Raw genomic sequence first — 71,634 nt, 5'->3', positions numbered from 1 at the left:
CACCACATCAACAAAAGCAAGACTAAAAACCATATGGTCATATCAATAGATGCTAAGAAACCTTTGACAAAATACAACATCCCTTTATGATCAAAACACTACAAAAATGGGAATGATGGAAAATTCCTGAAGATAGTGGAGTCTATATATTGCAAACCTACAGCCAACATCATACTCAATGGTGAAAAACTAGAAGCATTTCCCCTCAGATCAGGTACTAGGCAGGGATGCTCACTATCACCATTACTATTCAACATAGTGTTGGAAGTTCTTGCCATAGCAATCAGGCAGGAGCAAGGAACTAAAGGCATACAGATTAGAAGAGAAGATGTCAAACTTTCCCTATTTGCAGATGACATGATAGTATACATAGAAAAGCCTAAGTAATCCAGCAAGAAGCTTTTGGAAATCATTAGGCAATACAGTAAGTTGTCAGGCTCCAAAATTAATGTTCAAAAGTCAGTGGCATTCCTCTATGCAAACACTAAGTTAGAAGAAGATGAAATCTAGTTCCTTTTACTATAGCAACTAAAACAATAAAATATCTGGGAGTAAACCTAACCAAAGAAGTGAAAGACATGTATACTGAAAATTATGAGTCACTACTCAAGGAAATTGAAAAAGACACAAAGAAGTGGAAAGATATACCATCCTCATGGGTTGGAAGAATTAACATCATCAAAATGAGTATACTACCCAGAGCCATCTACAAATTTAATGCTATACCCATCAAGATCCCAAGCACATTTTTTAGGAGACTAGAACAAATGCTACAAATGTTTATCTGGAACCAGAAAAGGCTTAGAATTGCAAACACAATCTTGAGAAGAAGGAACAGAACTGGAGGCATCACACTCCCAAGATCTCAAATTGTATTATAGGGCCATTGTCATCAAAACTGCTTGGTACTGGAACATGAATAGACACACTGACCAGTGGAATACAATTAAGAGCCCAGAAGAAAGTCCTTATGCCTATGGACAGCTAATCTTTCACAAAGTTGCCCAGACTATTAAATGGAGAAAGCAGAGTCTCTTCAAAAAATGGTGTTGAGAAAAATGGGTTTAAATATGCAGAAGAAAGAAACTGAATCACTATATTTCACCAAATACAAAAGTTAATTCCAAGTGGACCAAGGACTTGTATGTTAGACCAGAAACTATCAGATACTTAGAGGAAAATATTGGCAGAACTAAAGACATTTTCAATGAAACTAATCCAACTACAAAGAAGACTAGGGCAAGCATAACCCTATAGGAATACATCAAATTAAAAAGCTTCTGCACAGCTAAAGAAACCACTACCCAAACCAAGAGACCCCCTCACAGAATGGGAAAAGATCTTTACATGCCATACATCAGACAAGAGGCTAAAAACCAGAATAAATAAAGAGCTTGCCAAACTTGGCAACAAGAAAACAAATACCCCCATCCAAAAATGGGGAGAGGACAGGGATAGAATATTCACCACAGAAGAGATCAAAAAGGCTGAGAAACACATAAAAAAATGCTTCCACATGTTTGATTGTCAGAGAAATGCAAATAAAGACAACAATGAGATACCACTTCACTCCTGTGAGAATGTCATACATCAGAAAAGGCAACAACAGCAAATGCTGGACAGGTTGTGGGGGTCAAAGGAATCCCTCCTACACTACTAGTGGAATGTTAATTGGTCCAACCTCTGTGGAGAACAGTCTGGAGAACTCTCAGGAGCCTTGAAATGGACCTTCCCTATGATCCTGCAATTCCTCTTCTGGGGATATATCCTAAGGAACTCAACACACTCATCCAAAAAGATCTGTGTACACATATGTTCTTAGCAGCACAATTTGTAACAGCCAAAACCTGGAAGCAACCCAGGTGTCCAACAACAGATGAGTGGCTGAGCAAGTTGTGGTATATATGCACAATGGAATAATACTCAGCTATAAAAAGTTGTGACTTCACGTTTTCAGCCAATTTTGGATGGACCTTGAAAAATTCACGTTAAGTGAAATAAGTGAGAAACAGAAGGATGAATATGGGATGATCTCACTCTCAGGCAGAAGTTGAAAAACAAGATCAGAAGAGAAAACACAAGTAGAACCTGAACTGGAATTGGCATATTGCACTAAAGTAAAAGACTCTGGGGTGGGTGGGTCGGGGGAAGTGTACTGGTCAAAGAAGGATGACAGAAGACCTAGTGGGGGTAGTATTGTTATATGGAAAACTGAAAAATGTTATGCATGTACAAACTATTGTATTTACTGTTGAATGTAAAACATTAATTCCCCAATAAAGAAATTAAGAAAAAAAAAAGAATAGGAAAGCTATCGGGGAGGGGATGGGATACAGAGTTCTGGTGGTGGGAATTGTGTGAAGTTTTACCTCTCTTATCCTATGGTTTAGTCAGCGTTTCCTTTTTATAAATAAAAATTTTTTTAAATGCTGGGGAGACAAACTATAACTCAGGTGTGCCAAGGAAATAAACCTCAGTAAACACTCAGTTTCAGGGGACTAGGTGGTGGTGCACCTAGGTTGGTGCACATGTTGCAATGCACAAGGATCTGGGTTCAAGCCCCCACCTGCAAGGGGAAAGCTTTGTGAGTGGTGAATCAGTATTGCTGCTCTCTCTTTCCCTCTTCCTCTCCCTCCCTCCCTCCCTCTCTCTCTCTTTTCTTTTTTCTCTCTCCTTTCTCTATCGCCAACTTCACTCTCAATTTCTGCCTTTTTATTTTTTTAATTTTTTAAATAGTCTTTATTTATTGGGTAGGGGCAGCCAGAAATCAAGAGGGAAGGGGGTGATAAGGAGAGAGAGACAGTGAGACACATGCAGCCCTGCTTCATCACTTGCAAAGCTTTCCCCCTTGCAGGTGGGGACTGGGAACTCAAACCTGGGTTCTTGTGCATTATAACATATGCACTCAGCCAGGGGTGCTACCACCTGGCCCCTCATTCTGGCTGTTTCTATCCAGTAAATAAATGAAGATCCAAATTTAAAAAGAAATACACACCCAGTTTTTAACTGAGTTCCAGAAAAAGCACACCTAAGGAGAGATAGAGAGAGAGAGAGAGAGAGAAAGAGAGAGAGAGAGAACCACATATTAGGATTAAGTACTATTCCTTAGGATTAAAAAAAAGAAGAAGAAAAACAAAAACCCACACTAGGCAAAACAAAACATAAAGAACAACTAAATTCACTTTATCTGGGCAAAAGCACCACTAAAAGCTTTTCAATTTTTTTTGTATCAAAATGTGTTTCATCTAAAACAAAATGATATGACAAGTTAACAAACAAACACACATATTTTAGAAGTAAGAAATTCACATTTTTTTTCTCCAATCATTTTGTTATGGGGATAAGTTTTTACAGGACAGCTGTTGACACATTGGGACTCCAGATTTTTATGACTAGTGTATTCAAGAAGAAGGACCAGGGAGATAGCTCAGCTGTCAAGCACATGCCTTACATAATCGAAGACCTTGGGGTGAACCCTCAGGAGGAACATGGGAACACCACAGACAACATCAGAGGAACTCCATGGGTGGTGGAGCAGTGCTTTAATGTCTCTATCTCTTTTTGCCTATAAAAGCAGGGCCAGGGATCATCAGTGATGCACTCCCTCACTGTCGAGCTAGCTTCACGGATGGGAGAGACAGAAGACCAGGAACTCATGGCTGAGTGGTACGCAGTTCAGTCTTTATTCATGTGGAATGTAGTGCAATCTAAGCTATCTCTAATCATAATCTTGTCCTTATATATCCTGAGGCAGAAGAGTCAGGTCTGAAGAGGATGTACGTAGGATAGGGGGTGGGGAGAAGGAAAAAGCATGCAAACAGTGAGGATTAAACCAATGCCCTGGAGGCAGGGCGGTGCTTATTTAACAGTGGTTATGTAAATAGAACACAGTGTTAAGCAGGGGGGATTGAACCAATGAAACAGAAGGGGTCTTAGAAGTAGAATTTAGAAGCAGACCAACACCTCACCATATAAAAAACGTGAGGAAGGGCAAGGTAAGTTGTTCAGCGGCTCGGTGTTAGCACTACGAATCCACTGCTCCTGGAGGCCATTTTTTCTTTTTTATTTTACTGGATAGGATGCTCAAGATGCATCCCCCCATAGGTGAAGAGTAGGGGCTTGAACCTGGGTCCTTGCACATGGTAATATGTACACTTAATTGGGTGCTCCACTGCCCAGTTCTCCCCTCTTTTTTTGTTTTTTAATTTAGCACTGGGGAATTAACTAAAAATATTGCATATGCACAATACCATTGAGTGGCTTCCTGGGCCCAATGTCATTTTATTTCATTCTTTTTAAAGAGTGAGAGGGAGAGGAAGAGGTAGAAAGAGGAGAGAGGGACAAGAGGAAGGAGGAAGACAGAGAAGAGAGACATCAATTCACTGCTCCACCATCCATGGTGTTCCATGTGCTGCTGGAGTTTGGTTCCAGTGCCTTGTATGTGGGAAGGCATGTGCTACTGTGTGAGCTAGCTCTTGACCTGCCTTCAGACTTACATCATTATGACATCTCCATCCCCAATCTTCTTCTTCTAGCATTTGCCTTCTTCCGTAGCCAGTTAACATTGTCAGGTTGAGCCTGATGTAAAGTTACGAGACCTCCTTTGAAACTGGAGAGGTGGCAGTCATTGACTATGTGGGTCATAGTCTGTCTGTAGCCGCAGGGGCAGTTCGGGTCATCTCTGGCTCCCCAGCGATGGAACATAGCGGTGCACCGGCCATGGCCTGTTCGATAGCGATTGAGGAGGGCCCAATCATAACGTGCTAGGTCAAAGCCGGGTTGACGCTTGCAGGGGTCTGTGATGAGGTGTTTGTTCTTTACCTCAGCTGACTGCCAACTCTGTTTCCAAGAGTCTGGAACAGAGAAGTTCATTGTAGGTGTAGGAGACCAGATTGGATGATGAGACGTCAAGCGTTGGACAGGGTGGGCGAAGATATCCGCGTATATTGGCAGGTCCGGTCGAGCGTAGACGTGGGAAATGAACTTAGATGATGCCGCATCCCGACGAATATCTGGCGGGGTGATGTTGCTAAGAACTGGCAGCCATGGAACCGGGGTGGAACGGATGGTTCCAGAAATTATCCTCATGGAGGAATATAATTTGGAATCGACCAAGTGGACATGGGGGCTACGGAACCATACTGGGGCACAGTATTCTGCAGTGGAATAGCATAATGCCAGAGATGATGATCGTAGTGTGGAAGCGCTCGCGTCCCATGAGGAGCTGGCCAGTCTTGCAATGATGTTGTTCCTCGCGTCCACCTTTGCTGCAGTTTTTATGAGATGTTCGTGAAATGACAGAGTGCGATCGAGAGTAACGCCAAGATAGACTGACTGGGCTTCATGCCGGATTCTCGTATCATCAAGTTGCACATTAAGCTCACGCGAGGCCGAGGCATGGTGTAGATGGAAAACAGATGATACCGTTTTTGCAGTGCTAGGGATTAGTCGCCATTTTTTACAGTAATCAGATATCAGAGACATGTCTTTCGTGAGTGTTTCCTCGAGGATGTCGAACTTGGATGCCTGAGTTGCACAGTAGGTGTCATCGGTGTAGATGAACTTCCTTGAAGAAGTTTCTGGGAGGTCATTGATGTAAATATTAAATAGTGTAGGAGCCAGAACAGAGCCCTGGGGGAGGCCACTTGAGACAAGTCTCCATCTGCTAGACTTGTCACCCAGATGCACCCGGAATCTTCTGTTTTGGAGAAGAAACGATATAGTGTTGGCCATCCATGGAGGTAGGCATCTTGAGATCTTGACTAGGAGACCATGATGCCAGACCGTGTCATAGGCTGCTGTGAGATCAACAAAGACAGCACCCATCTTTAAATTCTTCTGGAATCCATTTTCAATGTAAGTTGAGAGGGCCATCCCCAATGATGTGAAAACATTCCTGTTGGTAACCTCAGTGTGCCATATGCTAGTCCTATGCACACTGAGTCAGCCTGACTGTCTTCTCTTAGTCACAGCCCTGCGATGTCTGCTCCACTGGAGGTGGTATCTATGCTCTTTACTTTCTTAGAACCTCAGCCCATTCCCTGTAGTGAGGGAAATGCTATGCCTCTTTCTAGGCACTTCCCTCTACCTCTAAGCAAAGCAAACTCTAGAGAGGAGTAAGATCCTGGCTAGGAGCCAAAGGCCTCTTATATGAATCAGCCATTCACCTGCCCCAACCCCTGTTCATTCAGTCTTCTAGTCCCTCCAAACCTCCTTTTGGTTGGCTATGTGGGGGAGACCCACAGGCTAACCTCCTGCCTGACAACTCAGCCAGTGAGATGCCCTTTATGTGAGTTATCTTGGTCTCTGTGGTTCACTTTCCTCATATTTTTCTCTTATAATTTTTCATACCTGTGAACCTGCTTTTACCTGCCCCACCCTCAAAAAACTTTGTCAAGAGCTTTGTCAGATTCACTTCTGTCTGTGTTTGTGTCCTGAGACGCCTGGATTGGGAGTATAAAGGGTGCCAGTGAACATTTATTGACTGACTGGACATGGGTGAGGATGCAGAAGGTTCCACAGGCTTCAGGTGAGTGAGCCCACGTGGAAGCCCTTCTAGAACATCCAGGTCTGGTTGCTCCTTGGCATGACCTAGCCACTCATACATAATTCTGAGGTGACACAATTCACTGGGCTAGACCCTAAAGTATAGGCAACTTCCCCAAAATTGATCTCCTCCTTCTGGCTTTATTGGCCCTCCTTACATTTTAACTCAACCAGAAGTTACAGGGCAGGGGACCCTATTGATGCCACTCACACAAGTCATCCCTCAAGCAGAAAGAGGTTTGAAAGAAAGAATCTGGAGGGGCCATCTGAAACTGTCTGATATGGATGGTATGGGTCAGGTGTCAGGTCACACTTGATACAGGGAGAGAGCATCATGCCTGATCACAGAAGCAGCTCAGAGCATCAGCAGAACTTAGAGGCTGCCTGCCTGTTCCCAGGCCTCTAAGCCCTGTCTTCCTGGTAGTCATCTCAAGCAGAGTCAGGAATATTCTTGGTACATCCAGAATCCTGTCAATGGCCTCCTCTATCTCCTTACCTAAATTTATTCAACTTCTCACTGTTTTTAGTCTATTTGATTTTGTTTAGGCCTCATGGACTAATGTGCTCCCTCACCCCAAAAACTGCAAGTCAACTTAACTGGCTATAGAGGATCTTGTCATTCAAAGGCTGAGTGAGGGACTAAAAACTCTCCTAATATCCCTCTCTGCTTTCCCTACCAATAGATGTCCTAGCACAGAACTCATTCCTTATAGCCCATAAGACATTTTTTTCCTTTATTGGGAGATTGATGTTTTACAGTCGCAGTAAATACAATAGTTTGCCTATAAGATGTTTCTATCTGCCCAGTTACTCTTGTTTATGTACATCTGGGCAAGAATCCCAACTATACCTTGGCACTTTGGAGGATCAGAGTCCAGGATCAGGTCCTTTAGACTTTTTTTAAAAAAAACAAACAAACATTTATTTATAAAATGGAAACACTGACAAGGCCATAGGATAAGAGGGGTACAGTTCCCACCACTTGAACTCTGTATCCCATCCCATCCCCTGATAGCTTTCATATTCTCTGGGAAACCCTCTGGGAATATGGTAATATGGACCCAGGGTTGTTATAGGGTGCAGAAGGCTGAAGGTTTGGCTTCTGTAATTGTTTCCCCGCTGAACATGGGTGTTGATAGGTCAATCCATACTCCCAGCTTGCCCCTCTCTTTCCCTAGTAGGGTGGGGCTCTGGAGAAGCAGAGCTCCAGGAAACATTGGAGGCGTCATATGCCCAGGGAAGTCCGGTTGGCATGATGGTAGCATCTGGAACATGGTGACTTTTAGACTTTTTGAGCAAGACTGGCATTGTGTCTTTAACTGCAGTTCCACAGTGAGATCCATGCCCCCTCTGGTGGTTATTATTATTTTTGCATCTATAATTCTCAATGGTGTGGGAGTAGCATCCTAAAGGATTCGGAGGCCCCATAAACTTTTGCTGTGCAACACAAACAGCTGTTGGTGTTAAGGGATGGAATGTAGAAAAAATTCCAGGTCTTGATGAGGGCAGGATGGGAGAGAGGGAAATTTGGAAGGGGTCCGTCTATCCTACAGCTGCTGGGAAGCTGTTAAAATGAAACAGCATATACTTGTTTCCAAAAATGCAAAGCATGGTAATGTCATTTCTCCACCTTTGCCACTCAGATCATTCACTCTGTAGCTTGGAAGGTTCCCTGTGAGGCAAATCTATTTTCCCTTTGGGGTTCCAATTCCTCTGGCATATGGAGGTAGACATCTTTCTGATACCAAACTGTAACTGGCTGGTTTAGAGTCAGACAGAATATCAGATTCTGGCCTAAAGTCAAATCAAGTTCTGAGTCAGAGTTAAAGTTAAGGGCAGAACCAAATAATAAAATCCAGAGCCGCCTCTATGTCTCCTATGCAAGTGTGTGCAGACTCATCTGAGTTTGTAAGTGTGTGCGTTTATGTGTTTGGGGGGGGGGGGCATGTGCATGTATTCAGTGGGTAACTCCTACCCCCACCCCTGAGTTCTGTGGCCATAGTGTTTTCTTTCAGACACTGGATACATAGGAATTGCCAAGCTTTTCACAGACTTGTGCAAATTTTAGAGACAGGAAAAAATTACAAAGAAAGAAAACACTAGCACAAAATATTAGTACATGTAACACTATGCCATAGAAACTAGTTAATTGTACTGTCAGTTAAGTTCTTATCAAATCAGTAAAAATACATTTAGAAAGAAAGCAAAGGTTTTGGATTATGTTTAGTATATGAAGTTGCTTTGATTTCTAAAGATATGAATGTCCTGACTTCCCATGACAGGACAGAGACAGGGCCACTGACCACAGGGACAGAAGACAAGGCTCACCAGCAAATTCCAATGATGGTATCTACTCAAGGGGTAAGGGAAGAATTGAGAGTCACAACCAGAGCTGAAACAGGTGGAACACTTGGGGGCATGAGCGAGTCCACAAGGAGAGTCTGGGATTCTTGAAGCAGGAATGAGCAGTCCTATGGTTGGCTCAGATCCCGGTGATTATGTGGAGGTATATTAGGGTTAGAGCCAGCCACTGTTGACCTATATGGTAATTTTGTACAAATTAGCAAAGGATATCCCTTTCCCTGTTCATTTTATTTCTGTCTACTAAAATGTTATAAATGTGCAAATATGCAATGTTTGTGATGTGAATGGAGCTCCAGGCTTGCATAGTACAGAGTCTGCACCACGTAACTGCATTAAGATCACTCAGAAATGGGCCAGCTGACACCCATCTCACTCCATAGAGGACATACAGGTGGTCTCAGATTTACAGTGGTCTGATTAGTCTGTGACTTTATGATGATGTGAAAGCACTAAGTATAACAGTAGAGATCAAGATAGGAGACTCTCTGGTGATGCTGGGCAGCAGGAGTGACCTGCTTGGCATTATCAACTTACTGATATTCTCAGCTAATTATGATTTATTGAGAGGTAGCCTCATCCATAAGTAAAGGACAATCTGTAAGAAACATGAAGTGCATTCTTTTAAAAATAGGAAAATGAGGCTGAGCATGCACCTTGCTATATTCCTATTGCCTATTCCCAAGACCCTGCCCTGCACAGGAAGTACTAGGACACTGAAGGAAGCTCTCCCTGTTTCTACTTCTATTTCTGCTTCTCTCTCTGAATGAAAAAAGTGGCCAGGCAGAGGGGAAATTATGCATGTGAGAGGCATTGGCTCCTATTAACTAATCGCAGAGGGATGGCTTGAATATGATAATTCATTTGGTCAGGCCCGTCCCTTATTAGGTGCAAGCCCCAGGTTTGAGCCCTAGAACCACATGAGAGCACCACAGAAGAGGGAGGAAGTTTCACAGAGGGTGGACTGGTGCTGTGGTGTCTCTCCCCCTTCCTCTCTCCATCTCTGTATCTCTGACTCAATCTGGAAAAAAATAAGCAAAATAGGCAGTAGAGTCATGCATGTGAGAGGCCTCAGCACTGAAAAAAAAAGAAGGAAATGAATGAATAAAAATAAATTGTTGCCCAGTAGAGTGCTGGACCTGTCCTGAGTTCAGTCCTAACCACTGAATGTGTGAGATTGCTGCTCTGGCCTCTCACTCTCTCTCTCTATTTCTACCTGTATCTCATGAAGTAAATCAAATAATTTTTTTTACTAAGAAGGCAAACAGATGAGCTAAATAAAATGACAATAAACTTAAAATAAATAAAGGAAGGAGTTGAGCTGTAGCTCAGTGGGTTAAGCGCATGTGGCACAAAGTGCAAGGACCGGTGTAAGGATCCTGGTTCAAGCCCCTAGATCCCCACCTGCGGAAGAGTCACTTCACAAGTGGTGAAGCAGGCCTGCAGGTTTCTATCTTTCTCTCCCCCTCTCTGTCTTCCCCTCCTTTCTCCATTTCTCTCTGTCCTATCCAACAACGACGACATCAACATCAACAACAATAATAACTACAACAATAAAAAAACAAGGACAACAAAAGGGAATAAATAAATATATTAAAAGATATATTTCTAAAACAAACAAATAAGTAAATAAATAAATAAGAGGGAAATAAAGATCAGGGAAAGAAAGGATGGAGACCATCATTATATGGTCGATTACCATACACTGGACGGTGTCTCAATCTTGAAGACACCAGGTGCTGTGATTAGAAATTCATATCAACTTGAAACCTAGAAGGGTGTTTGTGTGTGTGTGTGTGTGTGTGTGTGTGTGTGTCTGGTAGATGTCCCATGTTAATACTGTGCATCTTTCTATAAGCATTTTTGCCATATAACTCATAGTTATGCTCATAGTCATAAAAGACAGATAACTGTTTGACAGTTTGGTTCCAATTCACAGAGTACTGCCAATTATATGTTACATTAAGTCTTAGGCATCATGATGGCCTACACAGTAAAGAGTAGATGTAGTGAAGAATAGTAACTATGTACATGTCAACTTGGTAGAAAATACGGTGGTACCGGAATTACTAGCAGGGCGGAGCTTTAGTCACCATCCTGCCATGAGAGTTTGATAAACTGTGAAAACCAGCACAGAAGAGAGATAGAAAGAGACAGATTTCATAGATGCAACCATGTCTGCAGTCTCTTCACAGCAAAAGCAGTAAATTCCCCTGTATAATTAGTAAAGAAAAAGGGAAATAAAATATGGTAATAAGTCTGATTGAAAGTGTGAAATAAGAGGATGTAAATGTTAGCATTTAAGACTGCAGATCCTTCTGTGAGTAGTCTTTTCTCTCATCCTTCCAAACCAAAAGTTTTACAAACCTATGACAAATGTGAAAGAGGCAGCCAATAATGCACAACGGTCTTTGAGAGCATTAGTGACTCTTTAGCTAACTTAGGAATGACAGCTTGTTCTCTACTGCTGTCTTCAACAAATTTATGACACAACTTTAAATACTGGAGGCAAAAGAGTTGAAGCTCCTCCCCACCTCCTCCCCAGATGACTTCATGATTCTTGGTAAGTACATAGTTTCCAAATACTAAATGGATATTTGTAACAGAGCTTTGCATGTGTGTGTGTGTGTGTGTGTGTGTGTGTGTGTGTGTGTAAACCTTCTACAATGTTGTTTGCTCTTGGCATTTTCTCAAGTCATTGATAGATATTTCAAAGTGCTATGGGTAGTATTCAACCCTGCATCTTTGAGTCTTCTTTCTCCTTCAGTATAGTCTGTTTTCAAATGAGAAGCTAACTTGGGGACTATTTTGTCTTTGTTTTTGTGGAGTTGACTTATGACCAATCAGAGTTGCTTTGTAGCCAATCAGATAGGAACACAATAAGAATGCTGATAGCAAAGAACTTTTGAAACCACCTAGAATGACTCCTCATTCTTATATTATCTGGGAGAGGGTATTGATTTTCTTCAGCAGGACCTGCTCTGGTGTGACCTGGCTGAGAGAGCCAAGAGTGAAGAGACCTATTATGAAAAGAAATAGGGCCTCATTCCAAAGATGAAACATGGAATCAAGAACATTCAACTAATATTTGTTAACTAAGTGAATGAGTGAATGACCATGCTTCATGTTTTAGTGTGTGCGTGTGCATGTGTGTGTGGGGGCATCAAATCCAAGACCTTCAAGGCATGAGCTACTCTACCACTGACCTGGGTTCCTGGACCTCTTCATTATTTCTTCAGTCTATTCACCCTCTCTGTCTGCATTGCCACTGCAGACAGAGTTAGGCAGAGAACGAAAACCAACATAGGAGAGAGAGGAAAAGAGAGATTTCATTTCAGCTCAGGTTACCATCACTGCCCTTTACACTCACCAGCTCTTCCCCAGTCACCACCAGGCTCAGTTCTTTCTCATGCTCCCCCATTGTAGGCTACAGGGGCTCTTGCCAAATCCCAAACAGCATTCTTCTCCTTCCTGACCTTCACTCTGGGGTAACTGACCTTGGTCTTCAGTATTATAGGCAAACCCTTTCATTACAGCCCCGGGACCCTTGAAGTCGTGCTTCTTATTTCTGCTTACCCTCTACTCTATCAGATTCTTCAAATTTGATAAAATCTGGAAAGATATTAAAATTGGGGGCCAGGCAATAGCACAGCAGGTTAAATGCATGTGGCACAAAGCACAAGGACCGGCGTAAGGATCCTGGTTCGAACCCCCGTCTCCCCACCTGCAGGGGAGTCGCTTCACAGGTGGTGAGGCAGGTCTGTAGGTGTCTGTCTTTCTCTCCCCCTCTCTGTCTTCTCCTCCTCTCTCCGTTTCTCTCTGTCCTATCCAACAATGATGACCTCAATAACAACAATAATAATAACTATAACAACAATAAAGCAAGGGCAACAAAAGGGGAAAAAAGATGTTAAAATTACTGAATGTTCAGACTTTAAAACAGTAGCTAGGCCAATATGTTCAATATCTATTTCCAACCCTCTCAGCACCCTCATCTATTCTTCATCCCCACCAAATTGGGCTCAGGTGTGGATGGTAAGGCAAATATTTTACTGGGTAAGCTATCTCCTGACCCAAGAACAATAATTTAAACAAACAAACAAACATGCTTTACACTGTACACATTAGAATTCCAGTATTTGTTAAGCACTATACCGAGTTAATTCCTGGACCTCTAGAGATTTGTACTAGACTAAAAGTTTTGTACCCAAGAAGGAAAAAAAAAAGGTGCAGTGAGGAGCGAAGCTGAAGTCTAAAGCAAGTCTAAGCCAACTGTCTTTACCATGAGGGGCTATCCAGGACCTGCTGGGTATTTACAGTCCCCCAGAGCTCTCAACATCTATCTGTCTGCACCCTGTAATGACATCCCTGATTGTTGTGGTTTTGTCTCTCTCTTTTTTTTTTTTTTTTTGCCTCCAGAGTTATTGCTGGGGGCTCGGTGCCAGCACCATGAATCCACTGCTCCTGGAGGCTATTTTTCCCCCTTTTGTTGCCCTTGTTGTTTTATCGTTGTTGTGGGTATTATTATATTATTGTTGTTGTTATTGTTGTTGGATAGGACAGAGAGAAATGGAGAGAGATGGGGAAGACAGAGAGGGGGGAGAGAAAGATAGACACCTGCAGACTTGCTTCACCACTTTTGAAGTGAACCTGCTGCAGGTGGGGAGCTTGGGGCTTGAACCGGTATCCTTTCGCCAGTCCTTGTGCTTCACAACATGAGCGCTTAACCTGCTGTGCTACCACTGGACCCCCGTGGTTTTGCCTCTTATGCTGCAGGGAACTGTGGAGAAGCAGCTGGGAGGGACTTGGCCATTCTATGGAGCCTACTTCATCTTTTACAGGCACCAAATGGACTCAGAGATTTGGATTGCACTCTCTAGAGACTCACTTGTGTTCTCCTGGGTATTCTACCAGATTCTCTTTCCCTTCTTCAGGGTTCATAGCAGATTCAAAGACCAAGAAGTCCATGAGGTCCTAGTGCCAAAGCAGTATAGCCACCACTAGGTGGCCCCACTCAAGTTGAATCTCCCGGCTTCATGTCTCTGGTCTTAAGTGAAAGCACAGATCAACTGGGACACGCCTAGCTTCTTCTCAGTCCTTCAAAGAGTGGGTTAACCCTAGAGTGCAGTGGACAGCTGTTTGCTGAGTGTACTGAAGGACAGAGATGTGTGCCAATATATGCAATGCCCTCTGTGAAGCATTGATTGATCCCAGGTCCCTGTTTGGGGGAATTTCATGGTGTGACCAAGGGTTCATAAACCCTGGCCAGGCTTCCAGCTGTTACAATGGTTGCTAAGACTTGTGAAAGTTGTCAGCAGTTAGGAAGGCCTCAGCACCAAGTAGTGGTGTCTCTCCCCTCTTCTTCCCCAGGGCAGGGATCACAGGTGAATGAGGGAAGGTGGGGGCAGAACATGCTGAGGCCCCTATTCCTAGGGAAACAGCTATACTTACCTATCCTCCCATCTATCTAATTTCCTTTCCATCTGGTACCAACATCTGTGCTATTGCTTCTGGAGAGACACCAGGTTCTGCTTATGGCATGTGGGTGGTAGGCAGATATGTCTAGACTGCTTTCCAAAGCCAGGACTTATCACTTAGGGTCAACATGGGCAAAGAACTTCATTCATCCAGTGTTTCTGGACATCCTATGGTCAGAGGAAATAATTTATACTTGATCTTCAACCTGAGGAGGGTCCCTAAGGCTAGGATTAAGCAGGCAATACTTGGTATCAGAAGCCCTCACCATCTGGAAAGCATTGAGCTTTTCCCTTCCTGGTCAGGGAAGTTGTGTGGGCCTGTTTTCCTTCCACTTTTCATCAGTAGTCAGAATGCCTCTGATGTTCACAGTCCACGAACCCTTAGTGAAGACTTCAACTGGTACCCAGCATGTATTTTTGAGTCAGAGCATGAATGAACACCACAGAGCCTTTACCAATGGGAGGTATGGTTTTATTTACACAGTGGATTTAAGGGAAAGGAGGTGCAGGTGGCTGGTGGCATACCTGATAGAACACGTTATCATGTGCGAGGACTAGGGTTGCAGTCTCTGATCCCCACCAGAAAGAAGAAAGCTTTCAGGAGCAGTGGAGCAGTGGAGCAGTGCTGCAGTGCTGCAGTTGTTGCTCCTTCTCTCTGTTCCTCTATTCCTCTCTTAACAGCTCTTTCAAAATGTTTATTAAAAGGGTATGACAGGGTTCAGATGTTAGCACAGAGGGTTAAGCACACATGGCATGAAGCACAAGGACCAGCATAAGGATCCAGGTTCGAGCCTCCAACTCCCCACCTGCAGGGGTGGGTGGTGGTGGTCACTTCACAAGCGGTGAGGCAGGTCTGCAGGTGTCTCTTTCTCTCTCTGTCTTCCCCTCTTCTCTTGATTTCTCTCTGTCCTATCCAACAACAACAATCGTAACGACAATAATAACAATAACAACAACAACAAAATGGAGAAAATGGCCACCAGGAGCCATTTCATACTGCAGGCACCGAGCCCCAGTGATAACCGTGGAGGCAGAAAAAAAAGGGGGGGAGGGTATCACAGGTTCAGTTTCTGGCACTGCATGTACAGAAGTGGTGCTCTAGCTTCTCTCTCTTTCTCTTTCATTCTTTCTGCTTCATATAAAATATAAAGTATATGGAATATGAAGTATAATAACTGAATCTTTAAAAACAGAAATAAAGAATGAAAAAGGAAAAGAAAATAGCTGGTGGGGATCATGGAGTCAGGCAGGCACTGAGCCTGCAGTGATAACCCTAGAGATAAATAAATAAATAAATAAATTAATTAATTAATAAGGCTTAGCTATTCAAGATGACTATTGTATTAATTGGCACCTCACTTATGCTCAGCGAAGTTTGATGGAGACCAAAATAGTAAGGGTTATTCACTTATTTATGTGTTTTTATTCCTCATTGTCTGTCCAGTTCATGGGCACAAGACCCTATGTTAGAACTGGAGACAGTAGTAAGCAGTGTAAAGGCAGGCCCCAATCCCCAGGAAGCTGAAGTGTCATAGGAATACATGTGCATGATACGTGGACAGGCAGCATGTATATACTTGCCCATGAAGAGCTGTCCACAGCAGTGACCTGGCCCAAGGTTGGGTCCAGAAAAGGCTTGGGGTAGGTGGGTGGATAACATGTATTGCCTCAAGTGTTTGAGGAATCCCCAAACTTTTCTGACTATTGGGGAGGCGGAGAGGAGAATGCGAAAAGGTTGGGAGTGGGAGGTAAAGAAACCTTTTGGGAAAGTAGTGTTCCCAACATGTTGAAGGATATAGCTGAAGGTTGGGAAACTGAGGGATGAGTAGTGGCCCACCTGGTTGAGCACACATGTTATAATGCACAAGGACCCAGGTTCAAGCCTCTGGTCCCCACCTACAAGGGGAAAGCTTTGCAGGTGGTGAAGTAGGGCTGTGGGTATCTCTCTCTCTCCCTCTCTATCTCCCCCTCCTCTCTTGATTTCTGACCGTCTCTATTCAACAAATAAATAAAGATTATGCAAATAAATAAAAAGGATAACTATAAACCATATAATTAAAAAAAAAAGTCAGCAAAGTGAAACATGTCCAGGGTGACTAGGCTATCAAATTTCAGGCTGTATAGAAAGAGAGGCAATGATTGCTGGATGAAAGTAGCCTGGTAAGATTTGTGTTGATTCTCAGGGCAGGGAACATCTTTTAGGGGGACCTACATAAGGAAATGACATGATTAGCATCACTCAGTGGTGGGCCAGGCAGTTGTGTACTAGGTTGAGTGTACATGTTACTATGTGCAAGGACCTGAGCTCAAGCCCTACTCCCCACCTGTGGTGGGGGGGAGGAGTTTCACAAGTTGAGCAGTGAAGCAGGTCTGAAGGTAACTATTTTGCTTTTTCCCTATCTCGTACTCCCCTCTTAGTTTGTCTTTGTCCTATCAAATAAAAAAATAAATAAATTTTAAAAAAAGACTGCAGGGAACAGTGGATTCGAAGGGCTGGCACCGAGCCCCTGGTGTCAATTCATAATAATAATAATAATAATAATAATAAAATGAAGAATCAGTATATTAAAATACCACTCTGGGTTATAGGGGGAATAGAAGGGGATGAATGAAACTCTAGGTCAGGATGGATTGTTCTGATCCTCCTAAACTTGGGACATGACAGCAGGAATGGAGAGAAGTCAATGGGTTGAAAAAGAGCAACCAGGTACCACCTATAATGGGAAAATATGATGAGAAAGAAAGTGGAAGTGATTTTCCCCGACATATGGGAAATGTACAAGCACTTTGGGTATTAAGAGATAGGGTAGGGGGAGATGATGAGTTTTTATTTATTTATCTTTATTTTTCTTTTTTTCTTGTCTACATTTCTATAGTTCTATTTTTCCTATATTTTCCTTTTCTTTCTCTCTTTTATAAAGGACAGAGAGAAATTGAGAGCAAAGGTGGAAATAGAGAGGGAGAAAGAGAGGCACACACACAGCACTACTTCACGGCTAGTCAAGCTTGCCTGAACATGTGGAGACTGAGGATTCTGACTTGGGTCCTTGTACATGGTGATGTGTGCACTCAGCTGGATGCACCACTGCCTGGCCCCTAGAGATGAGCAAAAAAAGAACAATGATATAGTTATTAAATACTTGGTATGTATGTATTGTTTTTTATATTTATTTATTTTCTTTTGTTGCCCTTGTTTTATTGTTGTAGTTATTATTGTTGTTATTGATGTCATCGTTGTTGGATAGAACAGAGAGAAATGGAGAGAGGAGGGAAAGACAGAGAAGGGGAGAGAAAAATAGACACCTGCAGACCTGCTTCACTGTTTGTGAAGCAACTCCCTTGCAGGTGGGGAGCAGAGGGCTCTTAAGTGGTGGCAAAGAAAAGGTTATGTAAATCTAGGATCAGTCTGGGTTGGAGATTCAGAACTGAAGTCATGGAGTTGCATGCTCCCAACATTCCTTGGAAAGCATTTGGGAACTACATGTATAGCGGATTAAAATTTATCCCCTAAAATCAAGTGGCACCCCCTAAAATTCTATGTCCATGTTATAATACCCAGACCCTATGGATATGAACTTATCTGAAGAAAGTTTCAAGTTTATTTGAAAAAAAAAAAACAAGTAAACAAGCAAAACAAACAACCTTTGCAAAATTAAGGATTGTGAGATGTGGTTATTCTGATTACTTAAATGTGCCCTAAATCCAGTAGCAAGTATCTTTATCAAAGACAAAAGAGAAGATGCAAATGAAGAAGAGAAAACCTATGATGACAGAGATTGGAGTGATGCAGTCACAAGCCAATGAACACAAACATCTGAAGTCCCTAAAAGTTGGGAAAGGCAAGGAGAGACTTTCCCCTAGAGCTCACAGAGGGTGGATGACCTTGCAGATTACTTGGTTTTGTACTTCTGCTCTCCATAATTGTGAGACAATAAATTTTTGTAGTAATTTCTTAAAAGATTTTATTTATTTATCAATGAGAAAGATAGAAGGAAAGAGAGAAAGAACTAGACATCACGGTGGTACATGGGCTGCCGGGGATTAAACCCAGGACCTCATGCTTGAAAGTCCAGTGCTTTGTCCACTGTGCCACCTCCCAGACCACTAATAACTGGTTATAGCAGTCCTAGGAGAGGATTACATACGGGACCTGGGATGGAGTTTAGAACTGGTTTAAGCTCATGGGTGAAAGGGGAAATTGAATAGGCCAAGGTCAAGCATCTTCTGAATGGTGACAAGTAGAAAGATAAGAATACATACATACCAGGAGTCGGGTGGTAGCACAGCAGGTCAAGTGCAGGTGGCCAAAAGCACAAGGACTGGCTTAAGGATCCTGGTTCGAGCCCTTGGCTCCCCACCTGCAAGGGAGTTGCTTCACAAACAGTGAAGCAGGTCTGCAGGTGTCTATCTTTCTCTCCCCTTCTCTGTCTTTCCCTCCTCTCTCCATTTCTCTCTGTCCTATCCAACAACGACGACATCAATAACAACAATAATAACTACAACAATAAAACAACAAGGGCAACAAAATAAAATAAATAAATAAATATAAAAAACAATACATATATACCAAGTATTTAATAACTATATCATTGTTCTTTTTTTTGCTACTTATTTATTTTCCCTTTTGTTGCCCTTGTTGTTATTGTTGCTGTTGTTATTATTGTTGTTGTCGTTGGATAGAACAGAGAGAAATGGAGAGAGGAAGGAACAGAGAGGGGGAGAGAAAGAGAGACACCTGCAGACCTGCTTCACCGCTTGTGAAGCAATTCCCCTGCAGGTGGGGAGCCGGGGGCTCTAACCAGGATCCTTAAGCCAGTCCTTGCGCTTTGCGCCATGTGCACTTAACCCGCTGTGCTACTACCCGACTCCCTGTATTATTGTTCTTATTATGTATTGATGTAAGAAAAATACATATCATTGATTTTCTCTAATACTGAGAAAAATAAGAAATTATTTTAAACTTCTTAAAATAAGCCAAATTGTATTTTTATTATATCAATACATAATAAGAACAATAATATAGCTATCAAATACTTGGTATGCTATAGCCGAAGTGATGATTTTTTTACAGCTTTTATCCATTTAGTAATCCTAAAGATGATAGGCTTCCTCATTACGTATAAACCCATATTTCTTCCAGTTCTGAAACCTCTGGAGCTTTGCTCATTTTCCTTCATGCTTCTCTCAATGCAAACTATTTGATACTGCATATGATGATCTCAACCCAATCAATGCAACCAGTGCCACCTCGACAAGTTTCACTTCAGAATGTGTCCTCCAGAAATGCTAGGTTTGTGATGTCAACCCTCCAGCTCCAATATTTTGCCATCAAATTGCCTATGCTACCATGATGCTAACATGACTTCCTTGGGAAGATGACCTCACCAATGTGTCCTGAAACCCTACCTCCCCAGAACCCTACCCTACCAGGGAAAGATAGAAACAGGCTATGAATATGGATAAACTTGTCAATGCTGATGTCCAGTGGAGAAGCAATTACAGCAACCAGACCTTCCACCTTCTGCACCCCATAACGTTCTTTGGTCCATACTCCCAGAGGGATAAAGAATAGGGAAACTTCCAATTTAGGGGAGGGGATATGGAACTCTGGTGGTGGGAACTGTGTGAAATTGTACCCCTCTTATACTACAATCTTGTCAATCATTATTAAGTCACTAAAAAAAAAAAGATGATAGGTAAGTAGCACTTGATTTGACAGGTGAAAAACAGGATCATAATCTTTAGTGCCTCTATAATTTCATAATTAATGAACTAAAGTATTTTTTAACATTTTCAATAAATTATATTTTAAGAACAACAACAAAAGAATATATACACGAATGAATTAATGAATGAGTGGCTGCCTCCTGCCAGGCAGGGAACAGTGTAGACCAAGGAGACTTAACCCTCAGCTAGTTCTGCCCTCTCTCAGGGCTTCAGATTCTTAAGAGGAGAACTGAGTAAAAATGTGGGTTCAAAGGTTCCAGGATTCCGTGGCCCTATAAAGGTCTGAATCATGCCTTTAGCTATGATGTGTACTACATGGTGAGACAGTTCTCTTAAGTAGTTAGTGAATATTTATTGAATCTGGTCCTGTGGTGGAGACCAAAGATATGATGATGGACAGAAATACATGTTGTTTACATTCTCTTGCAGCTCCCGTTTCAATGACAGGGCAGACATTAGTCAACCACTCACTCACTCAACTATATCAACTGCGGCAAGTGTTATGAGGCATGCAGGGAATGCAGAGTTGTTGTGTATTGTTTGGCCTATGCAGGGACGTGAAGAAAATCCCTCTGTGTGATCTGGAAGGTTTAACTGGGGAGAAAGAAAACTTTTCTGGCCAGAAAGACAGCACATACAAAGGCCTAGGTGTGGAGTGGTCAGGGAGACTGATGAGTTAGAAAGACTGAAGGAAGATCAGTGAGGCTAGAGAAGTGATCATGGGCAACCCACGTTGTCCTTGACAGACCACTTTAGGATTTATTCCCCAAGAACAACGCACTTTTCTAGCATAGGAGTGATAGATTCAGATATGCCTTTTGCAAAGACCACTGAAGCTACTGTGTGGAGAGAGGATTAGGAACAAAAATGGAGGAGGTAGTGGGCCAGGAAATGATTGTAGTCATTCAAATGAAAGAGGATGCACAGAAATAGAAATAAGATGGGTTAAAGAGTGAGAGAGCTAGGAGGGAGAACAGAACCATAGCAGGATAGAGATAGATAAGACAAGACAGAAGGAAGGACTGGATGTAACCCCTGTCTTCTGGTTAGGCGATAAAAAAAAAAATGGCTCCTGTAGTGAAGCCAGGATATTGGAGGTATCTTCTTCTTCTAGCGTTTGCCCTTCTTCCGTAGCCAGTCAACAGCGTCAGGTTGAAAGCTGTCAGGAGCTGCTTGTTGCTGGCTTTGAAAGTGACTGGGATCCATGTGGATTGAGTCAGCTAGGAAGGATCGTCAGTTTCCCCAATGAATGGGTACTCACGGGATGCACCACGAGAAGGTCGATCCAATGCATCCCATTGGAGGTATGAGGTGGAGGAAGAGGTGAGAGAATGCGTTCAGACTTAGGCATGTGATTGAGGTGCCTGTGAACACTCAGGTAAAGATGGAGACTTAGATCTCCCCTCCCTCTCAATTTCTGTCTGTCTCTATCCAATAATAATGATGCAGACTCAATAGGCAACTTGTATGAGTCTGAAGCTCAGGGCAAGGGGGAGAGAAATGTGTGTGTCATTTGTGTATAGGAAGGGACTGTAGAAAGAGAAGAAGAAAGTAAGAGGACCTAAAGGAGGAGCCCCCAAACTTGACTAATGGGGAGGGAGAAGAGTATGTGGCAAGGGTAGGCAGGGGAGGTAGAGAAGCCTGGGCACATATGATTAGGAGAATGGTGAAAACCAAGGGAAATGAGAATCCCAGAGAGGCAATGGTCAAATGCTGTGGGAGCATAAGCCGCTTCTGGGGACTGTAGATGGAGACTGAAGAGTAGCTGCTGGATTTCGAGATGTGGAGGGTATCGAGCATTTACTGAGACCTGATGAGGTGGAGGGGAGTGAGGAGAAAAGAATTACTTCAGGGACCTAGGGGGTGGTAGGGAGGTGAGGACAGGAGACAGACAGCTTTTCCAAGGAATTCTGTTGTGGTTGAGGAAGGAAACACTGCAGCTGCTGGGGTCCAAAGAAGTGTTTTTTTTTGTTTGTTTGTTTTTGTTTTTTGTTTTCAATTTTCACCAGGGTTATTGCTGGGCTTGGTGCCTGCATAAATCCACTGTTCCTAGTGGCTTTTTCTCCTTCTCCTCCCCCGGTCGATCCTCCTCCTTCTTTCCTTTATTTGATATCACAGAGAGAAATTGAGGGGGGTAGAGAAGAAGAGAGACAGAGAGACACCTGCAGTACTTGCTTCACAACTCATAAAGCTTCCCTCCTACATATGGGGATTGGGGCTTGAACCTCGGTCCTGTGCATGATAATGTGTGCACTTAGCTGGGTGCACCACCACCAGGTCCCCTTAAGGAGGGTGTTCACATAGTAAAGGTTTGAGATCAAGAGCAGCACTCAGCTGGGAGGGGGTGTGTGTGGAGGAGTGAGAATGAAAATTCAGGAGAGAGAAGGTATGATCCACAAGGCAAGCTCCTGAGAAGGGGGAGAAGTTGAGAAGGGGGAGGGTTTTGACAGACAGAGGGACTCTTCTGTGTTACAACAGAATGTAGCAGACGCAGGAAGGTTTGTTTAATTTTAGTGGAAATTTGGTTAGTTCAGGCACACAGCGACTTACTGATTTTATGTGTATTATCTGTATTTCTGCATGTGTGTTTGTGACTTTCCAAGGTCTGGGCTGCCAGCCAGGACAGCATGCCACAGGGAATATCCACACACATGGCCCAGGCAGAGGCTGGGCATCTTCTACTTTGAGCTAACTCCCTGATGAGATTTTCAGACCGGGTTTCCCCTCATTTATGACCAGGAAAGTTCACAGAACAAGCGTGGGAACCTGTTTCACTGCCAGGGCCTTCTTCAGCTCAAGCTGAGGTTTATGGCAGGCTTGCCTCCATTCCCTCTCAGACTGCACAGGATTAATGAAGTATCTGCTGGTTTGGGGTCAGGGTTGTACAGAAGGGTTTGGACACTTAAGAACAAGAACAGAAAGAGAAACATACAAACTTGGATTTGGTTTTATGTCTTGTGCAAAGGGCTCTGGGGAGAGAGGGCACGGAGCGTATGGGGGTGGGGGGGCCCTGGTGTATGATGGTGGAAAGGAACCTAAACTAGGGGTGCGAGTGTTTTGCAAGGGGCTAGGCAATGGCACACCTGGTAGAGCGAAGACATTATCATGAGCAAGGACCCAGGTTCAAGCCCCCAGTTGGTATTTTCCCACCTGCAGGGGCTTCACAAATGGCGAAGCAATGCTGCAGGTATCTGTCTCCCTCTTCTCTCTCAATTTCTCTGTCTCTATCTAAAATAAATAAAAATATTTAAAGAAAAAAGGAGAGTATTTTGCAGACACCTATCACGGTGAGATGAGAGATTTTACCCATGTGTCAACAACTGTATAGTAAACCATTAACCCCCCCACCATCAATAAAATGATATGAGAGAAAGAGAGAGATAGAAAGGAGGAGGAGGAGGGGAACGGGAAGGTGGGAGGTGTCCCACCCCTTTCTCTGATTTCATTGACTCCCTTGTCTCCCTTCTCATCACCCCACCACTCACACACATCACCAGGAGGTATGTTTGAATTCCTTAAAGAGTCTGTCTCAGCGCCCCGCCTCCACCCAGGGGTGGGGACCCTATTTCCTAGTCTTCTCCGCTATCATGTCCTGTCCTCTCCATTGATACCCCTGTGGCCTCGGGTGACCCCAGTCTCCTATAGCCTGATAGTGGTAAGTGAGGAGGGGGCGGTAACAGCAGGCGGACCCAGCAACCCCCCTCCGGAGGGCAGGCGGGTGGCCCAGGTGGGCCGGGCACAGGGGAGGCGGCGGCGGACGTGCGGGGAGCGCACGGCGGCATGAAGGGCGCGACAGCCCCGCTCCACCTGCCCCCCCCCCCCGCCTCGGGGACCGCTGTCGCCCCCAACTCCCCGCGGTAGGGCTGCCGGAGCCTCTCTAAGGTGGTCGCTGGCGGTGTGGACCCCCAACCCGGACCGCTGGGTCGCAGGGTAGGCGCCTCGGCCGACCCAGGGGCGGGAGGTGGGGACGTGGCATCGGCTCAAGCGGGCGGAGCGCGGCAGCGGAGGCGGAGCCCCGAGGGGAGGAGGCGCCGCGCTGGCCCTGCGCCGCCGGGAGCTTCTGGAAACGCCGGGAACCGCGAGCGCGCGTCCAGGTGAGCGCCCCGCAGGCTGCGCGGCGGGCCGGGGTGCGGGGGGCCCTCGGGCTGTAAGTGCCGCCGTCGCGGGGCAGGCTGGGGGGCCGCACCGCCCGCAGCGCAATCGGGGCCGCAGCCCCCGGGCGCCCGCAGCCGCGTCCCTCCCTGCCCGGGGGCTGGGGGGTGAGGTCAGCGGCGCCCTTCCTGCCGGTCCCGGGCGGCGTCCGCGCGGGGCTGGGAGCTTGGCCGCCCCACCGGGTCAGGCTCCCCCGGGAAGGGGCTGGGCCAGGCCCCGAGGGTTGTGGAGGGCGGTGGCCCGCTGTTCCCTGAGGCTCATCTTAGCTCCCAAAGGTGGCCAGGGTGCCTGCAGCGTCCAGTTTGGTACCCTTGGAGAGGGGCTGTTGATGAGAAAGTTTGCTTCCCTCCGGACATGCTTTAGAACCTGCCTTGTTTCTCCTTAGGTGCTGCAGAATCCTGTGGTCACTAGCTCTCATTTCAACAAGCGGACTCTTCTGGGTGTTTGAAATTGGACAGTGGGGAAGACCAGGCCCAGAACAGTGTGGTGAGTGCTGTGCTGGAAGGGAGCAGTGGGCTATGGATACATGGCAGAGGACAGGAGGTCTGAGGCTAGAGGGCTTCCCGGAGGAGGTGGCTGTGAGCCAGAATGGTCAGGTGGAGGCTGGAGGGTAACCCACTGTGTGAGTGGGAACAGACCTGGGTTCTCTAGTGGAAGCAATGTGACCCTGGGAGACATTTGAGGGATAGATGCCATGGATTTGTCCACAAGTCTTGAGAGAAGGGGGGGAGAGAAAGAGAGAGGAGAGACAAGAGGAGAGAAGAGGAGAGGAGAGGAGAGGAGAGGAGAGGAGAGGAGAGGGAAGCCCGGCACTGTGCTGTGTACTGAAGGGTGTCCCCATGAATCCTTGAAGCGTGGGTGTGGACCTGGTACTTCCTGCCTCAGGATAGACACTATCCTGTTATCTGTATTCTAATCTGATAGTTTTATGGTGTTGAAGAAGGACATTGGAGTCTCTCCTAAGACTGAGATTGGTATCTTTTGCTAAAGAGTGACACCTAAAACTTACGTTTTTTCATGTAGATCATCACAAGCCTGACATCCTCAGCCATCTTGCAGGAGATCCTGGTTCTAATAGCAAGTAATGTGAGATACCCTCATGAAATTTAGGACATTTTTTAAAAATAGAGACAGAGCTATTGAGAGGGGAGGGGGTGGTAGAAAAGAGAGAGAGAGAGACAGACAGACAGACAGACACTGACCTGCAGACCTGCAGACCTGCTTCATTCATGAAACTTCCCTCAACTGCAGATGGGGACCAGAGGCTTGAAGCGGAGTCCTTTCTCATAGTACGGTGTATGGCTCCACTGGATATGTCATTGCCTGTAGCCAGGACATTTTACAGCAATCCACTGTCTAAGGAAGTATAGGATGTTTTTCCAAGCCGCTTTTGCTATGTCTTAGTCTGTATCACATCTGAGACAGAAGATCCCATAATTTGGTCCTCTGTTAAGTGCACCAAAATTTCCTTCAGTTTATGCTTAAACTTCTCCCAAAGTGTCCAGGGTACAGTTTCTCACTGTGGTCCAGGGCCTCAGAACATTGTTCATGTCTTCTTTCTTATGAGATGTTTTGGCTACATATCTTTATTTCTTCTAGTACTTTCTCATTCTCACATGGCTAAGTGTGTCTGCTGAGTGGCTTAGCCAAAGAAGCCACGTAGCAAGGATGGAGTGAGTTGACTGGGGACCTCATTCCAGCAGTGGTGTCATAATGGACCGCTCTGGCTCTGTGAGAGCTCAGCAGGCAGACCTGGACAACTAAGCATTATCTGTGCTTGTCATAGATAGGCCCTTCTACTCTATTGTAAGCTCTGAAATGGGAGGCCCACCCAAGAGAGTACTTAGTTTGCTACTGGCTTTGTCTGGCCACAGCTGATCTTTGTTCATTCTTTGAGTATGTCCTGTGGGCTTGCCTTTTCTGCTCCGAATGTGCCTGGGACTGGGATGTGGGAAAAAGGGTTGCATGAGTAACTCATAATCTCTCTGAGATTGATGTTTCATGCTGACAGCTGGCCATGTGCCAGGAGAGGAGGATTTCAAGAGTCTGCGTAATCATCAGGAGAGACTGTGTGGGTGCAGCCCTGAGGAATGTGTGGAGTGAAGGAGTCTGGGGTCTGCACATTTCCTGAGAGAACTTCTCTTTTTTGACTCCACCCTCCTACGTTCTTGGAAGGATCTGAGACTGGATGCAAGACCTTGGCCAGTTTGTGGCCACGCTGGCTGATAGCGTGCAGTGGACTAGTGGGTGTGTCCCTGATTCCTGGGATCTGTCAAGAGTTTAATTCTGTGCAGATGGTGGTTGGCAGGAAATGCTGTGATGTAGGCACGTGCAAGCCCAAACTAAAAGCTGGAGGAAGATGTTAAACTGAAAAAGTTGTTGAAATCTAGCAGTTTGGATTTTTGATGTGGCCCAGGGTGAGACATTAGCCTGCCCCAGAATAGAACTGATGGGTCCTGTGGTTGCTGAATATTTTGTTGACATGTGGAATGAGGAGAGTTTTTATTCTTTGAAGGAGCAGAGAGGAATGAAAGGTCTGGACTAGACTCATTGGTGCCATCGTCTTTGTTCTAGTGCTATCATGCAGGGTAGAGAATGATGATTAAGTGTTTGGGTTGTGAGTTATCCAGCTCAGTTATCTGACCAGCATCTACTCTCCACCTTACTGTAAGTACTTACAAATGTGTAGTGTGCTCTGTAGCAAGCACTCCTGAGGACCAAGATGTGACTGAGACCGTGATGCCTGGTGCTTATATGAGCTTGAAGTAAGCAGGTCATACGAATAGAAATACATGAGGTCCTAGAAGGGTAGACCAGATCCCTGCCTTTTTCCAGAGAATGTTCCATCAGTTCTAGGGTTATCCCCTGATGGTCAGTGTGCTATATTATGCCCAACACTATCTAGTTATTATCTTTATTGTTTCCTTGACTGAATTTTTTTTTTTAAGTCACTAAGGTTTCACTGGGGCTTTGCATCCACAAGATTTCATCATCCCTTCCTCTCTTTCATCTTTTTTTTCCAGACAGAAGGTGGGAGAGACAGACAGGGAGACAGAAACAGAGAAGGAGAGACACCAGAATACTACTCACTCACAGATCATGGAGCTTACCCTTTGCATGGTGTTCCTGTGTGGAGGCCTGGGGCTTACACCTGAGTCCTTGTGCCTGGTAAAAGGTGTGTTCTACTGACTGGACAAACTAGCTTCTGTTCCCCTAGACTGCCTTCATTCTCCCCAGGGATCTACAGAGCAGCTAGCAGCTTTAGGGCTACTGATGTTCCTCCGGTAACCTTGGTGCTGATGACTGGTATAAGTTGTACTGGTGCTGGGCTGCCCACTCAGAGATGTCCTCTTCCTGTCATCATTACGTAAATGGGGAATCTGAGGCTCAAATCTGTCAAGGTCTGAAAGCCAGGAAGAACTGAGATTTGACACTGGGGCTCTCTGACCCCAGGGCAAGTGTGCCTGACTTGTGGACTGTCCTGCTCTGTCCTGAGCTAGGCTACCTGGATATTTGCGAGTCTCATGATGTTCAGGGAAGAATAATTTATCACCACAACTCAAGGCACCATGTTCTTGTCTTCTGGGACCATGTTGCTGTCATCTCTTTGTTGGAATACAACAAGAGACATTTATGAAGCTTTTTAATTTTTTTTTAGTTTTATTAGTGATTTAATAATGACTAACAAGATTGTGAGATAACAGAGGTACAATTCCACATAGTTCCCACCACCAGAGTTCATATTCTATCCCCTCCTTTGGAAGCTTCCCTATTTTTTTATTTATCTATTGGGGGAATGGATTAATGGTTTACAGTCAACAGTGAAATACAATTGTTTGTACATGGGTAACATTTCTAAGTTTCCCACATAACAATTCATCCCCCTCTTGGTCATCCTCTGCCATCATGTTCCAGGACCTGAACCCTTCCCCCTCCCCCCAGAGTCTGTTACTTTGGTGCAGTACACCAAACCCAGTCCAAGTACTGATTTGTGGTTTCTTACTTTCCAACTTCTTCTTTATTATTATTATTGTTATTATTATTATTGTGGGATAAGAGTGGTATAGTGGCATTATTATAGTGGTATTATTATTGTGGTATAGTGGTATTATTATTATTGTGGTATATTATTATAGTGGTATAGTGGTATTATTATTGTTGTGGGATAAGAGTGGTATAGTTCAACAATAACAACAATAATAACTATAACAACAGTAAAAAAAACAAGGGCAACAAAAGGGAAAATAAAAAATAAATATTAAAAAAGAGGGGTACAGTTTCTCGCCACCAGAGTGCCATATCCCATCCCCTCCATTGGAAGCTTCCCTGTTCTTTATCCCTCTGGAAGTGTGGACCAGAATTCTTTATGGTATGCAGAAGGTGGAAGGTCTGGCTTCTGTAATTGCCTCTCTGCTGGACATGGGCATTGGCAGGTTGATCAATGCCCCCAGCCTATTTCTATCTTTCCCTAGTGGAGTAGGGCTCTGGAGAGGGGAGGCTTTGGGTCACTTTGTTGAGGTCATCTGCCCAGGGATGTCAGGTTGGTGTCATGGTAGCATCTGTAACTTGGTGGCTTAAGGAGGTAAGATATAATCAGGACAGATTCTTTAATAAACAGGAATCCAAAGGTAGGAATAGAGCAGATCAAACTAGGGGCCTTCATGTGGGAAGAAACTAGGAAGTATCCATTAGATATGTCCCAAGGGGGCCATGACTTTAGTAATTTTTGCCTGATCCTGACAGTTAATATGCAGGTGAACTAAAAGTATTTTCTAGGAAGATGGTATCAGATTTGAGAATAGGCCTAGAAAGCTGGATCAGGGCAGAGAGGCGCTCGCATAGATCTAGGACATATATATATATTCATATTTAGCATAGGAGCCTGTGCAACCTTCTTTTTTTGACCCTTTGTTGATCCGCCATAGAGTGCTTGACTTGGGCAGGCTTGCTTTGCCTAGGCCATTGCGTCTGCCTGTTTGGCATTTCCTTGCACTTTAAGACTCCAGACATTACTGAGTAGGGTTGAGTAACTGTAATACCTAATGGAAAATGTGCTTGGAAGTTGAGTTGCATTCTGCTTTTGATTTGCTGTAGCACATCAAGTGTGAAGGAAATCTTAGCCTTATTTATCTTCTATATCAAAATCTGAAATGGAGATGGTAATCTATTTAGCTTACAAGATATTGGTGAGTATTAGGTGTTGGAAATGAAAGATTTTTGGAAACATAGCTAGATACTATCTTAGCCTAAGTCCCAGAAATTAGAGCCTGAGGCAGAGCTTTAGTGTGTGGTGCACTTATAGTAGGTTCACTCGCAGGGCAACAAGAGTGAGGGAGAAGTAAAGTGGACGGGAAGCTTATGTAAGCGTGTTTTAACACACTGGCCATTAATGACAGAGATGCAACAGGCATTTGGTCATGCAGACCAACTCTGGGCAAGCTCTGCAGAAAATCCAAGTCACAGTATTGTTTCTCAGTGAGAGGCCTGGAGAGCACTCAATCTGCTGACTTCCTTATATTTTCTGTCCTTCATTGGTCAGAGATGCCTCATGAAGAATTAATACTCCTTGCCTCCTGCTGCTGGGTTATACTACCAAAGTCCTTCCACAGTCACTGGGCAGACCAGTGTTACACTTCCATGCAGTCTGGAAATATTGAGAGAAGCAGGAGACTTAGGACCTTCAGTCTGAGACCCAGGAGACCCAGGGAATATGAGATAATATGTTAATACAGCCAATACAGTGGTGTGTGGACTGTTCTTGTGTTTATATCTTACACTTGACACCTAGACTGCCTGGTGTCTGGCAAGATCATGACTGGAAATCAATTTGACTTGTTCATGACAGTTTCTGTAGCCCCCTCTGCCACTTCATTGCCTACTTGCTGAAGCAGTGTATGGTTTTGATTAGCAGGCTCACCTACAGAGCCCAAAAAGTATACAGATAAGCAAGCATGAAAGCATGTAGGCTCCACTATATTTTCAGTGAAGGACCATATTTTTTTCTGTGAGGTAATGATTGAAGATACAAAGCCTGGAGTCATGAGATGGGGCTGGAGACAGCAGTAGGACCAGGCCACACATAGTCAAAAGACCCTTAGGGCTCAGGAATTTGGACTGTGACCTGAAGGCAATGGAGAACATTTGGAAGACTCTTAGGGAGAGAGAGATGAGGGGCTTCAGTGAGTCAAAGCTGGCAACTTTGTAGGACAGAACTGGATGGGAGGCCAGATGAAATGGGAGGCCAGTGCAGACAGGGGCCCTAGTGGCTGCAGGAGGGAATTAGGGGTGGCTCAGACCAAGGCGACATCATCAGGGTCAGGTTAGTCACGCTTCTTTTGTCCTTTCCTGTGGAACAGTGACAACAAGTTGTGGATCTGAATGAGCAGCCACATGCTTAGGTGGCAGGGCTTCTGCACACCTTCTAGGTTGAGGACACAGATCCTTTGCTCAGCTGTCCTAGAGGTGGCCACAGCCCCAGGAAGAGGTGGGGAGAGGAGGAAGCCCTGTTCAGGCAGGTTTTGCCCCTTCACAGGAGACAGGCAGCCTCTTGTTCTATGCCAAGCAAGATCTGTTTGTTCTCAGCAAACCCATGTTTTGCCTCAGGGCTGCTAAATACATTGTTAAAACTTAAGCTGTTGCATTTGGATTGCAGCTGGGAGCTTGGCAGGGGTTCTTGCTGGGTGAAGTAAGGGGAGAAGCTAAGGACATTGGAAACATCTTTTCGTGGCTATTTGGCCAGGTTATAAATGTCTTTTCCAAAGAGTAAGTAGGCTTGTTAGGACTTGAGATTGTATGTTTTGGAATTACACTGCACTTAGAAACAGTGCTGGTTACCTGGTGGGTGAATCACTGTCACTAGGGTTTTGGCAAAGTTTGGAGGGCCTCCCAGTGGGGGTCCAAACTCAGGCTGCCACTGACATTTTGGAGTCCATTTGAGACTTGCTTTATTTTCTTTTCATTTTACAAAAGAGGCCTGCTTTCATTTCTTTTCATTTATAAACATTATCAAGTATTTAAAAAATTTTCCCTGTAGAATTCTTTGTAGAAAGAACAAGAAAGACAAACAAGCATAATGAGAAAAAAGAAAAAGATTTTATCAAAGTACAATTTGATTTATGATTCTTCTCACATGTGTATATTTTATAGAGAGAGATTATACTTGCAAAAATGGGATCATCAAGTGTATATTATTGTTTGAGAGTCTGCTTTCTTCATTTAATTGTATGCTTGAGTCTTCTGTCCCTGTCAGTATTAATTTTTATGCAGTGTGTAACAGTTCAGTATATGAGGACAATGTAAAATCTTCTGATGTAGTGCCTTCCTTTTGTCTGTAATGAAATATTATTTTTTGGCTATCTGATACTGGCCAGGCTTAGTTCTTAACTCTAGGAATGTGACTTAGATAAAACTCTAAATTCCCTCTCTACTTAGGTTTGGTGTCACTTTATTTTCCTCCAGTGGAGGTTTGCTCATTTCCAGGGCTATTCAGCATGATTTCTGAGGGTTCCTGGGAAGGCTTTTGGCAGCTCTGGATACTTGTGGGGGCACTCAGTAGGTACACATACTCTTACCTACTTTTTTTCCTAAGTAAGTTCTGTGTGTTGGGGCCAGGAGATAACTTACCTCACCTTACCAAGTATGAAGTTCTGAGACCACCAAGGACAATACTAGAGAAGCACAATGGATAGTGTAGCAGTGCTGGATCTCTCTCTCTGTCTCTCTCTCTCTGTCTCTGTCTCTCTCTCTTCCTCCTTCCCTTTTTCCCTCCTGTTTGTCTTCCCTCTCTCTATGTCTTTCCCTGAAATAAAGAATGAAAAAAAAAATCCGAGTCAGTGGGGGATGGGCAGTAGTGCACTGGGTTAAGCACACATAATGCAAAGCACAAGGACCATAACCTGGTTCGAGCCCCCGGCTCTCCACCTGCAGGGGGGTTGCTGCACAAGCGGTGAAGCAGGTCTGCAGGTGTCAATCTTTCTCTCCCCCTCTCTGTCTTTCGTTCTCCTCTCAATTTCTCTCTGTCCTACCTAACAATAGCAATAGCAGCAACAACAATAACAGCAACAACAACAAAAATGGAAAAAATGGCTTCTAGGAGCAGTGGATTCATAGTGCAGGCACTGAATCAATAACTGAAGCAATAACCCTGGAGGAAAAAAAAAATCAAGAGTCAGGGTCACACAATTCAATGTCCTGGGTTCATTCTCTAATACTAAGGGGGGGGGGGGCGTGAGTTAGCAAGTTCTGGGCACAGTGAGATGGGATTGCAGAGAGGTGAAATATAAGTGGCAGACCTTTTCCATTTGTGGGAAAAATTCCCTTTTGGATATTGCCTCTTTCCAACCTCACCTTGACTAGGTGATATTTTGAACAAAGTGCTTATTATTCAGGATCCCAAGGATCAGGAGAAATCTGTAGCTCAGGGCTCCCCTCTCTAGGGTGGCATGGCTGGTTGTGGCATTAAGGGTCTGTTCTGCTGTGCCTAGTTCTTTGGACCAGTCGAGTCATCTTCCTCCCACCCGCATCCTCATTCTCTCCTCCCAATAACAAAACAAGATTTTGTAGACTCTTGAAAAGCCATTTCCCAGAACCCCATATGTGATTCTTTGGGGCACTGCCTCCAGCCTAAGATTTAAGATGAACTCAGTCTAAGCCAGATAGCACATTCCAGAGACAGCTGGTATTTATGTAATGATGATGAACCTGGCTGCTTTTTATCCTGAGTACTGTGAGTACTAGAAAGCACTGAATGCAGACAGTATTACCGAGGTGATTTGAAAGGAGAGTTTTCTCATTCCTCTGAATTTGTTATCTGATTCTTGAAGGGGCGAGGCTTTGCATTGGACACATCTGGAGAGAAGCACTGGAATCCCCCACTTATGACCATTAATAGTCTGGTTTTCCATCTAGACCCTTCTCTACTACCACTCCAACCTGATAGAGCCTCTCACCTTGGATTTTTTTATTATTGATTTAATAATGATTGGCAAGATTGTAGGATAAGAGGGCTACAGTTCCATAAAATTCCCACCTCCAGAGTTCTGTATCCCATCCTCACCATTGGAAGCTTTCCTTTTTTTTTTTTTTAAATCCCTCTGGAAGTATGGACCTAGGATCATTATGGGGTGCAGAAGGTGGAAGGTCTGGCTTCTATAATTGCTTCTATGATGGCTATGGATTTTGGCAGATTTATTGATATTCCCAGCCTGTTTCTATCTTTTCCTAGTGGGGCAGGGGTCTAGAGAGGTGGGGTTCCAGGACATTGGTGAAGTCATCTGCCCAGGGAAGTCAGGTTGCTGCCACTGTAGCATCTGCAACTTGGTGGCTGAAAAGATATAAAGCAGAACAAATTGTTTAATAATCAGGAACCTAAAGGTAAGAATTAGCAGATGAGATTTGGAGTCTCCATTTTAGAAAAAGCTAGGAAGTATATATATATATATATATATATATATATATATATATATATTCCAAGGGGCCCATGACTTCAGTAATTTTTGCCTGAGCCCAACAACTGACACCAGGTGGGCTAAAAGTATTGTCTAGGGAGATGGTGTCCTTGTATACACACATATGGTGGACAGTCAAACTTCTGAAGGTACAAAGAACAGACACCACCCCTTGTAAAAGGAGCTTGTATAAGCAAGAAGAGAAACCTTGATTCTTAGGGTAGAGGTGCAGTATGGTGGGGTCTGGGAGTAGACCTGTGGCTAAAACAGGACCTGGACCTGCCTCTGAGCTAGCTGGGACCTCCTCACCTTCTCAGTGACTTTCTTTCCTCTGCCATACTAACTCTTTAGTGGATCTCTGAGCCCTGTACTTCCTACTTTGCAGCAGGTTGAAAGATCCTCTCCTGAGCATCTCGTAGTCCCAGTGGGCATGCTGGTTGTCAGTAGACATTATTGGGATGGATCAGTTACCCCACCTCCTTCATGCTTTAGAAACCTGCTAGAGAGAGAGAGAGAGAGAGAGAGAGAGAGAAAGTATTGGGGTTATAGTTGAGCTTCTCTGAGCCTAACATTCCTAATCTGGAACCACAGTGCATTGAAATCTTTTCTGAAAGGGTGAACTGAGGAACAGTGAGTGTCAGTTTGTCTAAGGGATGATGACAGGTCAAGCTTTGATGGTCTAACATTAGTCATCTTGGAATGCTGTCAGATAAGACTACAATTTTGGGGGGAGCATTTGCATTTCTTTGTTTCCATGTTTTCTCTTAGTAAATTTCCATTGGGCCTTTGCTGAAGTTGAGCAGGAAAAGGTGGTGCTGGCTGAACTAGGGCTTGCATGGGTGCTGGTGCTCCAAGAGACTTTGGACTGCATGGCTGAGGCGGATGTCTGAGTTTCTGTTGTGTACTTAGGTCCTCTGCCAGTGGGGCTTGCCCCAGGTTATGCCTGCTGCCTTCAGAGCTGGGTCTGCCTATTTCTAGGCAGATGAGAAGACAGCAGCTGGCGTCCTGCCCATGTTGCAGCCCAGCCTAAGATTTTGGTCCTGTGTTGCTGATTTTTTTTTTTTTTTGAGTGCTCAACTCAGCACCTGGCATATGTAGGTCTCCAGTAATTATATGTGAATCATGCCTTTCTAGTGAGGACAGTGTCTACTGAGAAGCTTCATTTATGGGAAGAACAGTGTCTGCCCAGAGCTCCCTCTCCTGACTGCCGTGGCCAGGTGCACACTGGCAGGGGGCCATATCATTTCACTACTGGAGGATTCTCCACTCCACACCTTACTTAGGGGTGGGCCTCCTGGAACATATTGTGTCAGATTTTCTCTCTGTTATTATGTCTTCTCGACGATTACCCTTCTAGTATATGAGCTCTAGTCCCCAGCTCCTGGCATGATCCTAGTACATGTGATGGAAGGAAAGACTGAAACAACAGTTTATGAAATAAGAAGGGGTAAGTCAGAATCATGGACTGACGGAGCATTGGAACCAATGGTGACTGGCCCCATGCAATTCAGCCTTCCTTCATTGACAGTGGTTAACTAGGAGTCAAGAGGGAGTAGTGTCTCCCCAGTCTCCCAAGAACACATGGCCTTGCAGAGCACACATCACTGGTTCTTGGCCCTGGCCTCTTTCCACTGCTGATCCTGAATAGCCTTCTTAGTGTGTCTATGTGCCAGTCAGGGTTTGACATATATATATATATATATATATAGAGAGAGAGAGAGAGAGAGAGGTGTGATGTGTTCTCTTACTGAGTTGCTGTGGATCCCCTGTTAATTCATTAATTGTCACTGAATGCCTTGCAGATACTGCCCTCTGTCACCATGAAACTCTGGGTGTCTACACTTCTGATGGCCTGGCTTGGTGTCCTGGGCAGTGTGCAGGCTGAATTCTTCACCTCTATTGGTATGTGCCAAGAGGATTGTCTGTCATCTAGTAGAACATTTCTTGACTCAAGTGCCAGGGAATATGACCACCTATGTTGGTTTTCATTCAGAGTGGAAAGCTGGTTTAAACCAGTCTTGGGTAAAAAGGGGCTCACAGAGTTTTTCCTTCCTGCTCTAAGGCTCTGATGATCTGGTTGTGCTGGGAGCCAGCTATTGGAACTGAGCGTCCTCCCTGGGAAGTTCAGGCTGCTCCTGGGCCTTGTGGCTTTTCTGATCATTTTCTTTTGGGTCAGAGAGTGGTTCTGAGTTGAAACTCTGGCTTGTGGCTCCAGAAGCTCTTCTTCTAACCTAAAGTTTCAGAGTTTGTTCCCATCTGGTGAAGCCCCCAGGATGTCCATGTCCCAGTGACATCCCATGGGAAACAGTGGGAAAATGAGATTTGGGGCTTCTTCCTTAAGGCACCCTCTGGCCGCCTCCCAACATCTTGGAGCCTCTGCCTGTCTTCCCGAAGCTGGAGACCAGGACCATGTGAGTGCCTGGGCCCCCTTCAACTCCAGGTTTCCACACTGTGTTCCCAAGAGAGTTGAGATACCCTTGGCCCAGGGGACTCACTTCTGTGCTGGTGTTCTACGTCCCAGGGTAGGGAGCTGAACACCCTCATCCATTTCTCACTGGCCCTTCTCTCCCGTTCAGGGCACATGACAGATCTGATTTATGCTGAGAAGGACCTAGTGCAATCTCTGAAGGAGTACATCATTGTGGAGGAAGCCAAGCTCTTGAAGATTAAGAGGTATCTGATGCCCTGAGTTCCCACACTCACCCCCTGTACCCCTGGAATCTATTAGAATGTCCATAAGACAAGAACAAGGACAGAAAGGGAAAACATATAACAGAACTTGTACTAGGTGGGGTGTATTGCACAAAAACAAAGGACTTCAGGGAAGGCGGGGTAGGGGAAGAAGCCAAGTTGGAGGTGAGAGTGGCCTGCAGACCCCTATCACAAGAATATGTGAAGTTATACTCAGGTATCAACAGCTGTGCTGTAAATCATTAACTTTTTAATATTTAAGGTTTCTCTCTCTCTCTTTTTTTTTTTTTTTTTTTTACAGATTTTTGGGTGCATAGCTCTCATCTAAATTAAAGGGTTGAGAGTATATGGGGAGTTACTTTATTCATTTTTCACTACCTCTTAGTGAAGGTCTTGAATCTTACCAAGAAATTCACTATAGGTTAAGATTGCTATGGGTGGGAGTTGGACAGTAGGTAGCACAGCAGGTTAAGAGCATGTGGAGCAAAGTACAAGGACCAGTGTAAGGATCCTGGTTCGAGCCCCAGCTCCCCACCTGCAGGGGAGTTGCTCCACAAGCGGTGAAGCAGGTCTGCAGATGTCTGTCTTTCTCTCCCCTTCTATGTCTTCCCCTCCTCTCTCCATTTCTCTCTGTCTTATCCAACAATGATGACATCAATAACAGCAATAATAACTACAACAAAACATCAAGGGCCACAAAAGGGAATAAATAAAAAATATTAAAAAAAAGATTGCTATGGGTGGGCATGTTAGTCTCCTCCTTTCTATTTTAGCTGTAGCTGGGATTGTATTGCTCAGGGCTGACGTTTTCAGATAGGAAGAGAAAGACGCACAGAGAGACGGAAAGACACCACTCCCTGTTGTAGTAGGGACCGAGTTTTAACCTGGGTCATATACATGACAGGCCAGGCACCTTCCCTGTGCTGTCCTGCCAGCTCATGAGTCTTCCTTTTCTTCTGGTTCTTCAGTTGGGCCACCAAAATGGAAGCCCTGACCAGCAAGTCAACTGCCGATCCTGAAGGCTATTTGGCCCATCCTGTGAATGCCTACAAACTGGTGAAGAGACTGAACACAGAGTGGCCAGCACTGGAGGACCTTGTCCTGCAGGACTCAGCTGCAGGTGAGGCATGGTGAGCAGGTGCTTGAGTGAGCTGGTATATTTGCTTATGCTGGGGCAGTGTGTCTGAAAGTGTCTTGACCATGTTTTTCTATCTGTGGGGACCTGGCAGTAAGCTGTCCTTGTTATTGTTACTGTTGTTTTTCTTTTCTTTAATTTTATTAGTGATTTAATAATGATTAACAAGATTATAGGATAACAGGGGTACAATTCCCTCCACCAGAGTTCCTTATTCCATCCCTTCCATTGGAAGCTTCCCTATTCTTTATCCCTCTAGAAGTATGGACCAAAATTCTTTATGGGGTGCAGAAGGTGGAAGGTCTGGCTTCTATATTGCCTCTCCACTAAACATGGATGTTGGCAGGTTGATCCGTACCCCCAGCCTGTTTCTATCTTTCCCTAGTGGGGTAGGACTCTGGACAGGGGAGGTTCTAGGACACATTGGTGAAGTCATCTGCCCAGGGAAGTAAGGCTGGCATCATGGTAGCATCTGCAATTTGGTGGCTTAAGGCGATAAGATATAAAGCAGGACAAATTGTTTAATAATCAGGAACCTAAAGGTGAGAATAGAGCAGATGGAACCAAGGGTCTTCATGTAGGAAGAAGCTAGGCCATCTATATTAGGTATATTCCAAGGGACCCATGACTGTATTTTTTTTAAATTATTTATTTTCCCTTTTGTTGCCCTTTTTATTGTTGTTGTAGTTATTATTGTTGTTGTAGTTATTATTGTTGTTGTTATTGATGTCATCGTTATTAGATAGGGAAAAGAGAAATGGAGAGAGGAGGAGAAGACAGAGAGGGGTAGAGAAAGATAGACACCTGTAGACCTGCTTCACCGCCTGTGAAGTGACTCCCCTGCAGGTGGGGAGCCGGGGGCTCAAACCGGGATCCTTACACCTTGAGTTTTGCACCGTGCGCTTAACCCACTCCGCTACCACCCGACTCCTGACTAGTATTTTTGCCTGATCCTGACAGCTAACATGTAAGTGGACTAAAAATATTTTCTGGGAAGTTGGTGTCATAGTTGAGAATAGGGCTAGAAAGCTGATTAGGGCAGAGAGTAGCTTTTTTTTTCTGATGCGATACCAAGGAATGAACCCAGTTCTTAACTCATGCATAGTACAATAGAGAGTTCTCCCTGTCTCAGTTTTTTATTTATGTATTTTATTTCATTTTACTTTATTGAGAGAGAGAGAGAGAGAGTCCTAGTAAGTATAGAGGGTGAGTCAGAGGTAGCCTAGCACTGATCCACCATCCATGCAGCTCCTCACAGCGTCGCCCTTGGTGCTCCATGTGGGGGCAAGGTTTGAACTGAGGACCTTTTGCATGGTAAGGCATGTGCTTTACAGAGTCAGATGTCTCCCAGCTTCTTGTCCTTGTTCTTAATGATGTAATGATAATTTTGCTTTTTCATGATCTTTTTGATTTCCTTTCTTTGTCAGTGAGACGTTTTCTAACTTCACTATAGTAGTGCAAGTTTTCATTAATTGGAAGCACAAAAGCAATCACATGTAAAAATTAGAATTTTTTAATCCAGTAACAAGAATTGTTAAGATTCCAGTCATCCATTTATTGTATTTTTATTTATTTCATGAGAGAAGAAAGTGATCAGAGCACTGTTCAGTTCTGGTACATGGTGGTACTTGGGATTGAACCTAATACCTCTGGTGTCTCAGGCATGTAAATCTGGTGTGCTACCACTTTGCTGTTTCCCTTAGCCTGAAATTCTAGTCTTTCTTTTTAGTATTTTTTAATCTTTAATTATTTATTGGATAGAGACAGCCAGAAATCTAGAGGGAAGGGAGAGAGAGAGAGGAAAAAGGCAAAGAGACACCTTCAGCACTGCTTCACCACTCGCAAAGCTTTCCTTCTGCAGGTGGGGACCAGGTGCTCAAACCTGGGTCCTTGTGTGTTGTAATGTGTGTGTTCAACTGGTGCTTCACCACTTGGCCCCCTAAAATTCCAGTCTTTCTAGACACAGGATACACTTAAAAAAAAAAAAAGGAAGGAAGGAAGGAGACTGGCAGAATAACTCATTCAGATAGTGTACTTGCTTTATCACGGGTATAACTCAGTTACACTGATGGGAGCTTTAGTGTCTTTCTGGAGTCATTCTAGAACAGTGAATGTGACCAAAAAAAAAGAAAAGAAAAGAAAAAAAGAAAGTAGAAAATATAAGAGTTATAAACCATACATAAATGTGAAGGGAAGCAGATTCATTTTCTTTTAGGGACCAGATAAATGAACAAAGGTGAGTTAAGGCAGTCCATGAGGTGGCACAGTGGACAGAGGCAAGTTAAGTTTCATGGATAGTGGGCTCAAGACAATCTGGGTAGAAAGGGCCTCAGCTATTTTGTATGCTGTTTTTATTTGTGATTAATAGTGAGTTATAAGATTGTAACATTACAGGGTATATATAGCTCCACACTGTACCCACCACTAAAGTTCTGTGTTTCCACCCTCTCAGAGATAACTGCCATAGTTCTCACAATGTCTTAAAAAGAGTTTCCTTGGTTTTGGGTCTCCTCTCCTCTCCTCCCCTCTCCTCTCTCTCCTCTCGTCTTCTTTTTCCTTCCTTCCTCCCTCCCTTCCTCTTTTCCTCCCTTTCATTCTCTCTTTCTCTTTCTTTCCCAAGGCACTGTTCAGCTCTGGATTATAGTGGGTATGGGGAATTGAACCTGGGACCTCAATACTTCAGGCATAAGAATTTGTTTACATAACCATTTGCTATCTCTCCTGTCCACTTTTTTTTTTTTTTTGCAATTCATGTGTATCGGTTCTCTAGATTCTACATATGAATGAAACCATCTAGTAGTTGTCATCCATCTCTTTACTTATTTTGCTAATTATAATTACCTCCAGTTCCATTTTATCCCCCCCAAAATCATATTTTTGATTGCATAGTAATATTCCATGAAGTAAAAAATTGCATAACTTTTTTATCCAGTCATCTAATGATGGGCATTTTGGTTGTTTTAACTCTTTGGCAATTATGAATAATGCATCTGTGAACATTGGGGTGCATATGTCCCTTTGAATTAATGTTTACATGTCCTTTGGATAAATGCCAAAGAGTGATATTGCTGGATCACAAGGTAACTTCATTTTTATTTGTTTAAGGACTCTCTATACAGTCTTCCAAAGGAGCTTCACCAGTTTGCATACCCACCAGCAGAGTAACAGGATCTGAAAGGGCCTCATCTAAATCCAGTTCCATTCATATCTTTTACAGATAAAATATATCTGTTGGCAGATTTGTGGCATAAGCATATATCTTTTCCCTTGAGATTTCCAGTTTTTCTGCGTACCTGTTACATGTTTTTCTACAATATGTTGTTAATGTCTGGACAGTAATGCTATATTGATCTAGTGTAAAACTAATGAAGTCTTTAAACATGGAATTGCTTCCAAATTATCAATTTTGTCCATGCACCTCTGATTATTTTCTTAGGATAAATTTCACAAAAGGGTATTTGCAGGTCAGAGTATGGACTTTTCTAAAGCTTTACCTGTGCCTGGTACTTGTACTGCAGCAGGACTTTTCAGTGCTCTGACATAGCCTTTTTAATGGGAGATGGTGGAGTGGGCCTGGCGCTGCACCCTCCTGACTTCCAGCCTTGGGTTTAGTACTCTGAAGTCACTGGGATGTAAGTGCTGATGAAATTCAGACTGCTTGTCTCTCTGACTGAGGCATTTCAGCCCACATGGCCAGACTGGGCTGGTCTTGGCAGGGAGCAGGGTGGCCTCTGGGGAGGGCCTGTGAGCTCAGCACGCTGGAGCTGTGCCCAGTGAGCTTACCGCCTCCAGAAGCTGTGACTGCCTTTCCCAGCCCCCCTTCTCCCTGCTTGGGCCTGTTGCTCACAAATGACAGTTTTGCCTACATGGTGGGAGACTCAGCCCACCCAGCTGCTCTCCAACTCTCTAATTTTGTTCCCCATGCCTAACCCCACCATCAACGTCTGTTTCCTTTGAGGAGCCTTATAATTACCTGAAGGAGACAGGACAGGCCACAGAGCAATATATAGTTTTGATCTTTGACTTGCAGAATTCTGACAGTGTAACTTTTTTTTTTTTGGTGGGGGGTGGGGCACATTTCCTTTTTCAGCTGCCAGGGTAATCGCTGGGACTCTATGCATGTACTATTGCACTGCTTCTGGCAGACTCTTTTTGGATAGAAGGTGAGAGATAGAAAGAGAGAACTAGGGAAAGAGACCAAGAGAAGGAGAAACACTAGTATTTCTTCACAGGGAAGCTTGTGACACTTCTCTGTATAGATGCTTCCATATGTTGGTTGAGTTGGGACCTGCGTTCTCACACATGGTAAACTGTGTCCTCTACTGGGTGAGCCATATCCTCTCCCCCTGGACCCTGCTCTTTAGAGCCCCTGTCCATATAGCCATGACGAAGAAAGGGTTGGAATTTCTTGGTTCCTGAGTCCCCAGACATGGCTAGGAGTGGGTGCTGGAGATGTCTGAGATGTAAGCTAGGAAGAAATGGTCTTAGACTACTGTCTTAATTCCCAACTCACAGGCAGAATTCAGTCTTCTGAATCAGTATGGGAGGATCTGGGCTCTACCTGGAGTCTTGAGATTGCAGGAGATAACATACCTTGCTTTATAGCTAGGACTCAGAATCTCAGATCAGCCTTTTCGGGGTACTTTGTGGTCAAGGGGATCTCCCAGTCCAGCCTGTGGTCTTGGGGAAATTCCTGAAGAGTAGAGCAAGGCCCAGAGTGGTCTCTTGTGGGACCCTATTGGGCTCCTGCAGCCCTGTCACAGTGGTTGGCATAGTCAAATGACCTTTCCTTTTTGCCCCTCCAAGTCTGTCATCATAGCCTTTCTGGTCAATCAGGACCAGTGATCAGCCCTGAGTTGATCAGCAGGTCTTCCTGAGTTAGCCACCTTGGCTGAAAGTCAGTGGCCAGTCCAGCAAGTCTGTTTTAGTTTATTTTATGCTACTAGAGTTATCACTGGGCTTCCATGCCTACATAATTCCACTAATTCTGGATATTTGCTTGTTTATTTATTTATTTATTCATTTTATTTTGATGTGTGTTTGGGGGTGCGTAAGAGGCACAAACACAAGTCAAACATCCCCTAGGAAGGTACTCCTCTGTGGTGGTTGAGGGTTTCAGCCTGGGTCCTCGTACATTGTAACATGTGCACTCACCTGACCCCCCAGCTCAGCGATTCTAGATCCAGGCTCTTCATGGCACTCATTTTATACTCGGTGGTTAGCAAGTCCTCCCTGAGACTGCTCTTGTGGCCCTCTCAGTTAGCCTTCCTGTCCTCTGCCGTCTACCTCTGCCAGTTCTACCTGAGTCAAATCAGGACTCCAAGATTCCTACAGGAACCTTTTCTGCTCAGTTCCAGATGAAGAGTAAGACAAGAGTTCCCCATGGACTGTTGTCATCATCACACTCTTTGTCCTTCTAGTCACAACCTCATTACTAACTGAATTTATTGTAAAAAAAAAAAAAAAAATTACTGTGATCCAGGCCAAGAGATAGATCACTGGGAGGAGGGTACACTTTACCACAAGCCCCTGACACCATATGGGAGCACTGTACCTGGCATAAGGGAAAACATAAGCAGTAGAGTGTTGCTTTAGTGTCTCCTCTGTAAGACCCCAGGCTAAAAAACAAAATAACAACAACCAAGAAAAAAAAAAAGACAAAAATACTTCCTAGTAGGAGGACAAACAGCCTTTGAGGGGAGGAACAGGGATATTACATGAGAAACCTTCCAGTGGGTGCCTCTATCTCATCCCAGGTGTAATTTTGCCCTTGGATCAAGGGTAATATCTTGTTCTCACTCTCTCCTTTCTTTCCGCTCTGCAAGGATTTATTGCCAATCTCTCAGTACAGCGGCAGTTCTTCCCCACGGATGAGGATGAAAAAGGGGCTGCTAAGGCCCTGATGAGGCTTCAGGACACTTACAAGTTGGACCCAGACATGATTTCCAGAGGAGAGCTTCCAGGTAACTCACTACCCAGGCCTTGTGTCCAGTGCATGTCTCTATGGTATCTGGACACAGTTGAATAGTACCCTCTGAATTTTCCTGACAGTGTACCCTCTGGTCTCAGCTATTTCTTTTATCTCTTTCTTTTTTTGGCCTCTCTGGTCATTCTCCTTCCTGCCCTCCCCTTATTATATAGACCCTTTCTCTACTGATTTCCCTACGATGTTTGCTTGGGTTTGAGGGGCTGTGAGAGGCTAGTAAGACCCATTAGGTCTTTGATGTCACTTCACTCATGTGGATGGAATCACAGAGTATGGAGAAAGGAACCACTCTGTTGTTGTCTGGTCAAGGCATGGGACCTTGGTGCTGAGCAGCCTGATAAGTAGAGGGAAGGGGCACAGATGTATTCTTATTCTAGCCTAACCTCCTCTGGTGAGTCTAACATTTTCACCATTTATGACACATGGGCGATACCCAGGTCTGTGTTTTTTGTCAAAACTTGTAGGAAAATGCCCACTGGACATCTCCACTTGGATGTCCCACCAGCTCTACAAAGACCACATATCCCAAGCCAAAATCCTCCTTTCTTTCTTAACTCATCTGCACCACATGCTGTAGCAAAAAGCACCTCCATTTTCTGACTGCACAAGTCAGAATCTCAATGCCTGTGAATTCTTCCTCCCATGTTTTCTGTAGTTAGAAGCCTTGACTGTATTCTCCTGGGATATATTCAGTATATTCACTTCTTTCTTAATGGAATGATTTAAATATTATTTTCATATGGCACGCGCCTCCAGCTTACTCCTTAAAGATCTTCCTTTATGTGACTTTAAGCCCATATCTCTTTACATGAGTTCCTGATCAAAATGCTTAACTTTCAGGGTTAAATCCTGCTTCCTCTCCAGGGAGCACTCTCCAGGGATTAGACGTTCGAGTTGACTTCTGGAGAGGATACTGAATGCCTTGGAGTCATTCTTGACATTCTTGGAATCTCAAAGACATGTCGATAATAACTTCTGTTTATAGACATCCTGGGGAATCATAGGAAACATCTTTATATATCACCTCATTGGATTCTTGCCATAAGTCCTTTAAAACTAATGGTGCTTACTCTATTTGAAGATAAGATGACTACTACTCAGAGAAGCTAAGTAATTTTCACATAGCAGACAGGTGCCTGAGTATGGCGCACACAGACTCAGCTTTGTCTGTCTAGCTCAGCTGTGCTATGCTGCCTCTAGCAGTGTGAGTTCCAGGCCTACAGACCTAGATCTACGAAAGGCCCATGGAGGCTGGGTAGGGACTCTTGGAAACCACATTATTTCTAGCCACTTCTGTTTACTTTCCTCAACTTCTGAGCCCTTATTGTCCATTCCTGACCTACCAAAATAAGCAGATTTGATTCTCTGACATAGTCAACCGACTTGAACAGAAACTTAATTCTGGGCTGAATTCCTTCTTGGACATGGAACAAAAAGAATTCATTTGCTGCACCTAAATCACTATTCATGGGCCTTGAAACTTTTTTATATTTCTCATTTCTTTATTAAAGGGTTAATAGGTTACAGTGCAGTTGCTGACACATGGGTACAGTCTCTTATTCCCTGTAATCAGTGTCTGTAAGCCTCTCTCACTGCCAACTTAGATCCATTTCCACCATCATGCACCAGGAACCCAGGACTCCCCCACCCCCACTCCACCCCCATTCTGCTCTTATCTCCCCCTTCCTCAGAGTACTTTGCTTTGGTGTAATAGATCAAATCCAGTCCAAGTTTCACAAAGTGAAACTGTTTTCATGCTTACTTTTCTGGCACTCAGCCCAGAGCGGATGTTCACAGGATCACAGGGTGCCATCTAATGGCCATAACTGGCACTGCAATCTTGGCTTTATTCCTTGATATCTGTTTCATGTTTCCTCTGTTTCTTCTACCTTTTCCCCTTTTCCTCTTCCTTCTCCTCCTCCTCCCTCTACCCCTCCCCCTCCACTCCCCCTTACCCCCTTCTCCTCCTTCTTTTTTGGATAGAGACAGAAAGAAACTAAGAGGGGGAAAGGGGAAGACAGAGAGGGAGAAAGGAAGAGTTAGAGACCCTTGCAGTACTGCTTCACCACTTGTCCTCTTGTAAAAGGCTTTCCCTTGCAGTTGGAGACTGGGGGCTTGAACCCTGGTCCTTTTGCACTGTAACACACACAGTCCACTGGGTGTGCTACTACTTGGCCTCTTCTTTCTTCTACCTCTTAGTTCCTTCTTAATACCACTCACACTCTGTCCTATCTGTGTTGGTGCTATCTGGGGCTCTCATTCCAGCCAACTTATGTGCTTTTCCCTCAGACTCTTCCTAGAAAAAATCATCCACAGCCATGGCTTAATCTACCTCCTAAGTTCTGTTTTTTATATTAATCTTTTTTTTTTCCTACTCCCCAGTGTCAGGGTCAGCTTTCCAGCAGACACCTCCTGTCTGACACACAGGACCTTCATAATGTCTTGAACACTCTTCCTTATTGGGCTTCCTAGGATCTTCCAAAACAAAGGTCCTTTACCCCCTGGAAGAAGGGGAGTCTGAGGCAAAGAGATAGGCAGTGAACCCCAAAGCAGGCCAGCCAACCTCTGTTTACCTCACCAGTGATCTATTGAGGGGTATGGTCTGAAGGCCTGGTGGCACACTACTCTTCTAGTGGTCCAAGGTTTCCTTGATGTGGGAATCTCTCTTCCTAGCCCAGGGACTCTTTGGAGCCTGACTACTTGCCTCTCCTGCTGCAGGAACCAAGTACCAGGCAGTGATGAGTGTGGATGACTGCTTTGGGATGGGCCGCTCAGCCTACAATGAAGGGGACTACTACCACACAGTGCTGTGGATGGAGCAGGTGCTCAAGCAGCTCGATGCTGGGGAGGAGGCCACCACACCGAAAGCCCAGGTGTTGGACTACCTGAGCTATGCTGTCTTCCAGTTGGGCGATCTGCACCGTGCCCTGGAGCTCACTCGCCGCCTGCTTTCCCTTGGTAAGGAGGTTCTAGTGGAAGATAAAAGGCAGACGGAGTTGTCAGAAGAACGGGTCATAGACCAACAAAGTCTTTCTTTCTTTTAAAAATTTTTTTTTATTATCTTTATTTATTGGATATAAACAGCCAGAAATCAAGAGGGTGGTAGAGAGGGAGAGAGACAAGAGACACCTGCAGCACTACGTCACCTCTTGCAAAGCTTTCCTCCTGCAGGTAGGGACTGGGGACTTGAACCTGGGTCCTTGGATATTGTAATATGTGCGCTCAACCAGGTGCGCCACCACCTGGCCCAGCAGTAAAGTCTTTCTTATGCTGTTTCTTTTCTTGGACCTCAAGCCTGATGTTAGCTAGCAAATGAATGTCATGTAAGGCTAATGTGGGAGCAGGGATGAGCCCTTACTGTAGCTTGCCTCTTAAGCTGCCCCTGAGGCAGTGACAGCACCATCTTGCTGTCATAGAGTAGAGGTCCTACAGCTCTGGGTTCCTAATTAAAAAGGCAGCATGGAAAACCATAGATGGCACAGGCTTGAGTGTACCTACCAGCATCTAGACAAGGAAAAGGTCAGAACTGAGGTGAGTAAGAAACTAGCTGGCAGGGCCGGGCGGTAGCACAGTGGGTTAGGAGCACATGGTGCAAAGTACAAGGATCAGCGTAAGGATCCCAGTTCGAGCCCCTGGCCCCATCTGCAGGGGGGTGGCTTCACAAGTAGTGAAGCAGGTCTGCAGGTGTCTGTCTTTCTCTGCCCCTCTGTCTTTCTCTCCTCTCTCAATTTCTCTCTGTTCTATCTAACAATAATGACAGCAATAACAACAACAACAATAAACAACATGGGTAACAAAAGGGGAAAAAAATGACTTCCAGGAGCAGTGAATTCCTCATGCTGGCACCAAGCCCCAGTGATAATCCTGGAGGAAAAAAATAAATAAATAAAAGAAGAAGAAGAAGCTAGCTGGCAGCTGGGTTGGGCCTAAAAGTAGTAAGGCATTGGCCACTGATCAGGTGGCAGGTCAGGCTGACTCTGTCCTAAGTGAATGACCAGGTAGTCACTGACAGAGTGATCATCAGTTCTGCCAACTCTCTAGATTCTGTCATGTTAATTAAACCCTTGAACAAGTGTCAGGACTTGAATTTCTGTTGTGTATAATCTTAAGCTAAATCTCTTGATATCTTTGGGTCTCATTTTCTTTTTTTTTTTTCCCTTTTATTGGGGGAGGATTAATGGTTTACAGTCGACAGTAAAATACAGTGGTTGGTTCATGTGTACCATTTCTCAGTTTTCCACATAACCCCCCTCCCCCAGCGCCCTCCTTTTCTTATCTGAGGAGGAACACAACAATTCTTCCAAGTCTGTTTCTTTGTGTTATGGGGGCCACAAGATGAGACTATGGCAGGGTCTTGCTGAATATTCTTTTGCTAGCATTTCAGACTGTTTGTATCATGTATTCTGGTTATCAATAATGGATCCATTCTAATGAACAGACGTAACTACCACCAAGTTGGGAAGAGGAAGCAGGGCCCTGAACTGCTTCTCTGGACCCCTATCCTTGAGACCCTGGGGGGAGAGAGTGGGGACTGATGTTAATGGCTAACTGTGCACCTCTCCTCTCTTGCTTCATCCTCATTTCTGACCAAAGTGGGACGACCCTCTGTTGGCTTTTCTACTCTGTCCAGTGAATCCTGCTTGGTTGCTGTGGAAGGTAGAACACTTGCATTCAAGCAAGCTTCTGGGAGAGAAAATCACTTACAGAATAATTTCTCTGAGTGACCTAACAGATGCTTGTGGTTTCCTTTTCCTTTTGCTCTCTGCTTTTTCTAGACCCGAGCCATGAGCGAGCTGGAGGGAATCTGCGGTACTTTGAGCACTTGTTGGAGGAAGAAAGAGAAAAAAGATTACTCAATCAGACAGATGCTGAGCTTGCAGCCCAGGAAAGCTTCTATGAGAGGCCTGTGGATTACCTGCCTGAAAGAGATGTCTACGAGAGCCTCTGTCGTGGGGAAGGTGTCAAACTGGTGAGATACAAGGATGAGTCAGGGGCCCAGCCTGGGGACCTAAACTCTGGTTCTGGGCAGGCAGATTTGGGGAGGATATTCCCCTCTATATAGATTATTTTAGCAGTATCTTCCTTAGTTCTTTGTAGCATATGCTGAGATTGATGTGTGGGTATTTTTTGAGGTATAGGACAGGAAGCTGTCTCCCCTGGTATGCCAGGAAGAATTTCAGTCCTGTAAATTAATACTGAGCTTCTTTGCCAGCCCTACCCCAGTCCACCCTTGATTCCCTGTTGAGAAGAAAACCATGGATGCGAGCATGCTTCAAGCCCTAAGGGAGGGCCATAAAAACACAGCAGTTAAAACTTGATATTGGGCACCCACTGGTGGCCTTTGAGAGACCTGGGATTCCAGTGTTTCCTCAAGAAAGCTCAGGTGTGGGGAATTCTCTCAGATTGTCCCATGCCCATGTCTACTTGATGCTGTCTATGTCTCTGTATGAAATATCTCCTCTGCCCCAGCCCTTCAGCCCTACTCACATTTCCTTGAAAGGGGTTAGGAATATCTACTGTCACTAGATTTGTAAATGTGAGGTATTCATGGGAGAGAAGAAACATTGCATGATTTGTGGGGTGTCATGTCAGTCAAGCTGGGAGATGTTAGTTTTCTTCTGTGGTGAATCAGGAGGAAGCAGCTGCTGGTCATGGAGTGTGGGGCTAAGGGTGAGGACTCACTCAGCTCTCAGCCTGTTCCTCTGTGCCCCTCAGACACCACGGAGACAGAAGAGGCTTTTCTGCAGGTATCACCATGGCAACAGGACACCACAGCTTCTCATCGCCCCCTTCAAAGAGGAAGATGAGTGGGACAGCCCACACATCGTCAGGTACTACGATGTCATGTCCGATGAGGAAATTGAAAGGATCAAGGAGATTGCAAAACCCAAAGTAGGTGTTTCTGCAGGTCCTTCTTGGGTCATTCATCCCTTGTCCCTTGGGCAGTATGTTAATTTACCCAGCTAGCCTTTGTCATCTGTTGGGGCACTGACGTGCTTCAAACTCCAGTTAACCTTGTGAGTTCATGGCTTAGTGCAGAGGAGAAAATAGAGGGAACTGACATGGGGCTTACTGGGAGCAGGAAGGCACACAGTGAGAAGTACAGCTTGTGTGTATTTAGGATGTATACTAGGTTTTTGCAAAGCTAGGTCCTATAGAACCCCTGGTTAGGATTACAAAAGAAATTATTGACTTGGAAGGAAATGGACATATTTACAATTTCCCACTTATTCATATCTTTAAATTTTTTTCATGTAAGCTCTTTCTATACACTTTTTATTAAGATGATTCCTATTTAGTATTTTTGTTACTGTAATTTCATTTTCTTTATTATATCTTTACAAGTTACATTGTTATATTAATTGTCTCACTTTAAACTGTCAGTTATAAAATATACATTTCATAGTGATAACTAATGCTCATTGATGTTTTAAGTGTGAAGGCCCTGTTCTGAGTGTCAAACATTTGCTAAGCTGTTACTCTGCTATTAATTTCACTCACCCACAAGGAGACTGAGAATTGTGCAGAGCCCAGCCAGTTCTTGAATTCTTGGCTTGTGGTTGATTTTCTTGGGTTTTCCAGGTAGTATTATCAATCCCACATAGGAAATTTTAAATTTTCTCTCTTCCAATGTTTATAGTCCTATTGTTTTTTATTATCTTACCAAACTGTCCAGAACTTTTGAAGAATCATTACAATAGACAGTTTCCTATGATACTTCAAAGCTTTGTATGCAGTTGGTGCCATCTATAAATAAATATAAATATAGTACATACTTTAAAAGTATTCTAATTGTTGCTCACAAGAGATTTGCTCCCACTTGATTCATTTTTTCCCCATTTTATTAGAACAGAGAGAAATTGAGAGGGGAGAGGGAGATAGAGAGAGTGAGAATGACACACTTGCAGACCTGCTTCACCACTTGTAAAGATTCCTTTCTGCAGGTGGGGACTGGGAGCATGTATTTGGGTCCCAGCACACCATAACCAGTGCTTAGCTGAGTGTGCCACAGCTCGGCCCACCTCCATTTGATTCATTTTTTTTTTAAATTTTTATTTATTTATTTTCCATTTTGTTGCTTTTGTTTTTTATTGTTGTAGTTATTATTGTTGTTATTAATGCCGTTGTTGGATAGGACAGAGAAGTGGAGAGAGGAGGGGAAGACAGAGGGGCAGAGAAAGACAGATATCTGCAGACCTGCTTCACCGCGTGTGAAGCAACTCCCCTGGAGGTGGGGAGCTGGGGGCTCAAACTGGGTGTGCTTAACCCGCTGCGCTACCACCCAACTCCCCATTTGACTCATTTTTAAAGTGTATGTATGTGTCAATTTAATTGAGGAAATGTTGCTTTAAGGACTGTTGTTTTCTCAGAGGTGTAATTTCATAGCTTCTCAATATTGTATAATCACACCTCACCCTCCCCAGAAGTGCTACTCTGCCGCCACCACAGAGTATTGGGTCTAATAACCCCTTACTACCCTGCTCTGTTCCCCACTGACATCTTTCTGATCCTCCTAGCTGCATTATCACCACCCTTTTCTCATCATTCATGATCAGGAGGGAGAATTTAGCTGGATCCTCATAATACTCTGCCCCCAATAGAACTGTAGTGGCCAGGAGCCCTAGCACTTGTGGGCAAACCTAAATAGGTTCCTGTTTTGATCCCTTGACCTCATCTTGAAACAACCTTAACTTGAGATACTAGGAGATTTAAGGCATAGAGTTAGTTAGTTCGTAAGTTAGTATCATCTTTGATATGACTGAGGGAGGATCTAGCCAGGTTGTGTGAATAATTAGAGCCAGATTCCTAGCCCTTTCCATTTCCGTATCAGTTCCATGGTTCTATTCTTTAGGGAAGAAACTCCATTTCTAGTTGCCAGGTGAAAGGGACACAGTTTTGATACGGTCTCCTGAGAGCTTACTCACTTGTCCCTAAGACCCAGGCACTGGATCATTTCTTCTCTCCCTCTCCCCGTTCCCCTTCTCCCTTCCTTTCCTGCATTCTTATGGACGCATGTGTGCATGGGTATGGCAATGGCAGCATGGGGGTAGGGAGAGAATGCTGGGAAAACTTGTGTTTGAACAGAAGCCATGTGAAGCACCAAACATGTTGGCAATGACAAGCTGTTTTCTTTCTGGAGCCTGTGAGGGACAGATGCTATTCTATCTTTGAAGTAGGGACTATGAGCTTAACTTGGCCTATGAGGAATGCCTGGCAGCTGCCTATGTGTCCCCAGTCAGCTTTCAAAATAGCCCTGTCTGTCCCTGGGAGCAGACCACAACTGACCAGAGCCTCCTTGTGAGCGTTAGGCCAATGCTGAGGCTCAGTATATGGAGGGATTCTGGCTATCGCTGTAGTTGTCATCAGGGAAGGGTCAGCATGAGTTGAAGTTTTGGAAAAAGTTCATAGATCCCTCAGGGAATCCTCCATCCTGAGGTAAACTGACTTATTTGCCAGAACTTGCCACAGCAGCACAGTATCCAGCCTGATTTATCCCACCTCCTGATCAGCCTTCTGTTCCATCAACTTCTCTATCCCTTCTGCCATTCTGCCCAGGCCACCATCACCTTGTGCCCTCACCTCTGTTCCCTCATCAGCCTCCTTCTCATTCTGATCCTTCCTTTGTCAGCTGTCCATGAGGTACCCACAGTGATCCTTTTTCCATTTGGAGTGCATACAGCTTTCCCTGCTTCTCACTGCCATGGACTTGAATTCAAGACCTTACTTTCATCTGCCTCTTGAACTTTTTCTCACTTCTTACCTCTCACTTCTAATCTTCAGATAGAGGGCCACACCCATTTTTACCTCTGTTTTTCTTCATTGCTCTTTCTCTGTTCCTGTAATAATTGTTCAGTTTATAAGCTTCTACCACTCTTCAAATCTCAGGTAGGTTATTATAGGAAACTATTTTAATTTGGCAGAGCTAGGACTTTGTACATGCATGGTTTCACTGTTCCTGGGATTACCTTTTTTAAGAGAGACATCACAACACTGGAAGTGTCTCAGTGTCTCCATGGCACTCCCGTGTGGCCTTGGAATTCTATCTAACCTGGTCTGTGCACCTGGAAAAGCATGAGCCCTACTTAGTGTGCTATCTTCTGTCCCTGTGAAACTATTCCTGACCCTACATGTTGAACTTCCACAGACATCAAACCTACCCAATTCCCCACTCTCACCATGCTGTTCTGTAATTACCCAGCTAGTTTTTTGTCCTCCCCTTTGTGATGCATGAGAGCAGTGGCCATGTCTTTAGTACCTAGCATAGTTCCAGGCACAGAGTGAGCTCTCACTAGGCACTTATTGCAAGTAAGGGGAAGTGCTGTTGGATTGGGGTGGCTGGGTCTCACCCAGGTGAGTTCTGAGGTTATTCTTCAACTAGAGCACTTGTACTGGCTCTGGGCGACAGGTTCTTCCTAGGATGATTACTGTGCTTGTTAGTGGAGACTAGAGCTGGGGGGGGAGATGATATAGAGAAGGGTGTGTGTGTGTCTGTCTGTCTTTGTGTGTGTGTCTGTCTTTCTTTGTGTGTGTGTGTTTGTATGTACATTTGTACCAGTGGCTTCCAGATAGCAGTTTAGTTAATTCAACTTGAAGAGTTCTTCCCCATTTGTCATCTGATATCACAAGGTTGCTAAAACAGTGAAAACTGTGCCAGCTATCTTGAATTCTTGCAGCAGGAGTGTTTGGTCAGGCTTCTTGGCAAAGGAAGCCACTGCGCTTCAGATGAATGGTGACATTTGACCAACTCAAGAGGAGATTGCAAGGTTGAGGCTCAGATAGTGGCTCAGTGTAAAAGTGGTGGGAGCTGTCAAGTACAATCCATTCTTAGGAGGGGGTGGTATGTGGACCTGGTGAGAGAGGGGGACTGACTAGACTGATGATGGGTAGACAAAACAGATTCTATAAGCAGCATAATTCTGCAGACAGCATGGACCTGGTGGGAACAATGAGAGGCAGCACAGTGGCCAGCTATGCCCACAGCTGAGCAGGAATGTCGCATACTCAGACTATTGTCCTGACCCAGCATGTAAGATCATGGAGCCTTAACTAGAACTACTTCTCTCTCACCCCCTCCCCCACCCCCAGATGACCAATTTGATCCTAGTCTTTCCAGGAATACTCAAGAAGAGTAAGTCTGCTCTCTTCCTTTCCAGCTTGCACGAGCCACTGTTCGTGACCCTAAGACAGGTGTTCTTACTGTTGCCAGCTACAGGGTTTCCAAAAGGTTGGTGGTGGTGGTGGTGGTGGTGGTGGTGGTGGTGGTGGTGGTGATGCTCAGGCCCAGTTACAGGACCTCCCAGCCCTTAACCAAGGGAGAGTTGGGTTTCTCTTGCGATCTACCACCTTCCCTGCTTGGAGCATTAACACCTTCCCTGCTTGGAGCACTCACCTGCCCCTCTTGGAGCACTCATCCTGTCTTGATTGTTAGCAGTGACTCTGAATTTGTAGGCAGGGAGAGCATAAGACCTTATCTAAACCTGCCTTTCCTTTATTTCTCTCCTTCATTATGGGCCAGCTCCTGGCTGGAGGAGGATGATGACCCAGTTGTGGCACGAGTGAATCGTCGGATGCAACACATTACAGGATTAACAGTAAAGACTGCAGAATTATTGCAGGTATGTATGACTCTTAGAAACTTGGGAACAGAAAGGGGATACTTCTGAGTAGATGATCTCCCAAGGTACCTGATACTGGGTCTAGGTAGACTTGGCCAATAAACTGTATGCCTGCACAAACTGTATTCTATGCATATGGAGTTACCTCACATTGGGAAGCCAGACTTAAGTATCTTTATTTTTTGTGTGTGTGTGTGTGTGTGTGTGTGTGTGTGTGTTAGAGAGAGAGAGAGAGAGAGATACACAGAGAGAGCTAGATACAGAGACATACTAGAGCCTCACACATGTGCAAACTCACTATGCCTGGACTGACTTTTTCATTCAGATAGAGGGAGAGAGAGAGGCATCACATCAACAGAGTGTCACATGGGGTCATAGTACCTGTCATGTGGTATTGGGGCTTAAATCTGGATCACATATATGAAAGACCCATGTCCTACTTGGTAACCTATCTATCCAACCTCGAGTATCTTCTCTGTGTCCAGTATCATGCTGTAAGTGAGGTGTCAGTGGTTGGCGTGGAAAGCCTATCCATGCCATTGTAACTATAGAAGCTGAAAACCTGAGTTGTTCGAAGGACGCTTCTAAGAAAGCTATAAATATCTTCAGAGGTCATAGTTCTGATGCATAGTCAAATGCATTTGGGGATATTTTGTGATATGTAGGTGCAAGTGAGAGTCCTAGGTCAGTTGACTGGTGAAGGTGGAGTGGAACCCTGGTTTCCTGCCTTTGTTTTGAAAGTGATTATGATAGTACATGGCAGATGCACATTTATAAGCTCTGACTAGACCTCTGAATGATGTGTACTCTCACCTTCTCAGTTCAGATTAACACTGACTGTGCTCAGTTCTGAATATCCAAACGTCTGAGTTGTGTTGTGAAGTGGTGACCTAAGACACTTCAGAGGCAATTCAATATATATATGATTATTTATTTATTATTTTAATGAGAGAGAGAGGTACAGAGAGATAGAGACCAGAACAGTGCTCAGCTCTGATTTACGGTGATGCTGGGAATTGAACCTGGACTTTGGAGCCTTACGCATGAGTGGGTTTTTTTTTTGTTTGTTTGTTTGTTTTAGCATAACTATTTATTTTATTTTATTCTTTAAATTTTATTTATTTATTCCCTTTTGTTGCCCTTGTTGTTTTATTGTTGTAGTTATTATTGTTGTTGTCGTCATTGTTGGATAGGACAGAGAGAAAATGGAGAGAGGAGGGGAAGACAGAGAGGAGGAGAGAAAGATAGACACCTGCAGACCTGCTTCACCGCCTGTGAAGCGACTCCCCTACAGGTGGGGAGCCGGGGTTCGAACCGGGATCCTTATGCCAGTCCTTGTGCTTTGCGCCACCTGCGCTTAACCCACTGCGCTACAGCCCGACTCCCTTAGCATAACTATTATGCTATCTCCCCAGCCCTTGGCATATTTATTTATTTATTTATTTATTTATTTATTTATTTTTATAGTCCTCTGGGTCTGCCTGTTTGGCCAGACATTCTTTGTACTTAAGAATCACATCCTTCACCTTTAGACTTGACGTTTGAGTCTGACCAGTCATAGGTTTCCTTAGTATTAAACTGAACATCACTTGGAAAAGATTGTCTTGCGTTTTACCTGCACATCCCCTAGCAAATCAGCATTTTTTCCCATTAGCAATTAAAACACCCTGCAGGTATTTTTATGAAAATTTCTTATACTTTTTTCAGTTCAACTCAGCTAGTGTTCTCCAATTTTTAGGTAAGTTCTGTAGGCAAGCACATCAACAGAGGTCTCTGCCACAACTTCCTTTCCCCCTCTTGTGTGGGAGAACACCCACCACCATTTCAGGAGCACAATGGTGCCTTCCTATAGGTATTACTGTGATTCATATCTTCCTAGAGAAGGTTATTTGTTTGCTTAACACGTCTGTTACAACCACCTGCATCAGTGTAAAGACTCCTGTGACCCGGATTGAGGATGACAATCTGCTTAATTGGTCCATTCTATTTTTTATCTTTATTTTAAATTTTTATTTATTTATCTTATTTTAAAATATATATTATTTTATTTATTTATTGGATAGACAGCCAGAAATTGAGAGGGAAGGGGGTAGTAGAGAGGGGGAGAGAGACAGAGAGACATCTGCAACACTGCTTTATCACTTGCAAAGTTTTCCCCCTACATGTGGGAACTGGGGGGCTCGAACCCAGGTCTTTGCTCTTTGTAACATGTGTGCTCAACCAGGTGCACCACCACCTGGCTCCTGTATTTATTTATTTAATACTGGATAGAGAGAGAAATTGAGAGAAGGGAAAGATAGAGAGGGAGAGAGACAAAGAAAACCTGCAGCAAAGCTTCACTACTTTGTGAAGTTTTCTCCCTGCAAGTGGGGACCAGGGGCTTGAACCTGCATTCTTGCACACTGTAATGTGAGTGCTTAACCAGGTGCATCATTGCCTAGCCCCTAATTGGTCCATTCTATACCTGGGCCAAGGGGCTGAGAAAAGTGGGTAGGACCTGTATCCCTCTTTCACACCTGACTGACTTCCTGGCTGCACCCTGTCTTGTACTCAACCTCAGAACACAGTATTGTTGGGGTCCAGGTGGTGGCACACCTTGCACATTACAGTGCGCAGGGACCCAGGTTCAAACCCCTGGTTCCCACTTGCAGGGGGAAAGCTTCACAAGTGTTGAGGCAGGGCTGCAGGTTTCTATCTGTCACTTTCCTTGTCTATTTCCCACTCCCCTCTCAATTTCTCTGTCTCTATCCAATAATAAATAAATAAATAAATAAATAAACAAACACAGTATTGTTATACTTCTCTGTCACAACCCCTGGATTCATCTTACCTGGTCTTTTCGGTATTTTGTAGTTCAGTTGATAAGGGAATCTAAATGTTCAAACATTCAGTAGCAGGGATGTTATTAACAATGGCACTTTTGGAACATACAGACCATTGCTTTCAGGGGGCTTAGATCACATTTTTGTTGGCTTTCTTCTTCTGGGAACTCTCTTGGCATTTCCTTTGTCAGCCAGTAGTGTTTAAAGCTTTGAACCATTGTAGTCTAGGGAAGAGGAACTTGGGTTTCAGCACTGCTTTCTAAGTGCTCATTCTACACGGAATGCTTGCAGCATAATAACTACCTAGAAACCGACAACAGCCTTCATTGGAGGACCTTTTGTGAATGCTGCAAGTTTCTGGAGAGGAGCTAGCTGTCGGCACTCTTTCAGCTGTTTGCTACATATCATTGGGAAGGACAAGTGAGATTTTACTATGCATTAAATGAAGGCCTGTCTGGCACAGGAAGAGTGCCTGTCTGGCACACTGCCAGAGTTTTCTAGGGTTTTGAAAACACTTCTGAGGTGATACTGCAGCCTCAGAGTGGTTCCTGTCAGTTTTCTAGCTCTCACTCTGACTTTAGCCTCATTAACATATTCATTCAAATGACTGACCCTTATGCTTTTGTAGCAGCCCATCTAGAGAATCAAGGATGACATCCTTCATAGGAATCAGTTTTGAGGTACAATTGATAGTTATTGGAAGTGTATGGGAACAGGAGTTTGCCTAGATGGTGTATCCAGTTGCTTCAAATCCAGAGATTTCCATGAAACTTGCATTATGTGGGGACAGGATTAAGTAGTACAGATAAAGTGTAATATCTTCAGCACCATGATCAAAACTGTTAAGAAGTGAACCAGCTATTATTGTAAAAATACAAAAGGGCTCCTTTTTCAGGGTTTATAAAAGTGGCAGATATATTAGGTTCTTTAAAAGGTCGGGTACAAATCGCAAGGACCTGTGTAAGGATCCCGGTTCGAGCCCCCGGCACCCCACCTGCAGGGGAGTCGCTTCACAGGTGGTGACGAAGGTCTGCAGGTGTCTATCTTTCTCTCCCCTTCTCTGTCTTTCCCTCCTCTCTCCATTTCTCTCTGTCCTATCCAACAAAGACTACATCAATAATAACTACAACAATAAAACAAGGGCAACAAAAGGGAATAATCAAATATAAAAAATCCTTTAAAAATAATAATAATAATAACCTTGGAGGCAACAAACAAACACAATCAGAGGTGGGAAAATAGACAAGAGGGAAAAGGCTAGCCAGCCATGTGGTCGTGAGTCCTCAAACACTGTTCACCAGCATTCAGCTTCCATGATGTGTAGGTCCTGGGAGAAGATAAGAAGATACAGCAAAGGGCAACAGGAAAAAGGAACAATTTCTGCCAGACTCTTTCTTAAAAAATTATTCTTCATGGGGGCCGGTGGTCATGCAGCGGGTTAAGCACACATAGTGCAAAGTGCAGGAACAGAGTAAGGATCCTGGTTTGAGCCCCTGGCTCCCCACCTGCAGGGGAGTCGCTTCACAGGTGGTGAAGCAGGTCTACAGGTGTCTGTCTTTCTCTTCCCCTCTCTGTATTCCCCTCCTCTCAATTTCTCTCTGTCCTATCCAACAACAACAATAATAATAGTAACAACAACACCGATAAACAACAAGGGCAACAAAAAAGGGCAAACATGGCCACTAGAAGCAGTGGATTCATAGTGCAGGCACTGAGCCCCAGCAATAACCCTGGAGGCCAAAAATAACAATAATAATAATTCTTCATGAGTTAAGTCCTATTCTACCTCTGTCATAGAATGATGTCAGCCTTATCACACACAAATGGCACAGCCTTCCTTTTGTTTATAGGCAGTAAAACAGCATATTTCCAACAAGCTATAGTGGGCTCTTTGCTGGCATATTGAAGCATAAACACTTATCCTACAAATGGGAATGTTATAAAATCATTCTATTCTGGGGCTGGCTGGTAGCACACCTGGTTGAGTGCACACATTATAGTATGCAAGGACCTGGGTTCAAGTCCTCCTGCAGGAAGAAAGTTTCATGAGTGATGAGGCAATGCTGCAGGTGTCTCTCTCCCTCTTTATCTCACCCTTCCTTCTCAATTTCCAGCTGTCTCTATCCAATAAAATAAAGATAATAAAAAATTTTTAAAAATAGTTCTATTATGCAGCTCTGATAGCAGCAGTGATCAATTTTTCACAGTTGTATTGACACACTGATCACAGTCATATTTAAAATTCTCCTTAAGTTCTCAACAAGTGTGGATCCAAAGTGGCAGTGGTGGGGGTGCTTGCAACGTTACTTTCAGCTACTCTAGCACTTCCCTCATTGAATGCACCCCCAGCCTTTGGGCCATCTGCTGACCCAGACATCCTTGTGTTTTTAACAAAATTTCTAGGTATTTTTGGTACTGGAGTCTTTAAGACTGAATTAATGAATGACAAAGTATTTTTCACCCATTGATTCTATTTATCACAGTGTGTGTGTGTGTGTGTGTGTGTGTGTGTGTGTGTGTGTGTGTGTGTGTGTGTGTGTGTGTTGGGAGGGCATTGAAGATGATGCCACCCAGATTTTGTACTTCACTACATTTGACAGATATTGTTTTGGCTCCAAAGGGACTTATTCTCTCTTTCTCTCATTTGCTTTTATTTATTTTTTATTTATAAAGAGGAAAGATTGACAAAACCATAAGACAAGAGGGTTACAACTCCATACAATTCCCACCATCAGAACTCCATATCTCATTCCTTCCTCTGATAGACTGCCCACTCTTGGCATGGTCCCAAGGTCATTATGGGGTGCAGAAGGTGGAATGTCTGGCCTCTGTAATTGCTTCCCCACTGAACATGGGCGTTGACAGGTTGATCCATACTCCCAGCCTGTCTCTCTCTTTTCTTAGTGAGGCGGGGCTTTGGGGAAGCGGAGTTCCAGGACACATTGGTAGGGTTGTCTGTTCAGGGAAGTCTGGTTGGCATCATGGTTTCATCTGAAACCCAGTGGCTCAAAAGAGAGTTAACTATATAGAGCCAAACAAATTGTTGATTAATCATGAACCTAAAGGCTGCATCTGCATCATTCCTTTGCTTTTATTTATCTCCATTGCTGCCAATTTTGGAAGCTCTCTCACCAGAATATTGGAATCACCAAAAAGGATATAAAAAGACACGAGATTTCAGAGCACTAATAACTGATCCCTGAAGGTTTCCAGGATTTCTATAAGACATAGCAACCAAGTGCTTCCAGATGAACATTGGTGGTGCTACTTGACCCATCAACTTCCATGTTGATTATGTACAGTTACGTACTTCATTGTCTATTTTGTCTCTCATATCTGCTAAATCTAAAATAACTACTGTGATTGAGGGTTTATGTTTTTCCTGCCTTCACTCTGATTGTACAGATTACCTAATAATGATACCTGATAGTTGTTGACACTGAGGCTCCTGCTGTGGGTGATGGCTCTTGACCATCCGGTAACTACTGTGTAGGTCCTGCTGCTATACTTGGATGCAGAAGTTCTCTGTCTGTCAGACCCCTAATGGATTGGAGTGGATGGTGCTCTTGTCAGTTTGACCAGAATAGCTTCTGGGCCCTGTTGATAGAGATGACATCAATACAAATAGATCTGAAACTAGTGGAAACAACAGTCTTAGTCATGAATGTATTGTTGACTTTGCTTTGGATTACCTTCTCTTTTTCTCCCGAGCAAAAGGGATCTAGGCCAGGTCCTATCTCAGGGGCTCCCTATGCTGTTCCCTGTGTGTCCCTGAGGGGCAAACACTTGTTCATAGTGGCCATACACTAGTTACCCATCTTGTTCTGTTTGGTAAACTACCTTTGTGCTGCAGCTATACTCCTGGACACAGCTGTGCATGTTTACAGCATTCGCTTTACATGTGTGGCAGGACATAGTAATTTTTCACCTTATAGAGATTGTTCTTGGGGACTCTGGCAGTTTGTTGGAGAGGAATCTAGGAGATATCCTTGGTGAACTGGGCTACACTAGGACTGTTTATGCTACTAACAAGATCCAATTTGTTATCTCCCACCAGGTTGCTAATTACGGGATGGGAGGACAGTACGAACCGCACTTTGACTTCTCCAGGGTAAGGCCTTACTCACAGGTGTTTTCAAAAGAGCCTAATCCTGCACACTTCAGGAATACTTGATCCTTCATATCAGACCCTCTTGCTTCACCATTTTCTTTGGGCCAGTTCTCTGTTACTGTTACTGGAGAAGCCCAAAGCTGAAACCGGTTGTGGAATGCAGTGTAACCTGAGAATATTCCCCTGTGATGGGGGGAGTTTTCCTGGCTACAGCCCTGTCATCATTATTTACCCTGGCTCTAAAGCAAAGGGCCTCCCCAGATCTTTATGAAAGCCATTCCTGTCCCTCTTCCCTTTGTACCTGGTCAGATTGTCCCTTGTAGCATTGGCCTTTAGTCCAGACAGCTGTATGGAGTATCTGCTTATTGTCTTCACTGGGCCCTTTTCACCCCATTCCTGTGGGTGGTGGGGGAAGTCAGTTGCAAATTTGGGTGAAAGTTGTTGTTTGTTGCAGAGACCATTTGACAGCGGCCTCAAAACGGAGGGGAATAGGTTAGCGACGTTTCTTAACTATGTAAGTATTGGGTCCAGGCCCATCTTTCATTCTCACTTAATTTTATAGAGCCATGAGCGAGATGCTTTCAAGCGTTTAGGGACGGGGAATCGTGTGGCCACATTCTTAAACTACGTGAGTATGATATGTGCAGCATGTGGCCTTAAGGGAAACCTGGGTCCTGACTGCTTTCTTTTTTTTTTTTTTTAATTTAATTTAATTTAATTTTTTTTATTTATAAAAAGGAAACACTGACAAAAACCATAGGATAGAAGGGGTATAACTCCACACAATTCCCACCACCAGGACTCCATATCCCATCCCCTCCCCTGATAGCTTTCCCACTCTCTGTCCCTCTGGGAGTATGGACCCAGGGTCATTGTGGGATGCAGAAGGTGGAAGGTCTGGCTTCTGTAATTGCTTCCCCGCTGAAATGCTTTCTTATATCCTCTCCCATCAGGCTGATATACTAACTGTTGCTTATTGGCTGAGCCCTTCTGGCCCTCAGCACACATCTTGGATGGAGCAGAGCTGTCCTTTCCTCTCTCTCTCTCTCTCTCTCTCTCTCTCACACACACACACACACACACACACACACACACACCCTCAGGGATATCCCTGGCTCCATCTTGATGCACCCAATGCTAGTTTGGACTTTTGGGATGGACTCCCTGGAGCATATTTTACTTGGCAGCAGGTTAGAAGGGGGCTGTGAGGCCCCCACCCACTCACCCCCAGATGAGACTGCCTTTATTTCCCCAGAACTTTGTGGCCTTTCTTCCACTACCTGTGCTCCAACTGCAGGCCCTTGGGCTTACCTTTCATTCCAGTAACAAGTTCCTTTCCCTAAGAGATACAACTCTAAGGAAGCGTAGAACCTGTCAATAACTGAGAGCAGAAACCCATGTCTAGTTTTTCCTTTAGTTTATTAGTTTTTAATAAAACTTTCCTTTTAGTTTATTTAGTTTTTTTAGTTTCTCACTTAATTTGTGTTTATTTTGCCACCAAAATTATTGCTAAGTCTCTACACCTGCATAATTTTACTGCTTCTAGCATATTCTCTCTCTCTCTCTCAGGGTGAGAAAGAAAAGGAGAGGGGGAGCGATAGAAGGGAAGATAACACTGCTCCACTACTTGTGAAGCTTCCCTAGTGCAAGTGTTTCCATGTGGTGACTGGGGATCAGATCCAGGTCCTTGCACATGGCACAGTGTGCACTCTACGGAATGAACTATCTCCCAGCCCTGACTTAATTTTTTATTGCGTAGTTATTTTATGCTGGAGACTGACATGCACATAATGGTGAAGAGAATCTATGTGGTCTTTCTTATGAAGTCTGATCTAATAAGAGAGGTTTACTTTAAACATAGGTAGCTGTTGGGTGGGGGTGGGGGTGGGGTGGGGGTAGATTGTATAATGTCTATGCAAAGAGACTCTCATCCCTGAGGCTCTGAAGTCCCAGGCTTAGTCCCCAGCCCCACCACATGCCAGAGCTGATCAGTACTCTGGTAAAAACCAAACAAACAAAACTATTTACCATGATGACAAGTGCTTTAAAGAAGCTGGCAGAGTGGAAATTAGTTGGTGGAACATTGTGGCTGGCAGAGAAGAGGATGTGTGGAGACCTGGAAGTGGAAAGACGCTTGGGATATTGGGAAAATGGAAGATGGTTGGTGTGGCTCAGAGGCAGTGTATGTGTGTTGTACATTGAGAGTGGAGAGAGTCTAGTGAAACTGACAGGACCTTGGGTTCTAGCAGAGGGTCTGGATTTGGTCCCTAGGACTGTAGGAAATCCTAAATGGTTTCATTTTATTTATTTACCATATATCTATTGAGTGCCATTCAATATGTCTAGTATGTGTCCTGTGGAAATACTTTAGATCCAGAGAGAGAGAAAAAAATTAGAAAAAAAAAAAGTCGTGCTTCATGCATGAGTTGAGACATGCTTTGTAAGCATGAGCACAGCCTCACTGACCTGGACCTTGCACTTCATTTAATCTGAGGCCTCATAATGGGGAGAAGTCAGAGCCTCTGGCAACTCAGAGCTCTACCTGCTCCCCCAGTTGGGGGCTGCTCTGGGAAGATGAAGTTCAACTAGAGCAGCAAGTTATCAGAGCCCATGTTGTGGGCTACGAATGGTGTTGGAAGCAACAGGGAGTTCTAGTCAGGGAAGTTTGGGCTTACACTAAGACTAGACTGGACAGGGATACATAGGAGGTTGGGGTAAGGCAGGCATTTTCTGAGTATAGATTTAAATTGTTCCCACCTGAGAACGCTGGGATGTGGTTCTGCTGCAGACCTTTGGCTCTCCAGAACCCACGGCACGGAGTTAGTCCAGATAAACCACACAGATTAATCCAGGGCGAAGGGATGGGAAGAACATGGGAAGAGTGTTTTTGACTATAGGATTGGTTGGGAGCAGAGCCACCAAGCAGTGCTGCTGATGCTCAGGAGAACAATCTTACATACGTTGTCATGACCTCTGTGACTTGGTTGCTCTGAGAATCATGGGTAGAAAAACCAAGCTCTGTGCCTTATATTTACAGATGAGTGATGTAGAAGCAGGTGGTGCCACTGTCTTTCCTGATCTGGGGGCTGCAATATGGCCTAAGAAGGTACGTTCTGGTTCTTATGGGTTAGAGGCAGGAGACTGCTTAGACTTCAGCCATGTCACCAAGTTCCATTTCATAGCCTGTTTGACTGCCACTAAGGGACTTTAGCCTTTTTCTGCCCGAATCCTTATCTGGCAACCCCAGGTTCCATCTGGTACAGAGGGAGGGGAAGGGAAGTCTTTTTAAGGGGAAGATGGGCTTCCAAACACCCACCCCAATGTGAAGAGGGGATCTCTTCTGGGTAGTTTCTCTGTTATTGGAATCCAGAAAGTTCTCCCTCTGTACAAGGGAAAATGGGGTATTTCTGTTCAGGGGATGTTCTGTGGTCCTTGGGGTCAAGTCTTAGGACCAAGCTCTAAGGCTGTTGTCTGACAGGCTGTCTCTTTATCCCAGGGCACAGCCGTATTCTGGTACAATCTTCTGCGGAGTGGGGAAGGTGACTACCGAACAAGACATGCTGCCTGTCCAGTGCTTGTGGGTTGCAAGTGGGGTGAGTAGTTTAAAGTGTTGTTGTCTTGAGGGCCTCTGCCTGGGCTTTGGTGGTTGACTTTAGACTAAGCTGGGTGACAACAGTTGCCAGTTTTTCCCAAAGCCAAGACTGTCTTTCTTTCTGAGCACCCCCCCCACACCTCCTACTCCCACTAACTGTTAGACCCATGCACCATGTAGTTGTCCACTCAGTTGTTTGTGCACTGAGACATCTGGTTGGGAACACTCTCAGATGCTCAGAGAGCCATGGAAGCCCTAAGGAAGAATAGCTGTACTAACACTATAGGTCCCAGGTATCTCCCCAGAGGAGTGAACTCTAGCAAGTGTTCTGAGGGAGGGCTGTAGGGGAGGACTGGAATCAGAGAAGAGAATGCAAGAAAATCCTACATGAGAAATCCATTGCCAAATCCATTACAAATCCATTGCAAATCCATAGATCGCCTTCATTCCTTGGATAAGGGGAGGCCTGTGGTCTAGGACCTAGGAGGTGAGGGTTGAGACTGGAACCAAACTACAGAGGCTGAAGTTTGAGTCCTGTTCTGGAAATAGCTGTGGTGTGAACCATGGGGAAGCTTAAACCACAGGATGCAACATGAAATGATTGCAAATTCTCCTTCCTGGATAATGTTGAGGATAATAGTGAAATAGTCATAGTTAATTAAGGAAATGAGAAAGAAAATGAGGCAGTAACTCATTTGAAGGGACAGTAACTGATTTGTGATTTAGCATGCCCTAGGAGATTGTGCAGTGGAAAAACACCTGACTTGTGAATGTAAAGTACTGACTTCAGTTCCTGGCATTGCATATGCTAGAGTAAAGCTCCAGTGCTCTCTTTTCTCTTTTATTAGTGGGGAAAAAAAACTTTAAAGAAATCTTGGGGCTGGGTGGTGGTGCACCTGGGACTTTTGACATACCTACAAGGTATTTCATATCTTGATATCTGTCTTACTACTTTTTCCACTTCCTTGACTCCCTTGTGGAGGAATCATCATGGTCTGTCCATTTTCTTCCTTGGATAGCTCCTCCTCAACTTTGTGTCTCAGTCCTGAGTCTCCTCTCTCCTATATGCAGGCATCTTATGTCACGGGTAGACCTTTGTACAATTATCTGTTTACACATCTGTCTTCCTCTAGCTCGTGAGGAATTGAGACTGAGACCAGAAGTTGGACTCATGACTGATTCCTGGGTCCAAGTTGGGGAGTCATCATGAAGGAGTTGTTAATTTTGACTGTTGAGCTAACAGATTGTAACATACTTTTTTTATATTCACAGTCTCCAATAAGTGGTTCCATGAACGAGGACAGGAGTTCCTGAGGCCGTGTGGATCAACAGAAGTTGACTGACATTGTTTTCTACTCTTCTCCTTCCTGTTCCCACAGCCCATGTCATCTTCAAGTTTAACATGACAGACATCTTTGTGTGTTCTAGTCCTTGTCAGGCTGGGTCTTGGAAGAGTGGGTGTTTGTTTGAAGCAGGAGAATAAACTGGGCAAGGTCATAGATGGCCTGGGTCTCAGCCTTTCTTGTCAGCCTGTATCACCTCTGCCACCCCCAAGGTTGGGGTCAGAGTGACTGCAGCAGAGTCAGGCTATATAGCACCTAATATGGTGTCACCATACCTCAAATGTTTTAGATGTGAGATGTTTCAGTGAACCAAAGTTCTGATAACTTGTTTACATGTTTATATGTCTTTTCTATCAATGTGGATTTAATCAAATAAATGAATAAATAAAATGTCCCTGCCAGAAGCCTTTTAAAAAATCCTTATTTGGAGTATTTTTTTTTGTAATTTTTTTATATTTATTTATTTATTTTCTCTTTTGTTGCCCTTGTTGCTTTTTATTGTTGTTGTAGTTATTGTTGTTGTTATTGATGTTGTCAATGTTAGATAGGAGAGAGAGAAATGGAGAGAGGAGGGGAAGACAGAGAGGGGTAGAGAAAGATAGACACCTGCAGACCTGCTTCACCGCCTGTGAAGTGACTCCCTGCAGGTGGGGAGCCAGGGGCTCCAACTGGGATCCTTACCACAGTCCTTGCACTTCTCTCCATGTGTGCTTAACCCACTGTGCTACCGCCCGACTCCTTGGAGTATTTTTTAAAAGACTTAAGAGCCTCACACATGTCAGTAAATATGTCCTACCTGATGAGCTAGCTCTCTGGGCAGTTGTACTACCCTGAACACACCTGGTCTCATCTCAGGTTCTGTAGTTTTAATTTTTGTAATATTTATTTATTCCCTTTTGTTGCCCTTGTTGTTTTATTGTTGTAGTTATTGTTATTGTTGATGTCATCATTGTTGGGTAGGACAGAGAAAAATGGAGGGGGGGAAGACAGGGGGAGAGAAAGATAGACACCTGCAGACATGCTTCACTGCTTATGAAGCAACTCCCCTGCAGGTGGGGAGTCAGGGGCTCCGGGTCTTTAAGCTGGGCCCTTTTGCTTTGCACCATGTGTGCTTAACCTGCTGTGAACTATCCAACTCCCAGTTTTAATTTTTATAGTGCATTCAGTTTAAAAACTATTTTACTTTATCTTTAATGAAAGGCAGATGCATATATATATAGAGGGGGGAGGGAAAGGGGAAGGGATAAAGAGGGGTAGAGAAAGGGGGAGAGGGAAGGGGAAGAGAGGGAGGGAGAGGGAAAGAGAGAAGGAGGGGAAGAGAAAGGGGGAGAGGGAAGGGGAGAGAGAGAGAAACCAGAGCACTGCTCAGCTCTGGCTTGGCCTATGGTGGTACTGGGAATTGAATTTGGAACCTCAGAACTTCAGGCATGAAAGTCTTTTACATAATTATGCTATCTTCCCAGCCCCAGTTTTTTTTGTTATGCATATTATAGGATACCACCATGATATTCTTACAAATGCCTTTTTTTCCCCTTTATTTGATAGGAAAGAGAGAATTTGAGAGGGGAGCCAGGAATAGAGATGGCGAAAAACAGAGATACACCTGTGGTACTTGTTTCACTATTAGCTTCCCTCCTGCAGTTGGGGAGCTTGGGATTCAAACCTAGGTCTTATGCATGTTAACTTGTGCTTAGCCTGGTACACCACAGCCTGGCCCCTGCCATTAGCATTTTGACATGATTCTTTGTGTACGTAAACACACACTTTTGTAGTATAGCTAGAAGTGGAAATGCCGAGTCTTAGTAGGCAAGTCTTCAGCTTTACCATGTAATCTGCTTCAGAGTAATCATGCAAATCTTCAAGGAGTAAATGAGAGTGTTTGTTTTTCGAACCTTCCTCAGTATCTGGCATTGCCATATTTTTTCATTTTAGCTAGCTTGTTACATGTGTAGTATTTCTAGTTTAGCATGGCCATTAATAATAATTGAATAACTTTTTAAAATGTTTGTTATCTCTTGGGTTTCCTCTTTAAGTGTCAAATCTTTGATTTGGGAATTTATTTTTAATTTTTTTTTAAGATTTTATTTATTAATGAGAAAGATAGGGGAGAGAGAGAAAGAATCAGACATCACTCTGGTACCTGTGCTGCCAGGGATTGAACTCAGGACCTCACACTTGAGAGTCCAGTGCCCCAGCCACTGAGCCACCTCCTGTACCACTATTTTTAATTTCTTTATTGAGGGATTAATGGTTTACAGTTGGCAGTAAAATACAATAGTTTATATATGTGTAACATTTCTCAATTTCCCACATAACAATTTAACGTCTACTAGGTCCTCCTGTGCCTTCATGTTCCAGGAACTGAACCCTCCCTCCCACCCCAGCAGAGTCTTTTACTTTGGGGCAATACACCAACTCCAGCCCAGGTTCTGCTTTGTGTTTTCCCTTCTGTTCTTATTTTTCAACTTCTGTGAGTGGGGTAATCCATCCCATATTCATCCTTCTCTTGCTGACTTATCTCACTTAACATTATTCCATCAAGTTCCATCAAAGATGATGAGGTGAAGAAGGTGAATTCACCATTTTTAATAGCTGAGTAGTATTCCATTGTGTATATATACCACAACTTTCTTAGCCAGACTTCGGAATTTTTAATATAGACACAAACTCAGTTATGTGCTTTAAAAGAATTTTCTTTTCTGTGGTTTGCCTTTGTTGTTTTAGACTTAGTTCTGTTTTGATTAAAAAAAAAAAAAAAGTTCAGTGGTCCGGGAGGTGGCGCTGTGGCTAAGGCACTGGACTCTCAAGCATGAGGTCCTGAGTTCAATTCCTGGCAGCACATGTACCAGAGTGATTTCTGTTTCTCTCCTCCTATCTTTCTCATTAATAAATAAATAAAATCTTTAAAAAAAATTCTTAATTTTTGTCCAATTTCAAACTTTTCTATTTTTATTTTTAATGTATTGTCAAAGAAATTGAACTATAACCCCAAGATCATGAAGATAATTCTCCTATTCTTTTCTAAAAATTATTATAGTTGAGATCAGCTATGACTATTATAATGCAGTGGTTTAGCAACGGAATGCATGCATGAGACCTTGGCTGTGGTCTCTAATATCACATAAAAACAAGTAGACAGGGTCTGGGCAGAGGCACACCCAGTTGAATGCACACCTCACCATGCGCAAGGACCTAGGTTTGAGCCCCTATACCCCACTTGCAGAGGGGATGCTACACAAGCAGGTCAGCGGGTGTCTATCTTTCACCCTTTCTCTCTCTTCCCCTCTCAATTTCTGTCTGTACAATCAAATAAAATAGAAGAGAAAAATGTAAGTTAAAAAAACCAAGAAGACAAAAACAAATAGGACATCATAAGTGTTAGTGGAACAATGCATTGATCCCCTGCTTTCTTATAAAAATAAACTGCATCATAGTCTGTATTTTTTCATATATATCTTTAATAAAAATCAGTTTTATTTTTGTACAGGTATAAGATAAAACTTTACTCATTTTAGGTGTGTGATTTATTTTTGTATAAGGTATGATGTTCAAGGGTCTACTTAAAATCTTTGTATGCATTTTATTAGGATGCAGTTTATATTCAAATTTATAATTTTATTAAGCTAGAATAGGCTTATGCTACAGTGATAAATCCTAAAGCTCAGTGGCTTAATATATAAAACTATCTCTAATGCAGAGGTATTACTGAGTATAGGGCAATTGCTACCTATTCATTGCCACCTAATCTCTAGTGCCTTCCATTGGCAGAACATAATAGGAAGGCAACTGGAAAGGGAATCTTGGAAATAAAGTTTACAAAGTCACAGCTTCAAATAACAGCAAAATAAAATAGATCAACTTAGAGATGAGAAACATCTGGCATTTAGTGTTTTTTTTTTTTCCTTTTTGCAGTTCATTGGGCTTTTTTTTTTTTTTTTTGCCTTTTCTTTTTATTAGTATTTATTTATAAAAAGGAAACATTGACAAAACCATAAGAGGGGTACAACTCCACATAGTTCCCACCACCAGAACTCCATATCCCATCCCTTCCCCTGATAGCTTTCCTATTCTTTATCCCTCTGGGAGTATGGATCCAAGGTCATTGTGGGATGCAGAAGGTGGAAGGTCCTGCTTTTGTAATAGCGTCCCTGCTGAACATGGGCATTGACAAGTCGATCCATACTCCCAGCCTGCCTCTCTCTTTCCCTAGTGGGGCGGGGCTCTGGGGAATCTGAGCTCCAGGACACATTGGTGGATTGTCTGTCCAGGGAAGTCTGATTGGTATCATGGTAGCATCTGGAACCTGGTGGCTGAAAAGAAAGTTAACATATAAAGCCAAACAAGTTATTGACTAATCATGAACCTAAAGGCTGGAGTAGTGCAGATAAAGAGTGGGGTGGTCTCCATTTTGTAGATAGCAAATAGGCATATTTTAGTTATATTCCAAAGGGCCTATGGCTATACAATTTTTTTTTCCATGAGCCTGAAATCTGATATGCAGGTGGATCTTAGTTATTGTCTGGGGAGATGATGCCATGGCTGGAAAAAGAATCAGAAAGCTGGATTAGGGAAGAGAGTAGCTCCCAAATATGGGAAAAGTGTATAAATATTGTTGAATGTAAACTCTTATCGATTTGATGTATCTGGGGCTCATATTCAGCACAGGAGTCTAAGTTACCTCTGCATTCCTATAGATCTGAGCTCACATTCTGTAGTCATGAGTAGGAACATTCCAAGCTGCCCCAATATCAGGACCCATCTTCCTCAGGTGTAGCATAGAGTATGTTGTCCAACCTCCCTTCAGAGGATAGAACATTCTCTACTGTTGTTGATCCAAGTTGAGGGCAAGGTCCTATGGGGGTCCACAAAGGGGTCTGTTTTGTTGTTCCTGATATAGATGACCGGTAACAATGGAGAAAGGGACTTACTCAAGGTCTAGGCCCATCATGTCTGTTTGGTAATTTCAGGACTCCCCGACTAGGGCCCCAGCTGATGGGGTGGCCTGATAGTGACTAAAGAGTCATCGTTAAAGTAGGCCAGTCTCATGCCCTTATTCAGCTTTTGAAGTCCTTGCTTTGATAAGGATAGCTTGGGAGTAAGTGAGGGAAGTATAATAGGAAATAGTTGAGGAGGGTATTTAAGTCTTAAGTAGACACTATTTCATGATGAACTTTATACTGACTCACTACAGACTATTGTGTACTTTTGCTTTCAGGTATATATTTTGCCCTAATTTATGGATACATGTGAATACATGCCCTGACTCATGGGACATGGTCTATATCTAGGTTTTGAGACTTTGTTGGGAAATGAACCACCTGGAATGGAATTAGAGAATACTATCAAAGGAAAGGTCTCACCCGAGTAATGAGGGTGAAGGGTTGACATTCCATGCCTGATGTCTTGCTGGGATAGCCTGAGGGTACTTCTTCCTGAGCTAGTGCTCTCTGGGTTGGAGAGAACTCAACTGGAGCCGATGTAGGCTGCTGCATGGGAGAGGGATCAGGAACTCGTGCCGCACTAACTTCACAGGAGATACACTCTGGAACTCTCAGAGCTGGGAAGCAATTTCCAAGTGTCTTTAATCAGAAGAGCAGCTGTTTTTATACTCTCCAAGTAGGGTGGAAAC

General features: G+C 44.1%; 1 protein-coding gene across 6 annotated transcripts; it reads left to right on the top strand.

Annotated features, from left to right (window-relative positions):
• Positions 1–23,961: 23,961 nt before the first annotated feature.
• On the top strand, positions 23,962–66,409 carry P4HA2 (prolyl 4-hydroxylase subunit alpha 2). Of its 6 annotated transcripts, XM_060177777.1 has the most exons (17): positions 23,967–24,205; positions 24,649–24,749; positions 35,512–35,611; positions 36,051–36,120; positions 36,286–36,382; positions 37,369–37,520; positions 43,361–43,498; positions 46,240–46,479; positions 48,297–48,490; positions 49,237–49,413; positions 53,676–53,746; positions 54,038–54,137; positions 61,017–61,070; positions 61,633–61,698; positions 64,108–64,176; positions 64,567–64,663; positions 65,935–66,409. In XM_060177777.1, exons 5-17 carry the CDS (start codon positions 36,291–36,293, stop codon positions 66,003–66,005), a joined length of 1,521 nt encoding a protein of 506 aa, XP_060033760.1. In that variant the 5' UTR covers positions 23,967–24,205; positions 24,649–24,749; positions 35,512–35,611; positions 36,051–36,120; positions 36,286–36,290; the 3' UTR covers positions 66,006–66,409. The 6 variants fall into 6 exon arrangements, with proteins under 6 accessions (XP_060033755.1, XP_060033760.1, XP_060033734.1 ...); XM_060177772.1 differs by lacking the exon at positions 36,051–36,120 and having other exon boundaries at positions 23,962–24,205; positions 43,382–43,498; XM_060177751.1 differs by lacking the exon at positions 36,051–36,120 and having other exon boundaries at positions 23,968–24,205.
• Positions 66,410–71,634: the final 5,225 nt, after the last annotated feature.

Source organism: Erinaceus europaeus, chromosome 2, assembly GCF_950295315.1.
Source record: "Erinaceus europaeus chromosome 2, mEriEur2.1, whole genome shotgun sequence".
NCBI lineage: Eukaryota > Metazoa > Chordata > Mammalia > Eulipotyphla > Erinaceidae > Erinaceus > Erinaceus europaeus.
This window is presented reverse-complemented; position numbering and strand designations above follow the sequence as displayed.

Coding starts and splice junctions, on each gene's coding strand:
- P4HA2 (XM_060177781.1), top strand. CDS start 35,530: ATGAAACTCTGGGTGTCTACACTTCTGATGGCCTGGCTTGGTGTCCTG. Junction 35,612..36,285: donor TGAATTCTTCACCTCTATTG/GTATGTGCCAAG, acceptor TCTCCCGTTCAG/GGCACATGACAGATCTGATT. Junction 49,414..53,675: donor AGGAGATTGCAAAACCCAAA/GTAGGTGTTTCT, acceptor CTTCCTTTCCAG/CTTGCACGAGCCACTGTTCG.